Source organism: Aulonocara sp. 'chitande type north' Nkhata Bay, linkage group LG8 (genome assembly GCF_057382095.1).
Source record: "Aulonocara sp. 'chitande type north' Nkhata Bay isolate Kocher_YH1m ecotype deep benthic linkage group LG8, A_spYH_male_GT1.1, whole genome shotgun sequence".
NCBI classification, from domain to species: domain Eukaryota; kingdom Metazoa; phylum Chordata; class Actinopteri; order Cichliformes; family Cichlidae; genus Aulonocara; species Aulonocara sp. 'chitande type north' Nkhata Bay.
In genome coordinates, this window is record NC_141351.1 from 19,039,607 (window position 1) to 19,092,319 (window position 52,713).

General features: G+C 40.4%; 3 protein-coding genes across 4 annotated transcripts; all 3 read left to right on the forward strand.

Moving 5' to 3' along the window:
* Positions 1-5,258: 5,258 nt before the first annotated feature.
* On the forward strand, positions 5,259-17,983 carry LOC147323636 (5-hydroxytryptamine receptor 3A-like). The gene is made up of 12 exons (XM_086304116.1): positions 5,259-5,326; positions 7,447-7,512; positions 8,359-8,427; positions 9,846-10,009; positions 11,429-11,473; positions 11,582-11,691; positions 13,115-13,284; positions 13,395-13,552; positions 15,193-15,403; positions 15,472-15,597; positions 15,755-15,828; positions 16,242-17,983. The coding sequence occupies exons 1-12, from the start codon at positions 5,287-5,289 to the stop codon at positions 16,473-16,475; spliced, it is 1,467 nt and encodes a 488-aa protein (XP_086160242.1). The 5' UTR covers positions 5,259-5,286; the 3' UTR covers positions 16,476-17,983.
* A 2,875-nt stretch (positions 17,984-20,858) lies between these two features.
* LOC147323637 (5-hydroxytryptamine receptor 3A-like) lies at positions 20,859-38,808 on the forward strand. Its single transcript, XM_086304115.1, has 11 exons — positions 20,859-20,910; positions 26,285-26,365; positions 27,700-27,863; positions 28,297-28,341; positions 28,478-28,587; positions 35,653-35,822; positions 35,935-36,095; positions 36,248-36,458; positions 36,554-36,733; positions 36,826-36,929; positions 37,165-38,808. The coding sequence occupies exons 1-11, from the start codon at positions 20,874-20,876 to the stop codon at positions 37,390-37,392; spliced, it is 1,491 nt and encodes a 496-aa protein (XP_086160241.1). The 5' UTR covers positions 20,859-20,873; the 3' UTR covers positions 37,393-38,808.
* Positions 38,809-40,543: 1,735 nt separating this feature from the next.
* Positions 40,544-50,991, forward strand: LOC147323638 (5-hydroxytryptamine receptor 3A-like). 2 transcript variants are annotated; one of them, XM_086304806.1, is made up of 12 exons: positions 40,621-40,688; positions 42,190-42,258; positions 42,325-42,579; positions 44,242-44,405; positions 44,686-44,730; positions 44,866-44,975; positions 45,636-45,805; positions 45,934-46,091; positions 47,588-47,798; positions 49,189-49,365; positions 49,497-49,558; positions 49,774-50,991. In XM_086304806.1, exons 4-12 carry the CDS (start codon positions 44,328-44,330, stop codon positions 50,017-50,019), a joined length of 1,257 nt encoding a protein of 418 aa, XP_086160932.1. In that variant the 5' UTR covers positions 40,621-40,688; positions 42,190-42,258; positions 42,325-42,579; positions 44,242-44,327; the 3' UTR covers positions 50,020-50,991. The 2 variants fall into 2 exon arrangements, with proteins under 2 accessions (XP_086160931.1, XP_086160932.1); XM_086304805.1 differs by lacking the exon at positions 42,325-42,579 and having other exon boundaries at positions 40,544-40,688.
* Positions 50,992-52,713: the final 1,722 nt, after the last annotated feature.

Here is a 52,713-nt window from a genome sequence, read left to right on the forward strand (position 1 = left end):
GAGGACGAGTAGAAGAAGAAGAAGAAGAAATAGAATTACTGATGACATCAGAGCTACAATAGTGGACCATGTAATCAACCATGGAAAGACCCTGAGGGAAGCTGGCCAACAGGTTCAGCCTTACTTGAGCTGCTACACTGTAGCAAGATCATAAGGACATTTCAAAATGAGAATCGGTTAGTACAGTCACTTTGCACAAAGACTTGTAGCACTGCCATATGCTAATGAGAAACACAACAATACCATAGATGTAAAATTCCAGAAGATAATTTCCCCGGTGCCTTGGACTAGAGGACATTGCATGTGATGTAGACGAAATTTTGTAGCCGGATCCAGAGAGACGACACAATGTAGACTGATTTGTTTTTTTTCCTCACTGAAATTACTATTTTGTTTTGACTTCGAAATAAACACTTGTGTTTGTTTTGATGTGTGTGACTAAACACCAGTACTTGAAGTTTGGATCCCTCTGTGTTTACGGACCTATGACAAAAGTATGACCTCAAACTGACATGGCCTACCTTTTGCACAGAAAAGCAAAAGCCAGATGTGGTTTTTATTCATACCATCAGTGTGTAGTTGGTGCATTGTGTGCTTATTAATGTAATGGCTTGTGTTAACTGTTTGATACAAAAATACCATTTTTACGAAGGTTTGGAGAGTTAAGCATGTTTATTAGCTTTTACAAGAAAACTACAATGTTTTGCTGATTTGGTGAAGGGTTTTGCAAAAATAGCCAATAGTTACAAAAAACGTCCTTAAGCCATCAGAAAAAACTGTAAATGGGTTGCCAACTGCTAGTAAAACTGAAGAAGACAAAGAAGAAATTACATAATAGTCATGCTGTGAGTAAGACAACGCAGCGCGTAATAACAATAGATACGTTTTTGAAAAGAAAAAGTAGCCAATCTGACCAGGGTCCTGGAGTAAATTCCGACCCTACCATGAGTAGTGGTAAGAAGAAAGCAAAAAAGGTATACCAGGGCAAACGCCAAGCCAATTCTGCTATACCTGGTCCGTGGGGGGAAATTATCAATACGTTTTTTGTGAAAAAATGTTTTCGTGGTGTGCCGTGTGATTTTTTTTTTTTTTTTTTTCAAAACACTAATGTAGATAACTGGGAAAAGTTAAAAATTCATGGTTCCACTTAGGTATAGACAGGAAGGAATAGTTTTAGGACTCTAATAACTTCTACAGTAATACTTCTGTTTTACAGTTGTCTCTGCTTTAGACTTTTAAAGGGTTTCAGGCAGAGTTTCACTAAACCCAGTTTTAGCCTCAGACCTGCCTGGCAGATGCAGTTTTACCTCAGCATATTTATCATTATGTCCATGTTGTAGCACATAGAAATATTTAATTAACATTTTCAAGCAGACACATTTTCTCTGCAACTATTTCTTTGTCATGGTCGTTGACCCAGCATTTTGTGTTTAATATGATTATTGTCTTCTGTTCTAGTTTATTCTGATTTTGGTATCCTGTGTCCTCCCCTTGTGGCCGGTTCGTGTCCCTGAGTTCGTGTTGTGGATTTCCTGTTTTATTTTGAAGGTCTGTGTCTGTTGCTACTGTGTTCAGCTTGTATCCTCCAGTCGTCTTTTCTATTAGGATCAGCTGTGCTTCCCTCCTCTGTGTGATTACCCGATTACCTTGTGTGTGTGTGTGTGTGTGTATATATAGTGGGTGTCGGTCTGTGCTTGTTGTCGGCTCGTCTGCGTTTCATGGTGTTTGGTTCTCTGTTTTCACCCTGCCCTTCACCCTGTTTTGTCATTATTTTCAGGTTAGCTCTTAGTTTGCCCAGTTTAGGTTCCTTCAGTTATTTGTCATGCCTCCTTGCCTGTTTTGTCACTCCGCCACTTTGTAAATAAACATCACTCATATCAACAGTCTACTGCCTGCATTTTGAGTCCTCATTCTCACAACACCTCACGGCTCGCCCCGGCAGCCGTGACAGTCTTCATTCTAACTTTTGTTGAAATGTGTTGTTTGGTATAGTAATCTGTCTTTATCTATTTTTATTTTAATGTTTTATTATGTGGTTTACTATTATATGGGGAACAAGTCAGGCTTGTGTTGAGAGGGCTGTGGTCATCCATCTGTTTTGTTCTAATAACCCAAATTTCAGGAGCGCCTTCTTTAGTTGTTCAGTTTTATAATTTTCCATTGTATAGTTGAAGTAAATGTCCATAAATAGTACAGAGAGTGTACTGTAAATCTACAGAACTTTCCATTTTACCACTTATGGAAAGGTCCGTGAACTATTCTAAAAACATCATTTTTTTTATCTCTTTTTTTACAGTGTAACATATGCACCATTCTTCAAGGGGCATGCAAATACCATCTCATATCATATTGCAATTGATTCAACTGTTGTTGTATCCTTCCCTCTATAAGACATGTTTTGCTATTAATAAACCAACATTATATGCTGATGCCTAATGGAAAAGTATTATTTTAATGTCCTTTTAACCCTCTCAAGGCAGGCGTTGCCGATTTGCAACGAACAACCGGATTACCCCACATACATATTTTATGAGGTTTTTTTTACTCAGAAGTACCACTGCAGGACTTGGTTGTGCATTAGCAACACAAAGTTTAATTTGAGCCTGAGAGGGTTAAGATATTTGCCCAGTAACCTAAGTAGAGCCAATAATGTCAGTAATTGACTAAAGTGGATGCATTTATCGTGGTGAAAGTAAATGGCAGCATGAAGGGAACTTGGAAATTGCCATGAAAGATGTTCTGCTTGAGGAGGGGGAAAAAACATAGCTGTCTTGCCTTTCTTAAACATGACCCAGCTGCCTCTTCTGATGGAGCACTTAACTGTGGTCTCTCCCACTTCCCTGTTCTTTCACGTTGCTATTGTGACTGTATGAAAGCTTTTACCCACATCCTGAAATCTGTGGCTGAATAGATTTTGAAATTCTATATGTGGCTCAGGACCATCGAAATGGACACTTTTTACAACCAGTTCCAAAAGTGTTGAGACGTTGTGTAAAATGTTAATAGAATCCAAATTTGGAATTATCTCATAAATCCAACTAATGTTTTTCACAACTAAAGATAGATAATATCATGTGTTTAAACTGAGAAACTGTACGATTTTAAGAAAAGAAAAGAAAACTATTAGGCCATTTTGAAAATGATGGCAGAAATTATTGCACAAAAAGTTGGTAGTTATACAGTGTAATGGTACAAAGAAACAGCAGGAGAAAAACTTTGCAAATTGTTAGGTTTACTGGCAAAAGGCCAGTAACAGGTTGAGCAGAGATTCAATCAGCAAGAGCGGTGTCTATAAATTGTGGAACAGAATAATGATCTGCAATGTAAAACTGTTAAGACTTTGAATATATAATCTACGCATATTTTATGATGGTACCTATCAAAAGTCCACTACATTAAAATAGGTATGGTTAACTGGGTATTAAGACATTGGCAGAGAAACATTTCCAGACACCACTGGGCTTCATTCACTATTGTTCTTACAAACAAATTAGTTTTCATAGAAAAGTCATCAACAGAAACATGATCTATGTACAATGGCCAGTTTGGTTCTTACAGCTGTGCCTATGTTAATGAATGAGACTTGTTTGACTCGGTCCACAGGCCTATGCTCTCTGCCTACCATTTGTATTTTATTCCAATTCAAACAGTAGGCAGTGATTTAATAATTGTTGATCTCTAATATGGAACATTACGTCTGCAGCATAAATAAGTATGATGATCTACCCCAGTACCCCATCTTTGTGATGTTGAAAGTTACCTGTTTAACATGAAATCCTGCTGCATAGCACAGACCTCTCAGTGCTGAAAACTATATAAATCACTTTGGCTCGCTTTAATACAGATCTTACTTGCTGTCAAATCTTGTTTATTTAGGGGTTAAGTTAGCTTGGAAGTTGTAGTGGGGTGAGCTAACTTATCTCAACTGTTTATATTTGGTTCTAGGAGCAGGCAAGTTATTTACTTGGAGGTCTTTCTTTTTACCTTTCTTTATCAGGTATGTCAAATTTTGTGTTGGTGTTTTTTCATCTTGTGTCAAATATGTTTCATGTAAGTTTGTACTTTATGTTTAATGTAAAAATAAATACGAGCCCTTTTCTACAATTACAATTACCCTGCGGGAGAGGAGCTGGAACGGGCAAGTTATTGACTTGGAGGTCTTTATTTTTATCTTTCACCGTCAGACACAACCCAAGAACACATTGGTTACATCCAGATATCTTTTTGGGAGAAATACCTTGCTATTTTACAGAGACAATAGTAAACAACAGTGATGTGCAATACTGCAGATCTTGGTAATAATTTAGCACCAGATACCAAAACTGATACTTATGCTTTTAACTTATGAAGGCAGTTTATGCAGGGTACCTTTCAGGTTTTCATGCATTTTGAAACTGGAATTTTTGGAGACCTGAAATGTAAATGTACCTGTCTCTAAAGCACAACTTATGCTGTTTAAATGCAATACACCTCACAGTCAACACAAAAAGATTTAGACATTTTTCATAACTGATGTTTGAGCAATTTTTTTTCATAAAAAAAAGCTATTTTGCACAATTCAGCAGGCTATATATATGTGTGTGTGTGTGTGTGTGTGTGTTCAATACAAATACCAATGTTAGTTACGATACTATCAATATTTTAATTGATCTGCCCGCCTCTAGTAAACAACATGCTTTATCTATTACAATAGCATGGCCTCTTAATAGAAGAGTCAAGGTATTGCAGAATCCAGCAGCTAGAATTCTTTTACATCCATTGAACTTTCACTATGCTACCCCAGTACTGAAGTCACTTTATAAGTATAATATATGAAATGCACTATATAAATAAAATATCCATTGGACAGTCCTGCCCGCAGTCCAGACCTTTCACCAAGTCAAAACATTTTGTGCATCATGCAAAGAAAAGGCCTTGAAAGAGTCAAGAGTGTTAAGAAGATAGAATCTTATACTATGTCAGACAAAAATGGGACAACATTCTGCTCCCAAAAGTCCAATAACTGGAATTTTCAGTTCTTAGATTGATGGACCTTTAAGTGGGGACACTATACAGTGGTAAACATGGCCCTGTCTCAGCATTTGAGTTGCTGTCATCAAGTTCAGTTAATGGATCAAATGCACTGAAAAGGCTGTTTTGTTGGGATCTATAGAGGACAATTACTGTTGTTTTTTACATTTGCCCTGCCCTCTTTTAGGGCAGGGCAAATGTAAAAAACAACAGTGATAGAACAGCAAGCATCTCGAGAAACCAGAGGACGAGGATGCTCATTAATCTCTGAAAGCCATGATGATAGCAGGTTTCTTCTTTCTGATCTTCTTCACAGGTAAGCTGATAATTCCATCTAGCTTCATAGAGCTGACTTATGGTGCTTTTAAAATGTAAGTAATCAACACTTTATTTTAACTTCATAAAAGTAAGTAGTAAGTATGTAGTTCAGTATGAAGTCTGTTTTCCTCTGAAACCAGCCATTTACCACCAAAGAACAGAAATATCCTTTTGATAAATTACACATTTTTCCGGCTCCTACTAAAACCAGATTTTTAAAAAAGAATATTAATGGATCAGGGCTTTTAAACACATTAATAAAAACAAAATGCATTTATGGGAGGAAGACAAAACAAAAAGCAAGATATTTGATTAAAAATTCAAACATGTGACAAGAAAGTAACAAGAAAAAGCACAGAATAATGGCATGGAAACACATAGGGACTTACTAGATGCTTACTGATTACACACAGAGTAATCAGTAAGTGAGCAGGGGGTAAACAATACACAGCTGAAATCAACAGACAATGGCAGGGGAGGAAATAGAACTCCATGTAAGACACCGGGGACAAATAATTATGAACATTTTTCAAAAGGATGTAAACAACCAAGACTAAATAAAGCTTATCTTAACCATGCTGTTTAAAACAAGAGATAGTGTACACTTGGGAACAAAGCAGACATGGAGACAATTAAAGCAGGGCAGACATTCACGGAAGAAAGTGTGAAAAGTCTTTGTTTTGTCTTTGTTAATCTGTCTTTGTCACTGTAATGCTGGGGTTTGTCGATCACTTTAAAATGGACGGTGTGGAGGAGGGGTTGTTTAATTGAGGTGCACAAGTGGTTCACCGAACTGACAGGCTGAAGTTAACTCTGTTCCCTCTAAATGTGCTTTTTGTTCAACAATTTAGCTGTACAGACCAAAAGTGGAATCAGCTGTCAAAGTATATCTCTACAAGATGCGATCAGTACTATTATAAGCAATTTTAAGATATGACTTAACCACCATTTATATCAGGATTAAGTCTTTTGCTAGTTATACCCAACCAGTTTATAACATAATAGGTTACTACATATAACTACACAACCACCTTAAAACTCTACAATTTCTTTGTCTCCAGCTTTGTCTTTTTCTCCCCGTATACCAGCACTGATTTAGAGCTTTTGTCTAAATGACAACATCATTCAGGACAACACTGCAACAAGAATATAAGCCTCATTGGAGAGTATCACCATTAAATCAAGGTTGCCTTTTCATTCAGCTGCCTCTCAAACGCACATAAAACCTGAAAGAATAAACTTATGTTGAAACCAAGCACACCATTGTTTTTCTTGTGACATTACCAATAAGTTTGATGTGTCACATGGCCCTCTTCCTATTGAAAACTTCTAAATGGCAACTATGGTCACCACCCATCTTGAGGAGTTTGCCCCCTCACATATACTAATGTGCCACAAACAGGACTTTAATATCACCAACCATTCCCATTTTACTATGGTGTATCCATAGTATATCCATAGTATCCATATAAATGGCCCACCCTGTATAACGCAAATGGAAATTAAATGAATCATTAAGTGAAATACAAACTATAAAGGTCCAAAAAGAATAACTGTGTAAAGCTATATCTTCCTTGGCCTGTTCAACAGCCAGGTCTGGCTGGAGTTAAGAGAATTCATGGGGTATATTGTATATTGCAGCCAATATTTCCACTGGCTTTAGCACTGGCAAAGGTCAGTTAAAAATTGCGTACATTTGAATGAATTCAAGGTATAAATTCATCACCAGTAACACAATAGTAAACCCTATTAGAAGTATGAGTTTGGTAAGTGGGGGCATCTAGAATTGTATAGAAATATATATATAATGTTATGGAGGGCCTGGCATCATCTTGTGCTTTATTTGTGTAATATTATATCATGTGATTTCGCTACAAGAAGTAGCACTGTGTATAATGAATTAAGAAATGTGATGAAGTGAAATATTCCATGAGTAGGGTTTACTTTCTTTTTTTTACCTCATCCTATAAGTTATATATTTTATAAACTCTAAAATTACAAATGTTACAACATTTAATGCAGTAGAAGTGTATGTTTTTAATCACTATTTAACGAAACATCCAGATTTCATTAATAAAGGGGAAGAAACTGACATGTTCTTGTACTCTTTTCTGCCAGGTGGAAATGCTTTCACTGTAGAGCTACACGATGATCAACAGATGCCCAATGACACCATTACTACAGGTACAGAAAGAGCACTTCAGAAGTTGTCAGGAATTATAAATATATGCATTTTAAATTAATTATCTAGCCAGTTAGCTTTTCTGTTTTACAAATGTATTCATTACTTCTTTTGACTATTTAGATTATATTATTAGATTATATTTATTGTTTATACTTTCTATAGTAAGAAACAGTATATATGTCATGAAGACAATACATGTATATGAGAAACCTGTTTGTCACACACATATATTTCAGATCATCAAGCAAATACAACATTAACATTACACAACAGTAAGTTATGGACAACCTACCTTTGTCCCACCCTCAGCAGCAAGAATTGCAATCAAGCGTCAAGCAATCACTGTGGGGGAATTTGGGTTCACTCTTCTTTGCTGAGTTGTTTTAATTCAACCACACTGGGGTCTGATTTAAGTCTGGATTTGCAGTATGCAACTCCAAGTCTTCATTTTATTCTTTGAGCCATTCAGAGAAGTTGGATCAAATACTTCACAGTCCAAGTCTGGTGGCTAGAAATTCTCATTTTGGGTAGAAAAGAGAATTTATGGTTCTATTGATGATGACAAATAAAGCAGCAAAGCAGCCCCAGACTGTCACACTACCACCACCATGTTTCACTGTTTGTAAGATATTGTTGGAATAGGACCAGGTTTGTTCAGAGAACCTTTTTTCCCCTTGATGCATTTCTTATTCATTCAGGTTACTGATCAGAAACAAGTAAGTGTGACAAATATGCAAAAAACTAAGAAATAAGATGGGAAATAAAGACTTTTTCATGGGATTCTACATACATACAGTTGTTATATACACTCATCATATGCAACAGTATCTATTTATTTATTCCAGGTGGAAATGCCTCTGGTTTATTGCCACAAGATGTTGATCAGCAGATATCCAACGGGACCTTTAACAGAGGTACAGGTCTATTTTTAAATACATGTGCAATAATTTGCTTTCTCTGCCAATTTATTTTTGATTCATTAAGCAGACTATCTGAAAATAAACTTCAGATTCAGTCAAAGATTCACTTAAATTTTGTGAAAATAAACTCTATTTATAATTTTCCATATTTTGTTGTACATGACTATCAACAATGAAGGGTAATATGCAGAGTGGTAATGATTAAGTTGATTACTAATCCTTGCAATAATCCTTTCTGTCATCGTTGTATTTTTACTCAGTTGTATATAGTATTTGTATTTGTATTCTATTTTTATCTTATTGTATATTTATTTTATTTTATTCTACTGTATATAGTATTTTATTTTATTCTATTCTGTACAGTTGTGTACTGTATTTATTCTTATTGTATTCTAATTTTTGCCTCATAACTTTTGCACTGTCCACTTCCTGCTGTGACAAAACAAATTTCCCACGTGTGGGACTAATAAAGGTTATCTTATCTTATCTTACTAAAGCCAAGCTATTTCTTCCCCCCTAAGGACCTTGAGAAGCTGATTCATGCATTCATTACTTCGAGACTAGACTACTGTACCTCCCTTTATTTTATTTTGGTCTCCCACACTTTCTTAACTGTTTGCAATTAGAATAGATTGAATGCCTTTATTGTCACTATACACTTGTACAATGAAAGACAGAGCATCTCCTTCTCAGTGCAAACATGCTCGGGGGGTCTGCAGCACTACATACATATGGACAGTATTAACAGAGAAAAAATATATGAAATGTAAGAATATAGAAGCCAGTTTTAAAAAGCAATATGTAATAAACAGTGTTATGTATATACAGTTGGGTTACATAGAGGATATGAACAACCAGGTGCCAGAATGAATGATCATATTACTCCAGTTTTAACTAGCTTACACTGGCTTCCTGTGAAATTTCATATTGATTTTAAAATTCTTTTACTCACTTATAAAATTTTAAACTGTATGGCACCTAGCTATTTAACAGGACTTCTCCATTTGTGTAACCCAAAAAAGCACTAAGATCCTCTAATCAGATGCTCTCAATGAAACCCAGGTCTAGCCTGAAAGCCAGAGGCGATCGTGCCTTTGCTATCGCTACACCTAGACTATGGAATAATCTCCCTGTTGCCATTCGTACTTCTGATACTATTCAGTCTTTTAAATCTTGCTTAAAGACTCATCTATTTACTTTGGCCTTGACTCAAGTTAGTTGATTATCATTTGGCAGGCTTCTATGTTTGTCTTGTGTTGCTGTTGTCTCACTGTTGGTTCTTGCTCTTAATTTGTGAAGCACTTTGATCGACATTGTTGTTGTTTTTAAATGTGCTTTATAAATACATTTTAATTTTAATTTAACTTAAATTGTATGGATATCATCATCAGAGTGTCTTGATGCTGTTTCAGAAAAAGAAGAGAACAATAATGGAAACTGTGGTTATAACGATGTTGTAAAGTTTCTAAACTTGAACAAAGGCAATGATAACTACACTCTGACAAGGCCTGTGAAAAACTACAATACTGTTACAGAGATATCACATCTAATGAAAGTTTTTGGGATCCTAGATATGGTAAGTAGTTTCTATTTTTGCTCATGAAGCATCATTCCCTTCTGCCAAACATTAATTCTTTACTCTAGTTATTTGCTATTATTAATGCTCTATACTTATAGTTATTATTATTAGTTAATACTGTTGTGGGTTGTCTTCAGGTTTTGGTCATCTGCTTGCACTCTGAAGTTTAATGATGAGAGATATACATTGCTATGTTTTTAGAGCCCTACAAATTTTGAATTTGTATTTTATACAAGGAAAGGTATTGTGTTTTACATAAGGATGGGTATCGTTTAGGTTTTATCCGATACCAGTGCCAAACCAGTATGTTGCCGGTGCTTAAACGGTGCTCGAACCGGTGCTTAAAGAATGGAGAACACAAACTTTGTCCAAAAACCTCTCATATTTAGCTGTTTTGTGTAAAAAGATAACAATGTTAGCCTTTTCTGCAGCTATAGGGCATATATGGTATCACTCTTGGCTGGAAGCAGTGCTTAAACAATGGAGAAAAACACAAACTTTGTCCAAAAACCTCTCATGTTTAGTCGTTTTCCACTTTTTCTTTGGTCATTTTAGCCTTTTTGGTCAGGGTGAAGGGAGTATCTGCCATTAAAACAACAAGACAGCCACATGTAACTATGACGGTGTTTGCTAGTTCACCTTACATGCATTAATTTAATAACGTGGTTAGCCTACTCAATGTAAATTACACACGAACAACATTAAGCTACTCCCCCAAAGAAGAACAGCTACTGCTGCCATCATCATCCGTCATCATTTCTGCTACACTGGCAGGGCTACGGGCCAGGAGTCTCCTCTTCGGGTTCTTGGGGGATGTTGATAACTCCGGGTCCGATAACAGGCACCACACCCGCAGTAGATGTGCTCGTCGTTCGTCGTCAGATTCGAGGTGTTACCTCCTTTGCACAGTATCACAGTATCACCTTAAAGCACTTGTTGCAGGCTGCTGAGTTTGCATGTTTTGCTGTGAAGTACAGCCAGACTTTTGACCGCTTCGCCTTGGGCATTTTTAATCTGTAGCTCTGCTCTAAAAGAACGTACGCACCTGGGCCCGCCTACTATCCTTGCAAAGGTAAAATGATTGGCTAGAATCCAAAGTGCATGACATCTCAGGAAAAAAAGGACCGAAATAAAGCACCAAAATGTGCGCTGCTTTTCGGTCTGGTTACTACTGTTTATGTCAGAACCGATACTGGTACTCATCCCTAGTTTTACAGCACTTTTGTTAGCTACAGTTTGCTAATTGCATCGCTGGCAAGATATAAGATCCACTATAAATAAAGAATTGTTATTTCCATCTGGAATAAAAATTATTTGGGTCTGTTTTTGGGACCTCTTCACCATTTCTGTGACCACATATGGAATACTCAGGCACCTAGTCTAATCTAGCGTCACCCTTGATTTCTTTGCACACAGAAAGAAACCGAACAGCTCTTCATTTCTTATATTTGGGTATTTTTGGTAAGTTTTTCATTAGAAATACACAATTTCAAGCTATTGTTGAAATATGGATTTCATCTGTTTTTCTTGCTTCCATCCCTCCCTTCTCTTTTACAAAACCTTGTGTAGAGATGGAAAAATGAGCACATTTCTTGGAACCCAAAGGAATTCTGTGGACTTGAATCCATAACAATTCCTACTGAACTGTTATGGATGCCAGATTTAATTATCGAAGAAATGTAAGTTTAATATTAATATGCTTAATATTTATATTCTATCCATACACTCTTAGATGTAGAATAGGAGAACAGAATAAAAATAATCCTTTAATTGTCCTACAAGGGGAAATTTGGTTGTATCAGCAGCAAAAAAAAAAAAAAAACACACATATACAAAAAGAACAGGACATAGGACAGAAAACGCAATTTTTACATATTTACATCATGGACAATAGTTACCAGAGCAGAGCAGAGTACAGTACAGTTGTTAAAATTAGCGTACAGATAGTGTGCAAACAGAGCAGGATAGTGAAAGATGTTTAAATAGTTACGAATATTTAGAATAATTAGAAAAGTGCAGATTGTGTATTGTACCTGTGCATTAAAAAGTAGACATGTAACTTACAATAAGTTAGTGTATATATAGGCTGAGAAAAAGTAATGTGCAGTTATAACAGGAGAAGCACTGATGTAAACATCTGTGTTTGTTGGGAGCAGTTTTGATTGTACAGTCTGACAGCTGCACGGAGGAAGGACCTGCGGAAACGCTCCTTCATGCATCTAGGATGCAGCAGTCTGTCACTGAAGGAGCTCTGCAGTTCAGCAACATTTACATGCATGGGGTGGGAGACTCTATCCATCAGAGATGTTATTTTGGCCAGAGTCCTTCTGTTTCCCACCACCTGCACTGAGTCCAGGGTGCATCCCAGAACAGAGCTGGCCTTCCTAATGAGTTTATCAACACAATTGTCTATAAAATTCTGAGCTCCACCTAGGGGGGCAGTAGTCCACAATAGATAAACAAAAACAAGAAACACAAGAACAACTATTAAAGAGAAGTGGTAAATGGCCTGTATTTGTATAGCGCTTTTACTAGTCCCCCCTAGGGACCCCAAGGCGCTTTACACAGCCAGTCATCTACCCATTCACACACACTGGTGGAGGCCTACATGCTACAACTGTAGGCACGCTACAGTTGTAGCCACAGCTGCCCTAGGGCGGACTGACAGAGGCGAGGCTGCCATATCGCGCCATCGGCCCTTCTGGCCTGGTAGGTGAAGTGTCTTGCCCAAGGATACAGTGACTGAGACTGTCCGAGCCGGGCCTCGAACCGGCAACCTTCCGATTACAAGGCGAACTCCCAACTCTTGAGCCACGATCGCCCCGCGAATAAAAAAGGACTCGGTCACTTGGTCGGAATGTATTCACATTCACAGACCCACCAACAGTTATGGTGATGCTGTAACATTGTTATTTCATGGAAAAAATATGAAAACTGTGCCTACACTTTGTGTTAAAAAAGAGGGGGGAGACTGTTAGAAAAAAAATTTATTTATAAAATGTGCTGCTTGCTTTTGCTTTAATTTCATTTCTCATGGTCTATGATAGATGCTATGGAATTGCACTATACCTCGTGTAAAATTTGTTTTTCATTTTCATTCAGGACAGAGAAGGATAGGGCTACTACAAACCCTTTTCTGACGATTTATTCAAATGGCAACGTCTCATTTAGGAATGATCATGTGGTAGTAAGCACCTGTAAGATGAATGTGTACAAATTCCCCTTTGACATTCAGAGCTGCAACCTCTCCTTCAAGTCAATGACACATACTCGTGAGTTCATAACAGATTTTGTTTTTCTTGGTCTCAGGTATAGACATCATCAGATACCACGGCATATTTTTCTTCCTTACTGATGTGATTACTGCATTTTCCCACTTCAGCTCGAGAAATAAATTTGAAAACACTGGAAAATGATAAAGTGATAACAAGGTGGTCCAAAGACTTGATAGAAACACAGGATGAATGGGAGTTCCTCAACATTACAGTCAACAACCAAACCAGTGATTTGGACTCATTTCAATCTATGCTTGTTTACACTGTAAGTATTTTGAAAACATTTATCCACTTCAGCCACACAGCATCAAGCCAAACCATATTTCTAGTTTAATTCATTCGTCATGAAAACAAAGGTAATCCATTGTGTAGCTTTTTTTCCCCGGCAGCTTTCAATGCCTAGGTTTCTTCACCACATTTATGATTACTGACACCTACTTCGGTTGCCGCGTTCTTAAGCTCCAACAAAGTAATCTTTGCCCTGTTGATAAAAAAAACTGCACTGGATACTGAATGTACCAAATGTTTATTTATTGCTGATTATTACTTTAATGATTATGGGAAGAAGTATATTGTCAGAAAAGTCATTGTGTTCTAATAGTATACTGCAGCAATTCTACAAAACCAACTAGATCAGTATCAAATAAAATGATTATTATAAGATTTTTTTTAATCCAAAAATATTTTAATGTTATTGAACCTCTCCCAGATGGAGAGCAAACAGCTGGCAAATAATCTCATCCTCACAGAGGATGTGATCAAACAAGGTATTGTGCCAAAACGTGATTGTCTGCCAAAACATTAGTACAGGAATGTTGTTTGTAGCTCAAGAATCAATATAATTCACCAGAGATACATTTGATATTTGTTTCACATATTATAGGCCAACAAGTCATTAAATACAGGCAATCACGTTTTGACAGATGATCGCTTTTGGGCGATAGCCTGGTTTAGCCTGGTTAAGCTTTCAAAATAAACTCAAGATGTTGGGTTAGTTGTTAAATATGCCCAAGGCTAATCTAACAACTGGTCCCACAAGAAGACCAACCATATGGGAAATCATTTGGTAAAGCTCAAGCAGGGAGTTCAACCAACAAGGAGCATTGTAACAAAAAGTGGGAGTAAACTTAGAGTGAATGGCCTGCAGGGTACAATCCATTTGACTAATCTGCTGTGAAGTTGGCTTTAGTTGCTGGACCAAAGCACCGAGAACTTGGTCATACTCACCTAACATGGCCCCATGACGGGTATATGGACTGTTTCCAAGTCTGCTGGGCCTGGAGATTGGCCGGGTTGTTCTATCATGGTTACTGGTGAAATAGACTAAGAGTTGGGTTTATTTACAGAGGGGCACATTGGGGCATAGGCAAGAGATACCAAGGGGCACCAAATGGGTGCTGGCAGCCAAGGAAAGTCTGTAAGAGAAGGAAATAAAGTGTTCTGGTGCCAACGTGGCTGCAGGAGTTGGTTACATCCATTCAAGATATTTGCAATTCCTCTAGATGCTCCGCAATGCATTTCAGCAGTGTCGCATTAAGCAAGTCTCGCTTCATGTGGCTTAAATTACAATCCGGTCTATTTTTTATGGAAGCTGAAGAAGGGCAGGAAGCCAGTCATAGGGCATTGAGAATTTGGTGATTTTCAAAATAAAGGTGCTATACCCATGTATACTATACTATACTTTCTCTGGCTTTCTGAAACATTCTCAGTGTAATTTGAAGTTGTGATGAGGACAGAACAAAAGTCAGTGTCATAAGCATGAAGGTGATTTTTCTCACTCAGCGTTCTCTGCATTTGCATCTTTTCTCTGTGCACACTTGTTTTTCCTTATTTACTTTTTGTGCCTGCCTTAATAGTTAATGCAAAGTAGAAGGATGATTAACCACTTGACACATGATTTCACAGATTACCATGAAGAGGAGATCTGTCCTCTACATTGCCAATTTCATTCTGCCGATCCTCTTCTTCTTAATTCTGGACTTGGTCTCCTTCCTGATCTCAGATAGTGGGGGTGAGAAGCTCAGTTTCAAGGTGACTGTCCTGCTTGCTGTCACCGTGATGCAGCTTATACTCAATGACATTCTGCCGAGCTCTTCAAACAAGGTTCCACTTATAGGTAAAGAAGACGAGTTTATTTGATGGAAGACATTAGTTAATCACATTAACACAACCTACTCTCCTCAGCTCTCTACTGCGTTGGGGTTTTTACTCTGATGCTGCTCAGCCTCTTGGAAAGCATTTTAGTGATGCATCTGCTTGATAAAGACTCTGCTACACAAAACAACAAGACAGATGGTGACCAAAGCCTAAGTGAGTAGCACTTAAAACTTAAAATGCTGTTTTTACAGGTGAGCTTAATCATAACAGTTATTCTACTTTTGGATCTAAAAGATATCATGTATGCAAGTTTACATTTCTGGTTATGGTTTCAATTATGTTGCTTTTTGTGTTTAATATGTCATTCCAGGGATGAAGAAATGTTGTCACTGTGCACCTGTATATGATGCATCGCCTGATGAAACAGAATCTGTGACCAAAGAGGTGAGAATTAACACGTTTTTAGGAAGAAAAAAAACCATATAAAAAGTTGTCATGTTGCATGAAAGTTAAAATGTGTGTTTGCATATCAGTTAAACTATTATTCCAGTCACAATGGCAACAAACCAGTTTTTAAAAAGTACCAGCAGTCATTTCACCATACATGTACTGCAGGTAAAATATTAAACACATCACCAATTTTCTAAGTAAATCTTTTTTTAAAGGTATTATTGATATGAAATTCTTCGCAGATGTTGGTAACAACCCATCCAATCTAAACTGTAGCTGCCCACAAATAAAGTTATATATTTCCTTAGAGATATGGTTATGTGTAAATTAATACTTAATTTATTTCTGTATATAATTTGCAAGCTTGTTCATTTCCTTCTTAAAAAAATAAATCTATACTTTTACAGGATAGCAGCAGCAAATTGATGGAGGCATCCCTTAATCTCAAACAAGTCTTAAATGAACTGGAAGAGAACGGGAAAACAATGAATCTGCTTGGCAGTAAAAGGAAAGACGTGAAGTCTGGCTACTGGACTAGAATAGCTAAAAGAATCAATAAGATGTTCTTAATTTTTTATATCACAACACTCACTGTGTTTTTGGGAACTATGTTTTCATTGTGGAACAGTGAAAACTACTAGGGCTGAAGTAAAACGCAAACAAAAAAAATGAAGTGATTAAGATCAACATGAACTTATTTTTAATGTGTTCACCCCTGCTGTTCTTTCCCATTGGTCCAAATAAAACCCGTTCTATTAAGGTGCAGGTTGATGATGGTTCACAGTAATTTACTTTAAAACCAGTCAGAAGTGTTTAAAGAGGATATTTACGGATGGAGCCCTACTCTCAAAAACTGAAAGGGATGTAACAGTGTCTGTGAAGCTGGACTTAAGAAATAACTGCTTAAAGTTTTAAAAGGATGTTTAGCACCATCTTCTGTCAGCACGGGATGTTATGTCACCAGGTCGGTCGGTTGGTTGGTTGCAGCAAATACACTTACATTAGTTTATCTTAGCTAACTAGTGACAGAATTGATAACTTGGAGGAAAATAAGGACACTAAACCTAAAAATCAGTTTAAGGGGATCAGTTTCAGGCTGCAAGAAACCAAGGATATACTGTCCACTTTGACTGTCTTTGTCTCTAGCAGTATTTGGCTCCTTGTTATTTGACTAGTTGCACTGAAAAGGGAAAATCCAGTGGTTAGCTGTAATGTAACTAACAGCTAGCAGATACTGCATGTTAGCTGCAATGTAATATCAGGTCCTTAAGCTTCTTAGTCATTATTTTTAGTTTGTATTCTGTTTTTGGTTGGTGTTAGAGTTGTTCTTTATATTTGATTCTTTTCTTTAGTTTAGTCTAGCCTCTCTAGTATTCCCTCCCATCTTATTATCTACTCTATCTCTGTCTTAGGTATTAATGTTGTGTTATTTACCTTTAATCCTGCTGGCTTGCCTTTAAAGTCTGTTTTTTTTTTTTTTTTAGCTCCCTTTAAATAAGGTTTATAACATATTTACACAATGGGTGAAGTTAAGACAGTCTAACACGTTGTTTGTGTTGTCTGGTATGCAGTGGAATGGTGAATTAACTTCTCCACTTCTTTTAAAGATTTTCTTTAAGCTCAGTTAAACTTTGTATTCGTTCAGACAGGAACTTGAGCAATGTCTGCCTATAATGGAATATTTCATTTCATTAATTTTGACACCAATTACTGATCTATGTACATGTTTGACAAGTAATAAACAAAATGCTAATGTTCTGCCAATTCTAACTAATGAATATATTTAAAGTACAGTGTATTGGAAGTGTAGATCTTTTATGACTTGTGTCAAATATGGTAAATGGACTGGATCATAAATAGTACTTTCCTACTATACCTGAGCAATCAAAGTGCTTTATACAACTTGCCTTATTTAGGCAAAAGAGAAGGCAACTTGGGGTTAGGATATTTAGCATGGAGCAGCCCTGGATCGAACCACCAATCTTCCAACTAGTAGATGCTCTACCTCCTGCGCTACAATAGCCACGCTTGCTTATTTCTGGCAACATCAAGCATTGTAGCTCATGTTTCCTGTAAATCTATTTGCTTCCTAGATACTTTGTGTATTAGCATGAAATAATCAGTCCTGTTATCTGGTTCTAAAAATGTAAAAAATAAATAAATAAACTTCTCCTTTCTCTGTATGTTTCTTGCACAACTAACCCATCTTTCCAGCAAATTTAAAATTACCGATGAGACTGTCATGTTAAAGTGGCTAGCTTCATCTATAAAATTAACATATTTACAGACTAGTCCAAACTTTTGATGTCTATAACTAACCCCACTTCAAGGCAACTATTTAAATTGTTAAAAGTTGGCTAAGGTTTAAATCTGGGGGTGGGGACACTTGGGGGGCATTGGGCTGGAGGCTGGCTATACCCTGGACAGATATCCAATCTGACATCAATTTGTAGTATGACCTGATTAAATATCATGCATTCCCCTCCAATACTTTCCAATCATATGAAGCTGCGTCACTATCATCTACAAGGGCATTTTACACCTCACACATGGCTTATGCAATGCTTCAGTTCATGAAGAACAGTCTCTGCAACACCACTGAGTCCGTAATCCTCAGATATAGTATAACCACATCCATCCTACACTCCTACTCCTACAAAGCACTTCAGCTGAGTCAAGTGCATCCTTTAAATCACATAGAGGTGGAAGAGGAAGAGGTTTCTTTATTACAAGTATCCAGAGGGAGAACTGTGGTGTTGTCTGTAAAAGAAATCTATACACCCACATATCTCTCACATGGTCTCTATCTCTCTCTCTCTCTCTCTCTCTCACACACACACACACACACACACACACACACACACACACACACACACACCACCTACCATTTGTCGCTGCAGTGCTCTCCAGTCTTCCCACTGAATAAAAATCAAGGATGACAGGGTAAGGGTTCAACTTCCAGTTTTATGGTGGTCCAGAAATAGTGACAATAATCAGCTCCTACCAATGTCCACCCTCCTAGTGAGAGTGCTTTAACTTTTAACTTAAAACACACCCACTGGGAGGAGTCTTGTGACCTAGGGGTGGAGCAATACAAAAAGGAAAGGGCAAAACAACCACACACTCATGTGGGTTTTTTTTTAATTATCAGGTGACTTTTTTTTCATTATGTCTCAATACATAGCACTTTACTGTGCAAATAGGCTACACATAACTGTATGAACACAAATCAGTGTAAATACATGTGACTATGTCATTTGGATCCCTGATGACAACCAGCGTTCCAGTGTTTTTAATGAGAAAAAAATGAAAGCATGGAAATTGCTTCATTGTTTTAATGTCATGAATTTAATCTCCGACACAGCATGCGTGATATGATTTCTGAAGAAATGGAAATGGAGCAAAGACAGTCAGAAGACACCTATTATGAACCACACTCATTATATTGCAGAAGTAATCACTGAAATGAAACCATTGATTGATTTTTTGATGGTTTTCATATTGATATTTCCTTTGCCAAATATTTTGTGTGTTTCTTTTGCTTATAAAACCAATGAGTGTTCAAGGTGTCAAGAACACATACAACCATATACCACAAAATATATATATATTCCTTCCTGATCTGCTCAGTTATTTTTACATTCCTGTTTACATGTAGGAATATGATAGTGAGAGTATCTCCTCATTAACATGTCAGTCACTAATAACAGTGTCAACCATTTTGGCTTCAGTCAGTCTATAGTTGTTTACACTGTAAGTATTCCTGGAAATGTCATTGTCCGTGTTCTACCTACTTCACTGTAGATGCAAAACCTAATTGCATACCTTAACATCCATTCAGCATGGTTGCACTACTCACAACTCTGAATGTACGAATGTGTACTGTTCCTATTAGGGTCAGACTACACTGTCACATAATAATTCTTTCTTTTAACATAAATGTATTTGTTTTGCTTTTTCCTAGTACAAGGAAAACACAATTTTCATGCTTGATTTTTTTTAAAGCACTGATATCTTAATGGATAAAAATGAATGCTGACATTGGAACAGCAGTACGTAATGAACTTGAATATTTTCAGTGTCTGATCACTGATTACTGATAAAGCAACAATAAGATCACAGTTATCAACTTTCTCTTTTTGCCAAATGGGACCGAACTGCGTCTCCTGATCGAGCACTGAAATATGTTTTCTTCTCCTCACATTCATATTTTGCTGCTTTGATTGATAAATATCTGAACATCTGAAAGATGATAAAGAAATGTGTGGCTGTCTAGATATAATTCAGTTTTGTATATTCCGGTGACATAGGATCTGTTGTTTGCAAGTCTGATACAGTTTTACAACATTTACACAACCTGGACATGAATTGTGGATTCACATGCCTTTATTACCTGGATGCTCTAAAATGCTCTAAAATCATCTGTAGATTCTTATAAAGCACACCAATTCCACAAACAAGACCAGTACAATGAACATTAGTGAAATTTTATCTGTAGAAACATCTATTTAAAGACACATGCAGAAGGAAATAGACAATAAATTTAGAAAAAATGTTTTGTTTTCTTAATTCATAATCATCCATAATACCAGCACATTTTCAATTGTTTTCTATTAATGTTTTTAATTAAAAGCCAGAGTTAAAGCTCTTCTATTGTTTAGATTGGTATGTAATCAGTCTGATTCAATTACTTTTAATGATTAAATATTGATACTGTTTAAAAAAAAGTTAACTTTTATTCAAAATAGAAAGAAAATACAATAATCAACCAGATTAATGACAGGAACGTAAAAGTTTGAGCTGGAAAATAGAATATTAAGAGTTTGGTTGAATGCAGGAAAAATATTAATTCCATGGCTTTTTTTAAAAACAAAAGCTTAAACAAATTAGTGTTTAAGCTTTTGTTACCACTCTGTTAGGATAGATACAATTTGCCCCACCCTCTGTTGGGCAGGGCTATGACATCAATAGAGGAAAATAGAAAACTCTCAAGACACCACAGAGAGGGTGAAAAAGCTCTCTGGTCTCTCAAGGCTACAATGATTGCAAGTTTCTTCTTCCTGCTGTTACTTGTGGGTAAGCTGAGATTATTCTAATTAAATGGAGATGACAATTTATACCATTTAATTTACTTTATTTTTTATGAGTATAAATATATTTTTATATTTTATTTTATTTTAATCAGTAACGCTTCTTTACTTGTAATAGATTGCATTTCAGTGCAAGAACAGGTTCCTCTATAATTTCCCAGTAAATATATCTTGTTTACTAAATTAAATTCCACTTTTTTGTAATTAATAGATCAGAGATATAAAATAAAAAGAAAGAGAGAAAGAAAGATAACACATCTGGTATCTAGTAACTCAGATGGATTTAAACTTAAGTATATTAAGTATATATTATAAGTATATATTAAGTATATTTAATAAAGTATATTCAATATGAAGATGTACAAAATGTTTTCAGATGGACTGCAGGCAGGCATTTTGGAACCTGGACTCTTTAGCTACAAATGTGTTGCTATAGATAAGTCTTAAATTCCCAGAGGTTTAAGATTCTTAGAATCTTTTGATGATATTATGTCCTGTAGATGATGAGACATTCAAAGTCTTCACAATTTTATATTGAGGAATATTATTCTGAAGTTGTTCTACTATTTAAAATACAGTTTTTTCGTAGATTATTGATTTTCTGCCCAGCTTTACTTCTGAGAAAATCTGCTTTGCTCAGACGGTCTTTTTACATCTAATCATGCTCACTGGCTTCCTGCTATTAACCTAATGGTTTGCAAAATGTTTCTCCAGCTAGTTCTTTTTTGTTATTTTACTTTTTCAGCCGTTTTTTCCCCATCCAGCTTTTTTCAGATGTGTTGCAATCAAACTGAACTGATAATTGTCAGTGTCAACTGTAAAATGACTTAATTTAAACATTTGTTCTCTAGCATATCGAGACTATCTCTCCACACCTTTACATATTCCATATGTACGGGGTAGGAGCCCTCTTGGTCGTGGCGTGTGGATATTTCTTTAAGACACTCCAGCACGCCCGGCTACGCCCCATAGCTTATGTATAAAACAGCTGTGCGGACGTGACACCAGTGTGTGTGTGTTTGTGTGTGTAAGTGAGAGAGAGAGAGAGAGAGAGAGAGTGTGTGTGTGTGTGTGTGTGTGTGTGTGTGTGTGTGTGTGTGTGTGTGTGTGAGAGAGAGAGAGAGAGTGAGTGAGAGAGAGAGCCTTGAGAGTGGGGTATGCTTCGGCATCCTCCGTGGGCGCTGCCTCTCCCCTGGTAGATTCCCCCTGTGTGCCCTGGTGTTCCCCGCTATTCCCCTGGTATCCCTTAGCTTGGTACCCCCTAGCTAGCCCTTGCTTTCCCTTGGTTGGTCCCCCTTCCCTGGCATATCGCCTCGAAAAAAAAACAGGCTTAAGTGCCGGCCAACGCTTCATTCATTTTGACCATTCATTTTGTGAAAAAGTGAAAAATTAGTATCATTACATTACCATTCAGTTTGGGGGTTACAACAGAAAATTATATATTTATTGCTCACGGGGTATCAGATGGGATTATTTTAACAAACCATTAACATTTTGGCTGATAACTATTTTTATTCTCCTGTAACTTTACTATATAAAGAGCTAAATCCTCCAAAGTTTCAGGAGTAATGCTTCATAATAAAAAGTGTTTGTGAACTAAAAATCAGCAATGTGGGATACTGTTTGTCCGTGATTTACATAGGGGGAACAAATTGTGTCAGGATCAGCCTGATATTATTTGTATCCCACTATAACTTCGTTGTATAAAGAGCTAACATCTCAAAAATGTCAGGAGTAGTTAGTCATTATAAGAAGTGTTTGTAAACTAAAAATCAACAATGTGGGATACTGTTTGTCCGTGATTTGGACAGTCCAGCGTGTGCTCCCGACGCAGGGGAAACAAATTCTGTTGGTGATATCTAGTTTGGCACGACACCGGCTACCTTCCTGGTTAGCGTGTGGCCCCGCCCCCTTGCTTGGTAGAAGAAGTATGGCAGCCCACCGTCCCAAACATGTCTGTGAATGGCATTTTGCCTTTTTACGGTAGGCACGAGCAGTGTGGCTGTGCCTGGCTGTGTCTGATTTTTCAGCCGGCGAGTGAGTGTTCTCCAGCCTGCCGCACTGTGTCTCATTTCGAAGTTCACACCTGCTGCTCCCCTGTCTGCGGACAGCGCTTGCGACCGCTTAGCCCTGGGGCAGACCTTTGGGTTAAGTCCCCGCTTAGCCATCAGCGGGCTGGACTGCCAGCCCCCCCGTCTGTGGACGGCTGGGAGGCTCCGTGGTTGAATGGACCCTACAGGTTGCATCCCTGCCTTGGCCCTGCGTCTTGCAGCTGTACTGCTGCTGCGGGCTGTGTTCCTCTGGCGTATAGCCCACGGTTCGCCGACTCACACGCCAGTCGGACCTTGCTGTGTCTGATATGTCAGTCGCTGAGTGGGTGTTCTCCAGCACGCAGCGCTGGCTCTCCATCTAGTGGGTTTCCCCTGTATCATGGGTCACATGGCCAGCAGGTGCCCGCTCAGTGAGTTGACACCTCCCGTCTGTCCGTTAGTGTCTCATCAGGCCCCCTCTGCTGGCCCCCTGTCTATAGACTCTGCAGAGTGGCTGCTATGCACTGGTGATGAACCTTGGGTTGCTCCTCACTTGGGCCCTTAGTGGCCTGAGCCACCAGCACCTCCCCTATCGTGGTTGGTGCAGGTCAGCTGCTCTACTCCTGGGACAGGCCCTGGGCCTCGTCCTCCCTGGGCTAATCCACTGAGTGGCCGAGATGCTTCGACAGGCTCTTTCTCCCTGGCACTGTGTCACTGCCTAGTGCCAGGCAAGTCTCTGTTGTGGCTTGACTTCTCTAGGTGGTGGCTCTGCCTTCCCTTCTGGGGCATCATCCGCATATCGCGGGCTTCTGTCACAGCGATAGCCAGCTGCTGTGCTCGAGTGGCTTGGTAGGCTGTGTTGCCCTGGTGTTTGCCCACGTTCGCCGGCTTCCACGCCAGTCGCACCTCGCTGCGGCGAGTGGCATTCTACAGCCTAGTGTGTTGCCCGCAGTGCGCGGTTCACACGGCCAGCAGGGCTCCTGTCATTGCTCGAGTGGGGCGGCTTCTCGGCTCTGACTGCAGCTTCAGCCTCTGCTGCTGCTGCTACTGCTGCTGCTGCAGGCTGTGTTCCCCTGGCGTATTGCCCGCGCTTCGCCGGTTTACGCGCCAGCTGGACCTCGCTGTGTCTGATGCTCAGCGAGTGAGTGTTCTCCAGCCCACAGCGCCTGGCTCCCTGCAGGCGGTTCACCCGTTGCGTGTTAGCCAGGCCTCGCTGTGTCTGATAAGTCAGCCAGCGAGTGTGTTGTGCCGCTTGGCCCTGGGGCGACCTGTGGGTCGCGTCCCTGGCTTGGAGCTCCTCTCCAGCGGCTGCACTACAGCTGCTTGCTGTGTTCCCCTGGCGTGTAAGCCAGCGAATGCAGCAATAGTCGGGCCTCGCTATGTCTGATACGTCAGCCAGCAAATGTGTGTTCTCCAGCCTCCTTGGCCAGTCTCTGTCTGGCATATAGGCTGCTGCGACTGCAGGCTGTGTTCTCCTGGCATGTTGCCGCATTTGCCGGCTTGCCCGCCGGTCGATCCTCGCTGTGTCTGATGCCTTAGCAAGCGAGTGAGTGTCCCCCAGCCTGCGATGCTGGCTCCCTGTCTGTGCTTTGCCTGTGTGTCACGGACTTACACGGCCAGCACGGGGACGCCCAGTAGCTGGGACTTTGTGTATGATCTCGAGTGTCTCATTGCGAGTTCACTCTTGAGGCTCCTCTGTCTACAGACAAGCACGTGGTGACGGTGCTGGGGGTGGACCTTCGGGTCATCGCCTTGCTCAGCCCTCCACTTATGCCGGCTAGGCTGCCAGCCCCCCCCTCCCTGTCTGTGAACAGCTCGGGGTGGCTTCGGCTTTGAGGATGGACGGGTCACATCCAAAGCTTCACCTGCGGTTGCTGGCTGTGTTCCCCTGGCGTGTTGCCCGCTTCGCCGGCGTACACGCCAGTCGGACCTCGCTGTGGCGAGTGAGAGTTCTCCAGCCTGTAGCGCCGACTCTCTGTCTGGCATTGCCCTCATGTCGTAGGCCTATGCGACCAGCGGGATGCTACTTGGTAGCTCGGTGTGCTGCGTTCCCTGCCGGTCTGCCTCGCGGTTCCCGGGCTGACCTTGAGCGGCCAATCACTTGCGGTCCTGTGTCCTGCATGACCGGTTCAGAGCAGTCTAGCGTCTGCAGACTGCTGCCTCCACCCCCTGGCTCGGCCTTCGCATTGCGAAGCCCTGACCAGGGTGGTGTCTCTCTTGGTGCGTTGTCACTGACTCCCGGCACCTTCACTCTCGGTGGTGCACTGTCTCCTCGCGGGGTGTCTTACAGAGTTACCCCGTACATATGGAATATGTAACGGTGTGGAGAGATAGTCTCGATATGCTAGAGAACGTATGGTTACGGTGTAACCTTGGTTCTCTTAGTGAGAGACTATCTCTCCACCGTGAGGCCGCTCGGAGATGCGTTCTGATCATCACCGGTGTCACGTCCACACAGCTTTTTTATACGTAAGCTGTGGGGCGTAGCCGGGCGTGCTGGAGTGTCTTAAAGAAATATCCACACACCACGACCAAGGGGGCTCGTACTCCGTACATATGGAATATGTAACGGTGTGGAGAGATAGTCTCCCACTAAGAGAACCAAGGTTACACTGTAACCGTACGATATATTTTCCTGTGATATCTAACATCCATTAGTGTCATAATCCCTGAGTCTTAAACCCGAGTTTTTCAGTTTTGTGGTTCAAGGTTTGCTTTGGGCTTCGTGAAAGGATTTTATCAAAGTTGTTGTTTATGATTTTATTCTTGTGCTTTTATGTCTCTGATATTTTTGCCTTTACTTCTTTGCTCATAATGTTTCCTTATATTTGTTAGTTCTCTTTCATGACCCCATTCTGTTCCTCCAGTCTTAACTCTGTGGTTGTTTTTGGACACCAAGACACCAAAATCAAACAGATTTTGGTGTCTTGGTTTCTTGTGCTTTTCATTTCATTTCATTTCCTTTGTCTCATTTTCACCGATTTGTTTCCCACCTGTTTTACCTTGTGTAAATATTCTCTCCTCTTGCCCTTTTCCGTGTCATCTCACTTTGCTGTGTGCTCCCCTGCTCTGTGTTTCTTGGTTCCATTATTCCTAGTTTTTAATTTTCATATCTCGCTCTGTGTGTGTTTTTGGACTTCCTTTGTTTGTCATTGTTCAGCAATTGAATTGAGTTCATACTGTTTCCAGAGTTTTGTGTTTGGTTCAGCATCCTGCCTGCCACACAGTTATTCATGACACTGCATTTTTAAATAAAACCTCAAATTAATTCTAACCACATATTAAAATAAAGCAAGTCATATTAACACATTTTTTATTTTTAAAAATTAGTACACTCATTGTCAGCTGAAAATGCATCCAGTTCAGAGCTACAGGAAGATCAACAGATGACCAGTGAGACCACTATAAGAGGTACATAGCGTCTCTCTCTATCTCTATCTCTCTCTCTCTCTCTCTTAAAGTCTTTTGCCACCTCTTATTTCCAGTCTCTCAGTTTTTCTCTCCTTGGGAGTCGTTTTCATTCCAGCACTTCCACCTAACCATTTTCTTAAGCCTATGACAGAGGATAACACAGTTTGACTGACATAAAATAGTATTTTTGCACCAACAAAGCAATTCTCAAAGAGCTATTAGTCAAAAACCTCATCCGAACATGAGCACACAAACAGTATCTCAAGTTCATGGCTTTAAGAAACAAAAAACAATCCAACAAAGATCTGATACAGGGCTAAGAGATGGATCTGGCCCTTCAGCCCCACCTGCCATTCACCAAAGCCTCAACAGAAATGGTCTCAGTGGAATGGAGGCTGTCAAGAGGCTCAGGGTGAAAAGGCTGAGGTATGTCAAATTACACAAGAACTGATAATCAGTCGCAACAAGTTTTGTAGACTGAAGAATCCAAAATTTGTACTTTTGGATTGAAACCTTTGTCTATATGTATAGAGGAGCTCAGCAGAGAGGTACCACAGCCAACTGTGAAACATGATGGAGGTTTTGTTATGATGTGGGGCTTCACTCAAGCCAGTGGGGTTCGGGAGCCAGTCAAAACTGTTTGAAGTATGAATGCAGAAAAGTACTGTCAGATTTTGATCAGGTATACAGGAGCAGCTGATCAGCATCTTTATTTTTTTTTTTTTTTTAGCTTGGCAACCACACTGCTAATGCAGTAAAAGAATAAAATGGATACAAAAGCACAGAATGGAAAACTAACAGTCAAAGATAGACCTCGAAATTAATTAAATAATGTGAAATCATTATGACAGATAATAGAACAAAAGGCCACTAACATCCAAAGAAGAGCTTTGAATGTCCTTAGTGAAGATTAGAAAACTACTACTGAAGACTACTTTAAGAAATTACAAGAAAGTTTGCCTAAGAGAGCTCAGACTATGTTGGATAATATTGTTTTTTATACGAAGTGTTGAATTTCAAGCTGGAATTGTATAAATGAAGTTTTTGCTTCATATACAGTAATTACATGTATGCTTGCTAACCTTTCAATTAATCTCTTCACTTTTAATAGCAAAATATAAAGAAAATAAAGATGACTGAAGGCGTTTCCACAGTACTGTACATGCCAACAAGTGATGTCGTCTGTTTTTGTTGTTTGTTTGTTTTTTGTTTTCTTGACACAGTTATCCAGACCTGCAATAAATTGAAAATCTGAAATGAAAGCACAGAAGCTGCTTTATTGTTTTCATATCATAACATCAATGTCAAGAATGTCTTTTTATGTGTCCTTTTAGATAATGAAGTGGAAGTGGAGAAACTCTGCAATTTTCAGGCTATTGTACAGCACCTGGATCTAAGTAAAGACAGTATTAAGTACACTGTGAGCCGGCCCATTATAAACAACAGTCATCATACAGATGTTGTGCTTGACATGAAACTCTACGCTATTCTGGATATGGTAAGTTGTTCAAGCTACTTGTGTATGTTTGTGTGTTTTAGTTTGAATAAATGATAATGGACATTTTTGTTACCAAATAGTTTGTTTCTTTCGATAATAAAATAATGTCAAAAGTCTGCTCAATTGGTGCATATTTGTCTGCTTCATATGCATAATTTCAGTTTTCCATGTCATGTATTCTCTCAGTTTGGTATTCTCTTAATTATGGAGATCCATAAGCTTCATCTATGAATACATCAATGTCTGTCTTTTTGTGGCCTTCTATGCTTCTGTTAGTTGTCTAAGACCATTTAAGACTTCCCAGATGTTGGGTTTTTCTTGTCTATTGGAGGCTGCATACTGTTGATCTTACCCAGGTCTTTCTAGGATTACTGTGGCACAAGTCAGGCTCAACCATTTGAGCTTGAACACTGCTTGATTTCTTTGTTCACAGAGAGAAATTGACCAGACCTTAATTTCTTACATTTGGGTTTATTTGGTGAGTTTTCTCTTTCAAATACATCAATTTTCACAGTATTGTTGAAATTGAAATTGCTTGAAATTACGTGTTTTCATCTTTTGTCTTTTTCTCCTTGTTTGTATCTCTTTCCTCTTATTTGTATCCCTCTGACTAGTCATGGAAAAACGAGTACACTAAGTGGGATCCAGATCAATTCTGTGGAATTAAACAAATAACAATTCCTACTGAATATTTGTGGATGCCAGATATAACTATTTCAGAGATGTAAGTTTAACATATATGCACATAAACTCACACAGACCATACAGTCACTAGCAATAAGGCATTAAGCTACAGCTAAAAACAAACAAACCCAAAGCTGAACATTTATAATTCATTATTAGAAACGTATATGCTGCTCTTCAAAATCTTAACATCATTAATTTTTTTTATCCTTGAAGATATTGTATAATTCATTAAATATGTTGCAAATTGAGCAGCAAGCCCTTCAAGTCCATGTGGTCATGTTGAGCCCTCCAAGACATTAATAAAGACTATATCTATGTTGACCATCCCATTAAAAAAAGAATAGCAACTAAATGCTGTCCTGGATAATTGTTTTGTCATGGCGCAATCAGCTCAAACCAAGCAGGATTCATGAGGTACATGAGGTGGCTTTGAAACATGAAATGATAACCTTCCTTTTTTCCTTTTCCAAGATCCATTTTGTCCAGCACATATCTATATGGATGCACCTGAATATTCAGTTATTTGGATATCCCTCTGTCATTTAGATAATCTCGCAGTGATATTCCTGCACTTGTTCATCCTTGTGTTGCTAAAGTTTTAGTGTTTTAGTTTTAGTTTTAGTGCTAAATCCTTTGCAACCCCCCCCCCCCCCCCCCCCCCAAAAAAAACCAAACAAACCTATGGACAGATTGCTTGCCCACTGCTCTATTTCTTTTTACACACCTAAAACAACACATCCAAAAGATATTGTGTTAGATCTGCCTTTTCCTACAGACCAGTGGCTACTTTTTCAATGATGAGGAGTTACACATCCTGCACAGAGAGGAATTGTCATGCGCCGTGGTGCGCGGGCACGAAAGGATCCAGGCGCAGACTCCGAGCTAACAAAAAGACACTTTATTAAAACAACGAAAGGCGACCCGGGGAAAGTAGAGAGCAAAACAGAAACTAAAAATCCGGGGAAACAATGACACGAGGAAGCCGGGATCGGGACGGCGGGGGGCTGCAATAGAAAGGGGAGATGATTACTAGGGAGCCAGGAAGCGGGGAGAACATATCAGGACTGAGTTAGAGTAGGGGCTTACGATAGAACGGAACCGTGGGAGCTCGGGAGGGAAGTGTGGCAGTCCGTGGGGGCAGGAAGTCCGTGGAATGGCGAGTGGGCCAGGTGAGCGCCGCGAGATCCAGTTGAGCCGGAGGACAGGCAGGTAGCAGACGCCGAGTAGAAATCTGGACAGAAGTAGGCAGGTTAAACAAAGTTCCAAGCAGAAGAGAATGCACACTTTTCGTGGAAGTCTGGTTACCACTGTGGGGATGACTACGGACTGGCGTGGAGCATCCGTCAGCGCCGGATTAAGTGGATCTCCGTGTAATCACCGGGATGGAGAGCAGGTGTGCTAGTGATGGCCCAGCCCGGGGGTGTGGCTACCCGAGCATCACGCATTCCACAGACCATGACAGTGCCCCCCCCTCAAGGGTCGCCCCCAGGCGACCGACCGGACTGCGGCCTGCGGAGAGAAGCGCGGAACTCAGCGATGAGGGACGGGTCCAGAATGAAGGAACGCGGAACCCAGAGGCGGTCCTCGGGACCGTACCCCACCCAGTCCACCAGGAACTGCCACCCACGCCCACGCCGGCGCTCAGCCACGATGCGCCGGACCGCATAGGCCGGGTGACCGGCGACAAGCCGGGCGGGAGGAGGGGGCTCGGACGGAGGGCACAATGGGCTGCGGCGGACGGGTTTGACCTGGGAAACGTGGAACGTGGGATGTATGCGCCAGGAAGTAGGGAGCTTGAGCCGAACTGCCGCCGGGTTAACAACCGCATCAACTTCATACGGGCCAATGAAGCGGGGGGCCAGCTTCCGGGAGGACACACGCAGCGGAATGTTTTTGGCGGCCAGCCAGACCTTCTGCCCCGGCTGATAGTCGGGGGCGGGGGTGCGACGGCGGTTGGCATGGCGTGTGTGCTGTTCCTTCATCCGCAGGAGAGCTTGGCGGGCCCTGAGCCAGACCCGCTGGCAGCGCCGGAGATGGTGCCGAGCGGAGGGGACTGCGAGACCGAGTTCGTCTTCAGGGAAAAGAGGAGGCTGATAACCGAGGGATGCCTCGAACGGGGACAAACCTGTGGCAGACGAGGTAAGTGAGTTATGTGCATATTCAACCCAGGGCAGAAAGGTGACCCAGGAAGTGGGGTTTTGGGACGCCATGCACCGTAGCGCAGCCTCTAGCTCCTGGTTAAGCCGCTCGGTCTGGCCGTTAGATTGCGGATGGAAACCCGAGCTTAAACTAACTCTCGCGCCCAAAATGGAACAAAAGGTCCTCCACACTTGTGAAGTGAACTGTGGGCCTCGGTCTGAGACGATGTCAAGGGGAATACCATGGAGCCGGAACACGTTTTCAATTAGGGCTAGGGCTGTGTCAGGGGCGGAGGGTAGTTTCGGTAGCGGGACGAAGTGGGCGGCTTTAGAGAACCGGTCGATGATGGTGAGGATGACGCTCTTTCCCGAGGAACAAGGAAGACCGGTAATGAAATCTAATGAGATATGAGACCAAGGCCGGTGAGGCGTGCTGAGCGGATGGAGCAGGCCCGCTGGGTGCTTAGTGGACAATTTGTTGCGGGCGCAGACAGTGCAGGCAGCCACGTACTCCCTCGCATCTTGTCGTAAAGTCTTCCACCAGAAATGCCGTTTGAGAAGACCAATGGTTCTGCTCACGCCAGGGTGACACGAAAAACGTGCAGTGTGGACCCAATGGATTACCGCTCCGCGGGCAGCAGCGGGGACAAAACGCCGTCCGGGGGGTCCGGTACCCGGGTCAGGGTCTCCCGGGAGGGCCTGGCGGATAACCTCCTCAACATCCCAGGAGAGGGCGCCCACCACACAGGTTGGGGGGAGAATGGTGGTTGGTGACGATGTCTCCGTGTCTGGGGAGTACTGGCGGGAGAGCGCATCTGGCTTGGCATTCCGTGAACCTGGGCGATACGAGAGAGTGAAGTTAAAGCGTGTAAAAAACAGGGACCAGCGGGCTTGGCGAGAGTTTAACCTTTTAGCAGTCCTAAGATAAATTAGATTCTTATGGTCCGTCCATATGAGAAAAGGCTGCTCGGCTCCCTCCAGCCAGTGGCGCCACTCCTCCAAGGCGAGTTTTATGGCCAAGAGCTCCTTATCGCCTACGTCATAATTTCTTTCAGTAGGGGTGAGCCGGCGAGAGAAGTAGGCGCACGGCTGGAGCTTACCTTGAGGTCCAGACCGCTGAGAGAGAACAGCCCCGACTCCGGTGTCGGACGCGTCCACCTCGACGATGAATTGTTTGGTGGTGTCGGGGTGGAGCAGAATGGGCGCCGTAGTGAACAATGCCTTCAATTTGGTGAACGCTGTGTGGGCCTCCAGGGGCCAGGTGAAAGGTACCTTAGGAGAAGTGAGGCGAGTGAGAGGCGCGGCGACGTGGCTGTAGTTTCGAATGAAACGTCGGTAGAAGTTCGCGAACCCGAGAAAGCATTGGAGCTTCTTCCGCGAATCCGGGACTGGCCACTCCAGAACCGCCTTGATCTTAGCTGGGTCCGTCTTCACCTGTCCTCCTGCTAAGACATAGCCCAAAAAGGAAACCGATGAGGCGTGAAACTCGCATTTTTCTGCTTTGACAAACAGTCTGTTTTCCAGTAACCGTTGCAGGACGCTCCGGACGTGAACGTGATGCTCCTCCATGGTCCTGGAAAAAACGAGGATGTCATCCAAGTATACAAAAACAAACACGTTCAGGAAGTCTCGGAGCACATCATTCACTAGCGTCTGAAAAACCGCAGGGGCGTTAGTTAAGCCGAATGGCATAACCAAATACTCGAAGTGGCCCAGTGGCGTGTTAAAAGCGGTTTTCCACTCGTCCCCCTCCCTTATTCGGACCAGATGGTATGCGTTTCGCAGGTCCAGTTTTGTGAAAACGGTGGCTTCCTGGAGAGAGCCAAAAACAGAGTTAATCAACGGAAGAGGGTACTTGTTCTTTACGGTGATGTCATTTAAGCCCCGGTAGTCAATGCACGGCCGCAGCGAACCGTCCTTTTTCCCCACGAAGAAGAAGCCCGCAGCGACTGGGGAAGAAGAGGGTCGAATGATACCGGCCGCGAGTGATTCTCGGATGTAGTTTTCCATAGACTCCCTCTCGGGGCGAGACAGGTTGTACAACCGGCCGGAGGGCAGCGGGGCACCAGGTAGCAGGTCGATGGCGCAGTCATAGGGGTGGTGTGGTGGCAGAGAGCAAGCCTTGTCTTTGTTAAACACTTCCTGTAAGTCGTGGTATTCGGGTGGGATGGAGGAGAGGTCAGGTGCTTGTGTAACAGGTGGGGTCGGGTTAGTGGGTGGAGCGAGAACTGCTGATCTCAGGCAATTCGCAAGGCAGAACAAACTCCAACTGGCGATCTTGCTTCCTGCCCAATCGATGTGGGGATTATGTCTTTGCAGCCACGGGTAGCCTAACACGAGCGGGGTGTCGGGAGACGGGAAGGTAAAGAACGAAAGCGATTCGTTGTGGTTCCCGGAAGTGACTAATGTCACGGGCGCGGTCTGATGAGTGATGTAAGCAAACACTTGTTTATTCAGCGCTGACGCAGGGAGGGGAGGTTCCAACAGAGTGAGTGGAATTTCCAGCTCTTTAGCCAGTCTTTCATCCATGAGATTCTGCTCCGCCCCAGAATCCACTAATGCGCTGCATGTGACAGTCTTTTTATTGGTTATTATGGCAACGGACACAATCAATCGGGGTCTAATAGTATTCAATGTGCAGCCCACCCGTATCCCCGAACCTACCGGTGAGCTGGTCCGTTTGGGCGAACCGGGCAGCTGGCGATGCGGTGTCCCGGCTTCCCACAGTATAAGCAGTCCCCGGCCCGAAAACGGCGTTCCCTCTCCTCCGGCGAGAGCCGAGAGCGCCCGATCTGCATCGGCTCCGGCGGAGGAGGAGACTGTGAGCGAGCGCACGCCGCTGGAGAGCTAAAAGGGGACAGGGGCAGTGACACGCGAAAGTCTGGGTGCAACACGGGTTTCGGTGGCTTGGACCGCCGTTCGGCCTCCCTCTCCCGTAGACGCTTATCGATCCTACGGGCGAGTGACACCAAATCCTCGAACGTTTTAGCCGCCTCGTGAAACGCGAGCTGATCCTTCATCTGATCGTTCAGGGAGCGTAAAAAAATTCCCCTTAGGGCCGAATCGGGCCAGCCAACAGCGGCTGCCACGGTGCGAAACTCCACTAAATACTCCGCAACGCTACGCCGACCCTGGCGGAGCACCAGTAGCTTTTGAGCGGCATCATCCTCGGAAACTGACGGAGAGAAGGTTGCTTTAAACTCGTCGAGGAAGTCATCGAAGTCGCAGCGCTGTATCGGGTTAGCAGATAAATAGGCTTCAGCCCACGCCAACGCCCTTCCCCTCAGTAGTCCCACGAAGTGGGAAATCTTGGCCGCGTCAGTGGGGAAGGCGAGTGGCGAGCGACTGAAGAAAAGAGTACACTGAAAAAGGAACCCCCCACACTGGTCCAATTCGCCGTGGAAGGGTTCCGGCGGCGGAGACGTCACACAGCGGTACGCCGAGTCGGGCTGTTTAGCGCACATCTCTCCCTGTTTCTCGCTCAGCTCCTGATACTGATCCTGAAGCGAAGAAAGTAACTGATCGTGTCGGCCGAGCATGGCACCCTGCTTATTAATAGCTGAACGTATCGGGTCTGCTGGATCCATCTTGGCCAGTCCGTACTGTCATGCGCCGTGGTGCGCGGGCACGAAAGGATCCAGGCGCAGACTCCGAGCTAACAAAAAGACACTTTATTAAAACAACGAAAGGCGACCCGGGGAAAGTAGAGAGCAAAACAGAAACTAAAAATCCGGGGAAACAATGACACGAGGAAGCCGGGATCGGGACGGCGGGGGGCTGCAATAGAAAGGGGAGATGATTACTAGGGAGCCAGGAAGCGGGGAGAACATATCAGGACTGAGTTAGAGTAGGGGCTTACGATAGAACGGAACCGTGGGAGCTCGGGAGGGAAGTGTGGCAGTCCGTGGGGGCAGGAAGTCCGTGGAATGGCGAGTGGGCCAGGTGAGCGCCGCGAGATCCAGTTGAGCCGGAGGACAGGCAGGTAGCAGACGCCGAGTAGAAATCTGGACAGAAGTAGGCAGGTTAAACAAAGTTCCAAGCAGAAGAGAATGCACACTTTTCGTGGAAGTCTGGTTACCACTGTGGGGATGACTACGGACTGGCGTGGAGCATCCGTCAGCGCCGGATTAAGTGGATCTCCGTGTAATCACCGGGATGGAGAGCAGGTGTGCTAGTGATGGCCCAGCCCGGGGGTGTGGCTACCCGAGCATCACGCATTCCACAGACCATGACAGGAATGCAAGTTAGAGTAGCTCCTTTACATGAAAAAAGAAAGACCATGTCTGAATCAAGGAAGAGGCTTATGGGTACATCTTTCACCATCTTAAAGCTATTTCCCAACTTTCTCTGAATGGTACTCATGGCTTATCCAGTAACTACAGATTAAATCCTTAGTTTTTCTTATACTACGAAAATGGGTCAGTTCTTAATGGGGTACATTCTCCATAGTAACAGATGCTGTATTCTCCAGAGCAGAGATGAAAAGGTATGATTTGCTCTTGAGGGCAACAAAGGGCAAAACTTCTGTGGTCCATGTGTGGGTATTACCAGTTGGACTCTGTGTGGAACAGCCCTAGGGTTCATTTTTGTCCCACGCAGGCATGTTTGTGTGGGTCATTCGTATTGATCCTGGTGGTCTGAGCTTGATGAGGTGTGGATAAAGGCGTGTCTGAGGACAATTGGGAGGGAAGAGATCATTGGTTACCAAACTTTGTCAGAATTTCTAGTCCATCATTTCTAGCTGAAATTATTAAGTAATTTAACACAAACTCTTGTGTAAGTCGCCACTTGATGTTGCAGGTTTTATCTGGATTCTAACATAAGTAATTAAGACATGGTGGCTTAATGCATTAATCCTCCTCAGCTGGAGAGTAAGATTTGAGTAGGATTCTGTCTACCTATTTGTCATAACTGATGCTGCTTTTTTGAGTGGCTATAACTGATTGTAATTTTCTGTCTTACAGGACAGAGAGAGACAAAGCCTCTCCGAGTCCTTATCTCTCCATTGAAAGCGGTGGTTTGGTTGAATACAGAAATGACCAGGTGATCGTAAGCACCTGCAAGCTGCACGTGTACAAATTCCCTTTTGATGTTCAGAGGTGTAACCTCTCCTTTAAGTCTATCATGCACTCTGGTGAGCCCATAGCATATATGCGTGCCGTTCATGAAGTTATAAACCCAAACCATCAGATACAAAAATATATATTTCTTTCTTGCTGATCTTTTATTTTTATGTTTCACTTCAGATGAAGAAATAAAGTTACAATTCAACGAAACCAATAATACGGTCACAGAATGGTCTCGAAATGTGATGCAGACACAATACGAGTGGCTGTTTATCAACATGTCAGTTACCACCAAAACTGTCAATGAATTTGACTTCAACCAACTTATGATTGTTTACACTGTGAGTATTTCTGGGAGCAGCTGCACAGAAATGGGGAAAAAAGCATTAATCAATTTCGCTGCTTTTTCATTACTTTCCTTTTTGTGACCATAATACATGTCCAATATAGAGTAGGAGTAGGATGATTAACCACCTCACATGCAAATTGACAGATTACCATGAAGAGGAGGTCTGTCCTCTACATTGCCAATTTCTTGCTGCCAGTCTTCTTCTTCTTGGTTCTGGACTTAGCCTCCTTCCTGATATTAGACAGTGGAGGTGAGAAGCTCGGCTTCAAGATCACTGTCCTGCTCGCTGTCACAGTGATGCAGCTTCTTCTCAATGAGATTCTGCCCAGCTCTTCAGACAGTATTCCACTTATAGGTAAAGAAGAGCATATTTGACTTCATGCAGTGAATTAATCAAGCTATCAAGTCATTAAGTGATTTGTCCACTTTCATGCTGGATGCCCTCCTTAGCTGTCTATTGCATTGGGGTTTTTGCTCTGATGCTGCTCAGCCTCCTGGAGACAATTTTGGTGATGCATCTGATTGAGAAAGACTCGCCAGCCCAGGATAATGAGACAGATGGAAACCAAAGCCTGGTGGAGTGCTGTGAGGAGAAACAGGACATATCCAACTTTCACAGCTGTTTTAGAGGTGTGCTTAATTGTAGCAGTCGTTGTCTGTCACCTATCTATGTAATTCTAGCTGTGTTGCATTGTTCTTCCCGTCTATTTTTTTTATTCCAGACATGAAGAGATGTAGTCATTGTGCATCTGTTCATGATGTATCTGTGGATGAAAGACCAACTGTGTCTACATCAATCAACAGTCTGCCACCACTGACTATAAAGGTTGGAGTTAAATTGGACTTTTAAGTGTTTTTCAAGTGAAATATAAAAACTGATGAAAGACATCATGTTGCATGAGAGAGAGATTATCCCAAACCCTAACATGGGTGTTGAAAGTAAACACTTTCACTAAATCAATGTGAAAACAAATCAGTGTGTGAAATGTAGCAGCAACTAGACTATAAATGGCTGTATATGTAATGTTATTGATTACATTTCAACAAAACTATTTTTTCAGGGTTGTAGCTGCAACCTGATGAAGATGTTCTTTCCACTGGAAAAAGTCTCGGGTGACCTGCGGGAGACTAGGAAAACCGTGACTCTGCACAGTACCAACAAGAAGTCCGGCTACTGGACCAATATAGTAAAACATATCAACAGGGTTTTTGTCATTTTTTATTTGACAACAGTGACTGTGTTTTTGGCAATTATGATTTTATTGTGGAACAGTGCTGAAGATGAGTAGGCCGAAAGTTACTTTACTTTAAATCATTAGCATGAGGATTAACTTTACTTAACTAAAAGTTTCTGTTCCTTTATTAAGTCCAAGTCTAAAGTATGCATTTAGACTAGGGGTCGGTTTTGATTATCGATTTATCGATTAAAATCGATTCTAGCTTGGATAACGTGATATCATTCATTAAAATCCTGAATCGATTTTTTAATATAAATATATTTTATTCTCATGTTAAACCTCACAAAATTTCAACAACCACCAAACAGCTAAAACAGTAAATGAGAGCAGGTACACGGATTCTGCACAAAGACGTAAAACAAAGCGCGGACCGTGGATCAGAATCAGTGAGATGTCGCCTTTCTCACCCGACAGCACGGACACGGTAGGGGCTGAAAGCCGACAGCTCGCTGATTCTGATGTTTCGACCGGTCCGCGCTCTGTGTTTAGCGCTAGATTCTAAAGCTGTTAGTTTTATCTCTCTCCAAACAATATTGACCGAACCAGCAGCAAAAGAAGACCCAAACTAGGCTTCACATAAACATCGTCATGAACTCCCTCTTACTTTTGCTGTTTTGCTTCCACCAGGATAAAATCACACTTCATGCACAGCGCTCTCTCTCTCTCTCTCTCTCTTTGTACTTCAAGAACAGTTTCCCGTCTAAAAATCTGTTTTCTGCATTATTCGCTTGCTTGTTATGCACTAGTCTACCGTTGTTTACAGCGCTGTCCGCCGCTGTTTTTTTCCTTTTACTTTCTTCTGAAAAGAAAGCCTAATTTCTCCTGTTCAATAGGCTACTGAACAAATTTAATCTTTTTAAATTTATGCAAAATTGCAAAATGCTTAGCTGTGTCCCTGACGCTGCTTCACTTCAGCAGCATCAGGTAATGTTCATATGTTGATTAACATTTTTCTTTGGTTTTTGATCTACGGCAGAATATTTTTATAAAATCCGAGGCCTGGAAAATCGCCTTCATGTTTTTCTGTGTTTTATCCTCATCTACTTTGACACAAAGGCTTCTGCTGTGATGCTCACACCTTTGATAAAGTCTTGAAAGTGTCAGCTTTCTTATTATAGATGTAAAAATATGGAGATGTACCGATGCATGATCTGAATTATAATATTTCTGACTGTCTGAGGCAATCTCAAATCTAAACTAATCAAATTGAATCAAATCGTGGATCGAATTGATTCGATTCGGACCTTGTGAATCGGAATCGAATCGATTCTAGAAATCAGTGACGATACCCAGCCCTAATTTAGACCCCTTTTCCTACACTTTATAACATTTGTACTGTGTGATGGACCTCATATTTCGGTCCACTTTAAACTCACATTTATTCACTGTAACTTTAGTTCACATCACATTATATGCATGGCAATATAAAGCAATGCAGTTCATGAGTGTTGTATATCTTTCATTTACATCTGTATCCTGTTGGAATAAACATTAAAAAGCTTTTTATTTTTTTCTTATGTATATCTTTGTGTGTTTGTGTGTTTGTTGCACAACCAACTGACTCTTTGAATTATAAAGTGCACTCCATGTAAAGGTAATGATCATGGAAGTTTGTTTCCCATTTCCGCTCAGCATTTCTATAACTTCTTCTATGATTATATTGGAATCACAAATATAAGTTGAAGAATTTGCAGATGGGACTAGTCTAGGGTCAAACCCTAGACCAGTTCTTTTTTATTTTATTTATATTTTACATTTGAGCCACCTCCTTAAACTTTTTATTAGTATGCTTCACCTAACAAACTAAAAAAGGTATCTTACCTCAGTGAATGTTTAATTATCATCAAAGATTGGATGTTTAACTTCATTAAACTTTGAATGTGGCAAAAATGTCAATAGGCTAAGGAAGCCAGTCCCTTCAATTGCAAAAAAACCATATAGTTAAGCTTTTCCCAGCTTCCCTTCAGCTGGTCCAAAATAGATTAATCTGGCTGCTAAAAAAAAAAAAAAAGAAAGCCTGGTTGTTGAATTTCGGTCCATTAACTTTCAAATCAGGACCAGGAGTTTAACCCCTATTCCTATTTCCTTTTAATGACTAAATGACTGACAATTAACAAAAATTTTTTTTACCTCTAATTCAGGTCAAGAAGTCTTCATTAAAGGGTTTCCAACAGCTTCCAACAAGTGTGCAATCAGTTTAGCAGAAAAAAAATGTCAGTTTCAAATGTTGAAAAACATAATTTGCTCATTTGTTATGTAGATCAACTACTCAGCACAGCTAAGAGGGGAAAAATGGATGTACAAACTTCACAAAAATCTTGCTGTGTTCTTTTTATGTGTGATTGTGAGTATGTTGGGGTTGCTGTGGCTCAGGATGTAGAGCAGATCACCTACTAGTTGGAAAGATGGTGGTTTGACCCCTGTCTGCTCCAGTCTGCATGCCAAACATCCTTGGACAAGATAGAAATCACTTACATATGAAAAGCATTTTTAAAAAAGTGCTTATATGAAAGGATGAATGAGGCGAGTTGTATAAAAAAGTGCATTAAGCTCTATGAGTAGAAACGTGCTAAAGAACCAGTCAATTTGTGTTTGTGTGTTTCAAGGTAACTGTATTTATACCCATAGGCAAGGTAAATTTGCTTTACAGAAAAATGATAGCATTTGGCATCCCTTCAAAAACACACATACCTAAAAGAAAAATATAAACCTCACTGTAGAACATATATAGTAATTTAAACGTTTTGAATCAAAAACAAAAGCAGTTCTTATTTAATTCAGTGACAGCAACAGGGACAAAGCTGTTTTTATAACGCTTTGTCCTGCAGCTTGGAAAAAGAAACCTCCGTCCTGTGGAAAGAAGCTGAAATTCACCCCTTAGAGGATGGGGACCATATTTAAGGATTGTTAAAGCCATCCTCTGTACCTGTTTGGAGTACAGGGAGGCTAAAAAACACTGTGGCTCACAAGACATGGGTGGTTTGTCATGAAAGAAGCTACAACAACGGCTCTGCTGGGTCTCAGTTACACTTTTTTTTAATTTTTTATCTTTAAAATGTAAAAAAAAATGTTTCAGTGTTTGCTACAGGCAGTACTGTTCACTGACTTTGTAACAGCAAAAGTTGGCAGTTGCTGCTGTTTTGACTGTTGATGGTGATTACTCTCTAAGGATGGATGTGGTAGGCACACAGTTGGTGATTACATTTGCCCTCCCCCCTTTCCAGTATGTGGCAGTGACATTAGCAGAACAGGAAGCCTCTCCAGACAGCACATAGAGCATGACAGGGCTCATTGATCTCTCACAGCTATGATGATTATATCTCTCTTCTTTCTCCTCATCCTCAAAGGTAAGTTTCACTATTTCTGTACAATGCATGCAGCTTATCATTTAATTCAATTAAGAAACACTGTTTTTGCTTTGACCAGTAAAATCTTTTTCAGTGTAAGACAATGGCTTATGTTAGCATCTAGTAGCTACCAGCTGACAACCGTTAATTAAATGCTTCAATTTACTAAATCTGTTGTGTTGTGAGCTTCATTCTTTAACACAATTTTAATTGGTTATTAGGAGGATCGGGACAACATAATGATGAGGTGGTAACATTTAGATACTCAGCTTTACCAAGAAAGTTTTATTCTTTTCTTTTTTTCTCCATAGAAACATTTATTTAGTTTGAATAGAAGCTCTCCTGCTTAATCTGCTTGATATGAAACTCATATATAAAACCTACTGTCCAAATAATCTTCCTACTTTTCTCAAACAATTATAAAACACAAAAAACATTGTGGAAAAAATTAAAACTAATTAAAAACAACCTGGCCATGGTTGAAGAACCCAGAAACTGAGAAGGAGATCACAAAACATGTTATTTCAGTCTTTATTATCACAAAAAGAAAACAGGAGAATCTGTGACTGGAGATGAGCTGGGACGGTGCAGGCTGGACAGAACACTTGGGTTGGTACAGAGGAACATTTAGAGTTAATCTTTGCAGTAATTGGAAACCAGAAGTGAGACTCAGGGAAGCCAAGCAAGGATTTATCGATGTTGCCAGGTCTCATATTGTTTGAAACCTAGCCAAAAGTATGTATTTTGTTACATTCTTGCATGTTTTCCCCCATTTGTACCTTCTTGTTTTTTTGTGAGCCCTTTTGTGTATATCCTTTGCACATTTAGGCATGTCGGGCCTATCCAGCATTTTTTACTTACCACCAGTTAGCTGACAGCTGAACTGTTCTCTTTACTTGAGTCTCCAGTACATCCAGCTGCACATCCGATGGTGCAATGTAAAACTAAACTTCAGTCTTTGTCTGACGGTTTTGGGTGCCAAGTGAGCTTTAGCAACAGCCTTATGGTCAAACAGTGATTAGTACAGAAGCTTTATAATAGAAATAGGAGATAATAGGAGAGAGGAAATGCTGAGTGGAATAGAGTCTAGCTCTTCTACGGCTGAGTTGTTTCAGAACCAAGCTATGAGCAGAGGTCAGATTAACTAACTTTTAAATAAATAAATAAATAAATAAATAAACAAAAGTCAGCTCACCACTGCTGAATACAAATAGATCCACATAACACCAAATTTCTACCATTCATCGTGTAACTGGTATGCCCACTGGAGGGCAGGCTCATGTTGCTATTCCAGTCTGGATCCAGCTCAGGCATGCAAAAAACACTGCGGGAACATTAAGAGGGTAAATCTTGAGGTGATTTTTTTTTTAACATTTAATAGCCCATACCTCTTGTGAAGATTATCTGTGGAAATTTAAAATAAATAGTGTTAAAAGATGACATAATATATACTGCAACACAGTAGTTGTTAAAAAAAAACAGGGGTACTATTTTCTTTCAGGTGGAAATACCTCCACTTTAGAGCTACAAGATGATGCTCAACTGATGCCCAATGAGACCATGACCAGAGGTAAGTAAAACTAACTTTGAGTTCACAGAAGTTATAGATGTGTGCATTTATATTTTTCTCTTGTAGGCTGATCACCCGCAGGAGGCACCATATAGGTCAGGTGCAATAAGTGTTCAGTGGCAGTGCAGGGCACTTGCTTGTTGTTAGTTCCTGGAACATGAAACATCAGCACTCTTGTGAGAAAGGAGCCTGACCTAACGAAAAGGTTGAGAGACGGTGACTAGATATAGTCAGGCTCACCTCAGTACACAACTTCGGCTCTGGGAGCAATCTGGAGCTGTCTAGTTTATGTTTCCAATGTGGAGTCGCCCTTGGTGAGAGGTATGTTTGTTTGCTGCCAGTATGTTGGGGTTTCCCCCAGGGGTTATGGAATAACCAAAGTTAGTCAGAGGACTAACCAAGAAGACTAACTTACTCTATGGACTAACCATAGTTGGTCCATAGACTAGTCCAATGTTTCCCAACCACTGTGCCGCGGTACAGAGGTGTGCCAAGAGAAATGATCAGGTTTGCTGTGGAAGATTATCTGGTTTCGCCTGATTGGTACTCTAAGCGACCGGCATGAGTAACGGGCAGAACAATTATATTATCTTCCTCTAGAGGGCAGTATAACGTCTTGCTCCAATTAAATGGGTTGCCAACTTACAGTAAAACGGAAAAAGACAAGGTAGAAATTACATAATAGTCATCCTGTGAGTGAGATGACAGCGCGTAATATCAATAGATAAATATTTGAAAAGAAAAAGTAGTCAGTCTGACCTGGGTCCTGGAGATAATTCCGACCCAGATGAAGGTCCTAGCATGGGTAGTGGTTTGAAGAAAGCAAAAAAGATATACTGGGGACAAGCCAAGACAATTCCACTATACCTGGTGCACGTGGAAAAATTATCAATATGCTTTTTGTAACATTTTTGTTTGGTGGGGTGCCGTGTGATTTTTCTAATGTGAAATATGTGCCATGGCTCCAAAAGTGTAGGAAACACTGGACTAGTCCATATTTACCTTATGGACTAACTAAACCATAGTTAGTCCATCTATGAATATGAGGTTACCCTATTAGGACTAACCTATCAGATCAACTTAGTCTATGGACTAAACATGTTTGAGCATAAGGGTGTTCCTAAGTTCACAGGTTGCTGATTGATTTAGTAATAATGTCATCAGTCCAGCAACCACATTTCTTGGACTTGGTTAGAGAGACAAGCTGAGCTGTCAAACAGTCACCACCTGGTGTTCAGTTGGATCAGGTGGGGAAGGATGCAGGAGACTCCAAACTTATTATGAGGGTCACAAGACTCCAAGACTCACAACACTTTGATCCCAATCCAACAGAGACATCGTCTGTGATTGTCCAATGTTCACAATTCCATTGCTGAAGCAGCTGTAAGAAGCTGCAGCTGTAAGATGGTACTAATAGCAGGCGGACGGGGGGCAGCTCTGACAGTAGCTGTGGGGGGAATATGGTGAGGCCATGAAACAAGACTTTTGTTCAGCGCAATTTAACGCAATTTAATTATTATGCCAGGGTTTTGTTGTGTATAGTATGGAGTTCCTGATATTAATTTTAACATTAATAAGAAATAGATTATTAATGAACCCTTTCTGAATGTCTGTATAGATCTTTATATTTCAAATAATGGAATTAGAGAACTGATGAGACACATCCTGCAACCCAAGCCTTTTAGTGGCCACAAGAATCAGGATATCGGCTTTCATTTGTGAGTCAGTGCTTTTAATAGATTGATAAAAGGTTTCTGAAGCAGTCAATATCTACCCACAGAGATTACTGTGTTTGTCATGTTTAATACGACGTATGTTCAGCAGATCTGAAGAGAACATATATCAATTTTAAAGCCTGGATAATCACCAGGACACTGCAGTTCTTATTGAAAAGCATAATTGAGTGTGTTCAAGTTTCCTTTTTTTTTTTTTTTATGCATTCCTCTCATTGCCTCACTAATACAAAATCTAATCTCATTTCAGATAAAAAAGTAGAAATTGATGAACTTTGCATTTTCCTGGCTGTTGCAAACCACCTGAACTTGACTAAAGACAATAATAAGTACACCATGAGCCGGCCAGTTAGACACCACACTCACCCTTTGACAGTAGTGCTTGAAATGAAAATCTATGCCATCTTAGATATGGTAAGTTGTACTTCTTTAGAGTTTTTTTTTAATGATTTTTTTTCTTTAATTAACGTATTAATTTGACAAATGACATTTATTAAAAATAAATGTCGTGTGTGTATTTTCCATGCAGCCATTTAACAGTTAAATGGGCAGCCGGAAAGCTTTGCATACATGTTGTATTGTATTTGGGACCACTGCGGTACAATTAAAAGAAAAGTATTTTCATAAGCAATAACTTATATTTGTATGTATATTGTATTTTATTAAGCTTGACTTGTGACTTCTTTGCTGACAGAGGGAAATTGACCAGACTTTAATTTCTTACATTTGGGTTTCTTTGGTCAGTATTCTCTTCTTTTAAAATACACAATATTTTACTGAAATGTGGAAATTCAAATTATTTATTTGAAAACGTGTCTATTTGCCCTCTTTCTGTATTTCTCCTCTTATATATCTGGTACATCTTCATGGGTAGAAATGGAAAAATGAGTACATTTGGTGGGACCCATATCAGTTCTGTGGACTGAAATACATAACTGTCCCTACCGGATATTTGTGGATACCAGACATAACAATTGAAGAGATGTAAGTGTAATATATTTGCACATGCACTCACACTGACAGATCCACATGCAGTAATGAGAGAACATTCATTTATTTTTAAAAATGTCAACAAAGCTAAAACATTATTGATTCACTTGTATAAAACATAAAATAATACACTACTGCTCCAAACTCAAAAAAGCCTATCCATTTATTCATTAAGGTGCATACTGAATCTAGAATATGGACAATACCAGATTGTATAAAAACTATTATTTGAAATATTTATTTGGTCCAAACTAATAGCTTGTGTCTTATGTAGATATGCTTAAGCCTGTTCTTTGGCCTACTTGCATGATGTACGTGCAAACTGACAAAAATAACAACTTTTCAAAATGGTATATGTTACCCTGACACCTCTTTCGGCAATTCATTTAGCCTATAGTTTAAAGTGATTAACTCACAACTCCTTATCCAGATCTAAGTACCAGTCAGTGACACCCTGGCAACCAGAAAAAAAATTGTGTATTGTTCTATTGATCTAGTTTGTGTTTGTTGGGTTTTTTATTACATCTTTAGATTTGCCTCCTGGAGCTTTACATTGTAAACTGCATCTCACACCACAATGTTACTTGTTTTTTATGGTCTGTAAAATGGTAAACTACAAGTGATCTCACTTGTCCCATATTTGCTTTCTTACAGGACAGAGAAGGACAAAGCTACTCCGAGTCCCTATCTCAGCATTAGCTCAGCTGGCTGGGTTGAATTCAGAAATGACCAGGTTGTGCTAAGCACCTGCAAAATGCATGTTTACAAATTTCCCTTCGATATTCAGAGCTGCAACCTTTCGTTCAAGTCTATCCTGCACACTGGTGAGTCCATAACATGTTTTGTTTAGGTGAACTCACACCATCAGATATCATATAGGTACAATATACATTATATACAACATATTTCTTCATGTTTGAGTTGGTCACAGTTATTTTTATATTCATTTCAGATGAAGATATACAGTTACACTACCAGGAAAACAACACTTTGATCACACGGTTGTCTCGGGAAGTGATGCACACACAGTACGAGTGGCTGTTCATCAACATGATAGTCACCAACAAAACCAACCGCTTGAACTTCAACCAAACTTCTGTTGTTTATACTGTAAGTATTTTTTCAAGCAGAGACACATCAATGGAAACTGGGTCTGTTTTACACAGAAGAATTAGCTCAAATACATCTCATAGTTCCAACTAAAAACCAGTGCATTTGGTATGTAGGCTCTTCTTCATCTGTTTAAGAATTTTACACCATCCTTTTCTGTTTATTTACACATTCTTCTATATTTTCTTGATAGATTTGTCTTGTAGCAAAAACCACAGGTTCACATCTTAACCCTACTTGCTGACCTTATTTTTGTATGCATCAATATACAATTATAATCACCTTATATCTATCACGATTTGTGAGGGCAGATCATGTGGAGAGAATGAGGTGTGGACCAAAGCGCAGACAAGCAGAGATGGAGGTGGATTTTTTTTTTTTTAAAGCAAGTCTTTATTGTCGGCTGCACAAAACACTGCAAAACAAAAGGCCACGGGGAGCTGAGATAAACTAAGAAAAACCTAAACTGGAAAAGCTAAATATGAAACTTCAAACACAAAACCTGAAATATAGAACTAGAAAAACCTGAAACGTGGAAACACGGAGGGAAGAATAGCAGACAAAATGCAGAGGAAATGCAGAGGGAGATACACAGAGGAGGAGGAACAAAAGACAACATAGACCATGTATACACACAGAGGGTAATGAGGAAATAGGAAAGAGGAAATACACGAACATAGAAACAAGGATGACTAGAAGTAACGCAGAGGACACAAGGAAGGCACAGAAACAAAAGCTAAAGACTAGAAATCAGCGAAACACTAAAGGATGTTCCCAGGACAGCTGAGAGATCTCTTCAGCATGTCATGAGGCTCCGCCTGGACCCCTCCAAGTAGGCTCTACCCAACAAACCTCACCTAGGAGGCATCAATCAAACACCCTGTTCGGATTCCCAAATCACCCCAACTTGCTCCATTGAGGAGCAAGTTGTTAGTCAGTCTGTTAGTCTGTCTGTAAGGCTGAGCCTAGTAACCCTTCATATGAAGCTCATTTCCCCACACGTACCCAAAATCTTCTTATATCAGTCACCAGAGCTAGTTAACGTAAACGAAGATAAGAACAAAGACCAACAAGTAAATCAACAGCTTCCCCACAAGAAACTTTAAGATGTGGTTGAATGTAGTTTTCAAGTCCACAAAATATAGACTATCCAGTACAAATGGAGGTGTTTCTTTGTCATGAATAACTGATTAATTATCCCTAGATAAATATGGAAAAACTGCTTTTTTGATGTAATTGAATAATTCGGTTCAGATTGAAAAAAACCTGCTTCTCAGTAGTTATTTTAAACATTTAGACACTATAGTATATCGTTTAATATGCACAATTTTGTTAAATTTCCCCTTCTGGTAATCTTAACATTCACTACTCTTAGTCTGGTCATGGTAAAACCTTAATCCACAAAGAGCTAGTTTATACAGGGTAAACATGTTACAGTCAAAAATATAAGAGGATAACCAATATATCTGATTAACCAATTGAACATAATTTCACAGATTACCATGAAGAGGAGGTCTATCCTGTACATTGTGAATTTCATTCTGCCAGTCCTCTTCTTCTTGTGTCTGGACTTGGCATCATTCCTCATCTCAGATACTGGGGGTGAGAAGCTCAGCTTCAAAGTCACCGTCCTGCTGGCTGTTACAGTGATGCAGCTTATCCTCAATGACATTCTGCCCTGTTCTTCAAACAAGGTTCCACTTATAGGTAAAGAAATGTATTTAACTGCACATAGTTACAGCAGTTGTATATTCATGCCACAGTTAATTATAAGGATTTACATATCAGAAGATCATCTGGTCCTGACCAGTTAGTAAAATTAAGTTAATAGAACCCCAGATGAACAGCAACACATGACATATTTCACTGTCATTATTTATCTGCTCAACTAGGAAACTAAGCCAGTAGCTTGTAGTCCCCCCTTTAGCAGCCAGAACTTAAAGTAATCGTTTTCTCTCTGACTTTATCAGTCTCTCACATCATTTTGGTGGAATTCTGGCTGATTTACTTACATCATTGCTTTAGTTAATTAATTTATGCATAGTTCTCCTAAGGTCTTGCCACAGCATTTCAATCAGGTTGAGGTTTTTGACTGGAACATTGTAGCACTGATTCTTTTTCACCCATTCTGTTGTAGAAATGCTTGGGATCATTGTCCTGTTATCATTCAGTTTCAGACAAGATCAAACTGTCAAACAGATAATCTCATATTTGACTCTATAATACTTTGGTATACAGAGGAATTCATGGTGGACTCAAGGACTACAAGGTGCCTTGGTCCTGTGGCTGCAAAACAAGCCTGAATCATCATTCCTCAACTGTGTTTGACAGTTGACACTAACATGCTCTGTTTGTTCATTTTCCAAATGTAGTGCTGTGCATTATGTTTAGTATCTCCACTATGATTATACTGGCCCAAGGACGGTGTTCCAGAAGTCTTGCGGTTTCTTTAGATGCAACAGGCTTTCGCTTGGCAACCATTCTAAGCTTGTTTGGTCTTTTTCTGACTGTACTCCCATGAACTCATGCTAACTGAGGCCTGTGACTGAGTCTGAGATGTAATTCTTGGGTGTTTTGGCAGTTTCTCTGAGCGCTACATTGTCTGACCTCGAGATGAATTGGGACATCCACTCCTGGCAACACTGGCAATTATCTTAAATGTTTCCAATTGTAACTAACATTTCTTACTTTAGAAAGTTGGACTTTAAAAAGTTTTTTCCCAGACTGATGGGCAGCAGCAATTGCTTCTTGTCTGTATTTACCCTCAATCAGTCGTGGCAGATGACTGCCCCTCCCTGGTTTCCTCCTGTTACAAAATACATTTTTCCTTCCCACTGTCACCAAGTGCTTGCTCATACGGAGTTATCTGATTGTTCGGGTGTCCTCTGTAATATTGTAGGGTATTTACCTTACTTTGCAACGTAGTGCAACATGTCATGCATTATTGTTCATCTGAACCATTTACCTAATTTTAGCACCTGGTAAGAACCACATTACATTTTATTACCCTCTGTATGTAAAACCTTAGAAGAAACCATGTACTTTCTTTTTACAATGACTGTATATCCACATTAATGACACAGCCTGCTCTCCTCAGCTGTCTACTGCACTGGGATATTTGCTCTGATGCTGCTCAGCCTCCTGGAGACAATTTTGGTGATGCATCTGATTGAGAAAGACTCTGCAGCTCAAGATAACGAGACTAGTAGAGACCAAAGCACAGATGTGAACTGTGGTGACAAATCCAATCCACACAGAAACCTTGAAATTTCAGGTATATTTTGGATGTATAGTTATGGTTTATATACTCAAAGACACATTAATAATGGTTCATTGTACAACTAATTATTTATATAAATTTAAATTGTGTTGCCTTTATCTTTATGCCTAATATGTTTTTTCCAGATAGTCACTGTGCATCTGTCTGTGATGCACCTGCTGAAGAAATGCAATCGGTGATCAAAGAGGTGAGGATTATATTACACTTTTAAAGGATTTTTAAATTATTATTTTTTTTAAGTGTAAAAAAATCTTAACAGACATTGTGTTTGCATGGAAGAGATTATTCTTAACATTTTTGTATATCTGGAATGATCTCTTTTGTTCCAAATGGAGTGGGGAAAAAAACATCTGCAAATATGCACTGCTAATGTTAATTATCTTTCTCCAAAACCGCTTTCAGGGGAGCAGAAGTAAACTGACGGACGTGTCCTTTGCTGTGGAAAAAGTTTCAGATGAACCAGGGGCAACTGAGAAACCAATGAATCGACTCAGCAGTAACAGGAAGGAAGAAATGAAGTCAGGCTATTGGACCAGAGTGGTTAAAATCATTAACAGGGCTTTCTTGATTTTTTATGTCTCAGCAGTCACTCTGTTTTTAGGGGTTATGTTTATAATGTGGAACAGTTCTGAAGATGATGATGGGTAGAAGAAAAACCCTCTCAATAAATAAATTGCTAGTTTAAAAACAAAGTTAAACATTTTGAAATCATTATGCACCGTCTGTTTTCACACCTGTAGTTTCCATGTATTCAAACCAAAGAAGACAGAACAGTCATTGATGCAATGTAGGCTGGTGAGAGTTCATACTGGCATGTTACAAAGTAATCCAAAGATGTAAACGTGGAGTCTGATCCACACTGATAATGTAGTTATGTTTAGTTATCTATTATGCATCATCAAATTTAAAATTACCCACTGTAGAAAATACTGACTTTTAAAGCATTATTACAAAACAAGTCTGTTTAAGCTTCTAAAGTTCAAACTGGTTGCAAGTTTGTTATATTTATTAATTGCTTTTTACAGTTAAAGTTAAAATGTACCAACTAGATTAATATGATATATTATTTTAAAATATATATATTTTTTTAAACTGTAAGTTGTTGTTTTTTTTTAACATGTTGTACCGAAAGCTGATATGTACACATTGGGTCGAACCCAGTCTGACCTCAATGATTATTTTGGTCATTGGAATTTTGACTGGTACTCCTCTATATTGTACTTTCATTTTCTTTGAATTCATTTAAAATGTGTATTTATTTTGATGAGAATTTTAGTAAAGTGACATCTGTTGCTGTAAGTCTGGAAATCATTTGATGGGCTGTTAGTTTGTGTATGTGTATGTGTATGCATATTTTTATGTGATAATGGCTTTTCTTGCTGGGTTAAGGTTAATTATATGATTGGAAAAATGATTTAGCCAAATATTGAAAATGAGAATTTAGCCATATACAGTACTTCTTGTGGATGAGATTGCCTTGGCTTCAAAGTTACACTGTGAGAAAACCTGGAGTCATTTTTGCCCAGGACATCCTTTAAAGTTTTGCTTTCTAACTAACTGTTTTCTTTCATCTCTGCCATATCAATAAAATTAGAAACATTCAATCTCAGAATGATACTAGTTCAACCTAGTTCATCCATGAATCACTTCTAGACCACACTGTCATAATTCTGTATTATTTGAATATTCTAGAAACTCCCTGAAAAGCCTTGGATTTTCAATCAGTTTCTTTTTCTTGCTGTAGCAAGTGTACTAACATGGACTAGAAAAGAGAGATCATATTTCCCTCTATTCCTGTTTACTCAGTTAGGTTAAGGTTAAATCCAGAAATGACACACTCTCCATTGTTATCAAAAGGATAAAACTTTCAGTTTTCAACCAGACTATTTCTGGTTACATAACATATATCTTCTGATGTAACTTGGACAGAGTCATCAAGACATCAGACACCCTCAGCCAGCCTGTGATGATGAGGCCCCTGGCTTGTGTCCAATTCATCTTCCAGGCTTCCAGACCTTGGAAAGCTTCCAAACCCTGCTCATCCTGATGCCACTTTTCCCATAAACTTGCTTGTGCTGCAACCACAATTCAACCTGGTTGACTGCCCCATGTCTTCCACTTTTAGCTGGTTCTGACCTCAATGACTGCTGCAGAGACTTTGTTGTTGCTGGAGTCCCTGTATAGCATCACTTGCTTGGCAGGGTGACCGTGAATTCTTCCAAAACACAAGGTGAAGGGAAGTTTTCAGCTTGTTCTTGCTGCGATAAAGTTCAATGCTGCTGAGACAATCTGTGCAGGTAGTGCCTAATCCTCCTCTCAAATCCTTAACATGGGTCAGTGGAAACTCATAGACCTGCAGTGGCCAGAGGAGCTGAGTTGTATTTAGGTCTGGATTAGGTGACCCTGAAACACCTTTAGTTATTCTGGTTTTTAGTTTTCACTGCTTTTCACTTTCCATGTCTTTATATGTCACTGCAATAAATCATCTCTACTCTCTCCATAGTATGTACTTTGTCTTTCTCTCCGTGCTAAAGCCACTGCTGAATTTGCACACATGGACTATGACAATAATTATTATTACAGTGGTGTTACATTCAGTGGTGAACTGAAGGGCTGCCCCAAGACCGAGTATACGATAAGTAAAGATTATTTTAAAATGTAAATCATGTAACTGACACTTTTCAGTCCTAGAAAAAAATTATTAAGACTATTTAAAAGGGTACACCGAAGAGTGTCAAGAAAGCAGGATTACTGAGCATGCATCAATTTATAGTAGTAAACAAACAAAGTGACTGTAAAGAGTGATTGGCCAGTTGTATGGAGATGAGATTGTAGCCAAGCATTTTACTTCTCCTTCTTTCTTTTCCATCCACCTTTATTGCAGACAGAGGAGAAGCTTTAACTATTATGTTGGACTGTTAAAAGTGGAAGTCCACCTATAAATTTATTACTTTGTGTTTTCCAGTTATGACCTTTAAGACCACGCTGGTGCAGGGCACTCTAACTACAACAAGGTAATTGGGAATAGATGCAAACAATGATAAACAAATATCAAGTGGAGGGAAATGAATTCGCTTTTTTATCTTTTTGAGTTTGCCCCCTTCAAATCTTCCTCTGCTGGAAGATGAAGCCAAAGTTTCTAAAAAAAGTCCTTCACCACATCTAGCTTTTAGCAAAGCTGATGAGGAAGTGGATGGCTGCCCACATGCATTGAAGAGATTGTATGTAAGTGTGAAATGTAGTCCACACGTCTTAAGTGGAATTTATACAGCACTAGTACAAAACAATGATTATCACATTTTATTAATTTCTACTAATAAATATTGATTTTGCTTTGATTTT

Coding starts and splice junctions, on each gene's coding strand:
- LOC147323636 (XM_086304116.1), top strand. CDS start 5,287: ATGATGATAGCAGGTTTCTTCTTTCTGATCTTCTTCACAG. Junction 10,010..11,428: donor TTTTTGGGATCCTAGATATG/GTAAGTAGTTTC, acceptor CTTTGCACACAG/AAAGAAACCGAACAGCTCTT. Junction 15,598..15,754: donor AGATGGTGACCAAAGCCTAA/GTGAGTAGCACT, acceptor ATGTCATTCCAG/GGATGAAGAAATGTTGTCAC.
- LOC147323637 (XM_086304115.1), top strand. CDS start 20,874: ATGATTGCAAGTTTCTTCTTCCTGCTGTTACTTGTGG. Junction 35,823..35,934: donor TAAGTCTATCATGCACTCTG/GTGAGCCCATAG, acceptor GTTTCACTTCAG/ATGAAGAAATAAAGTTACAA. Junction 36,459..36,553: donor AGACAGTATTCCACTTATAG/GTAAAGAAGAGC, acceptor TGCCCTCCTTAG/CTGTCTATTGCATTGGGGTT.
- LOC147323638 (XM_086304805.1), top strand. CDS start 40,649: ATGATGATTATATCTCTCTTCTTTCTCCTCATCCTCAAAG. Junction 46,092..47,587: donor AAACTTCTGTTGTTTATACT/GTAAGTATTTTT, acceptor ATAATTTCACAG/ATTACCATGAAGAGGAGGTC. Junction 47,799..49,188: donor AAACAAGGTTCCACTTATAG/GTAAAGAAATGT, acceptor TGCTCTCCTCAG/CTGTCTACTGCACTGGGATA.